This window comes from Coturnix japonica, chromosome 2 (genome assembly GCF_054131305.1).
Source record: "Coturnix japonica strain WE chromosome 2, WE-NBRP24, whole genome shotgun sequence".
Taxonomy (NCBI): Eukaryota; Metazoa; Chordata; class Aves; order Galliformes; family Phasianidae; genus Coturnix; species Coturnix japonica.
Genome location: NC_140664.1, coordinates 9,363,023 through 9,435,111, shown reverse-complemented (window position 1 = coordinate 9,435,111; position 72,089 = coordinate 9,363,023). Strand labels below are relative to the sequence as shown.

Below are 72,089 nucleotides of genomic sequence, written 5' to 3'. Positions count from 1 at the left end.
GGGATTCATTTGTTAGAGCCTTTGATTTAAGGTCTCCTATGACTTATAAACTAACAAAAGTCTCATCGGGAACTAAAGAAAATTATTATTATTATTATTATATTATTATTATGTATTTTTAGTGCACTTATGCCTAAGGGCCCCAGACAAGGAGAAACAGCTATACAAACAACTAAATGAAAAAAATAAAACAACTTTAATAGCAAAAGTCTGAGCCTCTTAGAAACGAGGTAATACGCAACACTTCTTCCAGACACCAACCTTATGCATACACATATGTAAAAAATATATATGGAAGTTCCTCCATGAGAGGCAGAACAGGATAAAATATATGTCACAGTTATTTTCTTTTCCTGAAATATGTGTGGGTTTCCTAATACACATGTGCATTATTATTTACTATTACAAAACTAGAACTGTCAGCTAAACTACAGGTTCACGTGGGTCATAGAGAATTATACAGTATCAAGATATTTCTGTCATATGAATTTTATGAAGTGTTACAGCCAACAATTATTAGTTCCTATAGAGGTTTTTCTTATTAATAAAAATTTAAGTTAAAATAAAATATGACCTTTTTTAGAACTTCATTAAACAATGTTAACATCCAGAGGGACCTGGACAGGCTGGAGAAGTGGGTCCATGAGAACCTAATGAGGTTCAATAAGGCCCAAGTGCAGCACTTGGGCTGGTACAATTCTCAGGTATTTATACAAACTAGAGGAAGATCTCATTGAGAGCAGCCCTAAGAGAAAGTCTTGAGGGTCTTAGACATGAGCCAGCAGTGTGCTCTTGCAGTCCAGAAGGCCAACTGTGTTTTGGGCTGCATTAAAAAAGGGGTGGCCATCAGGGAGAGGGAGGTGATTGTCCCTCTCTGCTCAGTACTTGTGAGGCCCCATCTGCAGTACTGCATCCAGGCCTGGGACCCCCAATACAGGAAGAACATGGAACTCTTAGAGCAGGTACGGAGGAGGGCTACTAAGATGATCAGAGGGCTGGAGCACCTCTCCTATGAGGAAAGGTTGAGGGAACTGGGCTTGTTTAGCTTGGAGAAGAGAAGGCTCTGGGGAGACCTCATTGCAGTCCTCCAGTACTTGAAGGGAGCATTCAAACATGAGGGGGAACACCTGTTTATGAGCGTGGATAGTGATAAGACAGGGAAGATGATTTTAAACTAAGACAGGGGAGGTTTAGGTTAGATATTAGGAGGAAGTTTTTCACACAGAGGGTGGTGACACACTGGAACAGGTTACCCAAGGAGGCTGTGGATGCCCCATCCCTGGAGACATTCAAGGCCAGGCTGGATGTGGCTCTGGGAAGCCTGGTCTGGTAGTTGGCAACCCTGCAAATAGCAGGGGGAGCTTGAAACTAGATGGTCATTGTGATCCTTTTCAACCCAGCCCATTCTATGATTCTATGGTCTTTCTTTAATTATTATTTTGACTTGCATTCATCCTTTCTTCCAGTTCTCTCTGTAGTACCTTGCATGCATCAGTGTTCAGTATTTTTATTCCACTGTATGTATTTATTCTGCTTCCTCTACTATTTTTTGGAACTGTAATGTGCAAAGATGATAGAATAACTATGACAAGTACCCAACTATAGGCAAAGAATGTTATCAGGAGTCAGAAGAGAAAGGCTATTTTTAGGATATCTGAAAATGTTGAAATGACAGCTAAGCATTCAAGCTAAAAGAATTCAATAAATATAACAACTGAGTAGCTAAAAGTTGGGCCCTCACCAGCAAAGTTGGTAGTAGCCCAAAGCTAGATTAATGAAATGGCAAATAAATAAGGAAAACGGATATTTTTAGGCTGTGATATTCTCCAAGCATTTTATAACCAGTGAACAGATTAGGATTTTCTATTTCCTCAGGATGCTAGACACATTTGTCCTGAATTAAAGGTTAGTAATGGTGTGAGTAAACTGAGAGACAGATATATCAAGGGGAAGACAATAAAAAAGGCCTGGTCTTTTGCTGAGAACAACAACCATCACTTTGCAAAAGCCAGCAGTCACTCTGAATTACACAGACTTTAGCCAAAACTTAAGGTGACTTCTGAGTTAAGAGATGTAAAACCAATAATCAGAAGGTCCAAAGAGAAAAGGTAATAGAAAGGACGAGTGAGGTAGGAAAGACAGAAAGAACTGAATGTGAAGGACTTCCAGCAGAAGAAAAAAGAGGAGAATACAGCACCAGAAATAGAGGGTTGGGTGACATGATTAAAGAACGATAAGAGCTAGGAATAGGACAAGAATTTGTACTCCTATCTGCTTTAGTGGGCTATATCTCTGGCTGTATTTTTCTCCTTTATCTCCACTTTGAATTACTTTATATCCTTGAGAAGACAGAAGTCTTAAAATCATGAATACATCAACATCATGCGGAATTATGCAAATTAGAATGTTTTTCTTGCCCCAGAATTGCACAAATACATCAATACATGAAAAAAAAACTGAATTAACACACCCAAAATGCATTCATTTCTCTAAGTATTTAAGGCAGAAGAAACATAAAAGCAAGCAAAGGAGGGAACATGTCTAAATAAACAAGTAGGAGGAAAAGCAACTTAGTAAAATTCTGGAGATGAAATCATTGCCAGTAATATAGACAACATCAAAAGCTCTGAAAGAGAAGTGAAAACAGTGAGAATATATTTGAGGTAAACTAGAGCTGGGACAGAATGGAAAGAATAAGAGGAACTGGTATAGGAAGTGCCGTCCAGAGAGTATAGTGCGTCTGTGGGAGTTGATGAATTATAATCTCACAGTTGCAGAAAAAGAGGAAGTGTGGAGTCCATCATCTGAAAAGATACTGAACCAAATCTCAATGCCTGTATCAAATATTTCTTTGAAAAAATGACACTAAGCGTGAGGACGTATCTAGCAACGTTTTCACTGGGTTGCACATAAAAAAAAAAAATTGGGTTGCGGATTCCCAGGCATCAACATTACAAGCAAGAAAACAACACAATATAATTAAAAAATATTGAAAATTATCTTCTTTACATAGTGTAAGAGTTATCTTCTATACATAGTGTGTTTGTTTCCTAAAGAATTCTTTAGAGAGATTTGATTCATTAGCAATAAAAATAAATACTCAGGGAAAGAAAAGAAGTACTGCTAACAAATTAGTCTGATTAATTTAATTATATTTATAATCTGTTTCTTTTAGTGAATGTTTTCAAAAATTGTGTATTTAATGAAGGAATATTGTACGCTGTTAAATATAGGTCATTTCCTAAAAAACAAACAGAAAAACAACAACAGCAAAAAACCTTGTAAGCAACGTGTTTGTGCAAATATTGATTTTATATACATGTGTGTTTTGTTCATTGTCAAATAATTGCAGTTGTCTTTACAAATTACAGTTCTTGCAACTGTTTTAATCTGCTGAGGTTCAGCATAAGGTGGCTGTTTTCACTTGAATTAGGCAAAGTTTTTGGAAATGTAGCAGAGAAATGTTTAAGAAATAATGCTACAGGACTTTCTTAGGCTGTGTGTAGTAACACCGAAAGTATAAACTCCATTGAATAAGACTATTTCTCTTAGGAAAGAAGGCATCATTGGATGTCTCCTTGGAGACATTCAAGGTCAGGCTGGATGGGGCTCTGAGCAACCTGATCGATTTGTAGGTGCCCTTGTTCATTGCAGGGGAGTTGGACTAGGTGACCTTTAAGGTTCAACTCAAACAATTCTGTGATTCTGTGCTGAAACTAGTGGGTGAACAATGTTTTGTTAAGGTGACAACTGCTTTAAGCATGCTTCCATGCTCTCTCCTGAACACAGAGATCATCTCCCTTGACTGTAGTGATGCTGATGAGAAGCAGAGCTCCAGAGCACAGGTACAGAGCACCAGACTCGTGGGCTCAGAACACAGGTAAGAGTGCAACTGCTCTGCATGGAATTTACTCCTGATAATTCCTGGGAAATCTGCCAGGTTTATGCTTAGTCATTACATTTCCATGGAGGCTGTGGGAATTAAGCACTCCTCTGTGGCTGAAATAAAAACAAATCCACAAGGGAATCCTGAGAGGGAAATCTCAGAGAGTTATCCCTCTTCCTAATAACAGAGGTAGTTGAAGGCTGGTTCATTGGTTAGAAAAACAATGAAATTTATTTTTTTTTTAGCACAGAGTACTTTTTGACAATGATCCTTCTAATTTTTATGAATATGTGCTTCCAATGAAAAGTTTTCAGTAATGTGCTTCACTCTTGATATTCTGTGGAAGTTGATCTGCTTTACTGCTGCTAGAAACATTTACTTGGGGAAGAGAGAGTGTAGATTAGCTCAAGGCATATGATGTGTAGTAACAGGAACTAATGAGAGGCTCTGTTTCCCATATTGGGAACTTGCAGATGTGCTGAGCGCCCCTTCCAGTTTGCTTGCTTCCCTTCCCACAGGAACAAACTTTTGGAAGAGGGATGGAAGACTGGCAAGTATCTATGTCTCTTTGCAACAGAAAGTCTTGAACCTAGAAAGTTTTCCCAACTCTCACTCTTTAACTCTAGCAGTTACTGTCTGATGCATGTAAGCCCCATGTCATTGCCTGCATTCCTCAGGTTTTGGTTTCATCTACTGTACACCAAGAAGATGCCCATGTGTAAACTTCTAGGGCCAATAGTCTAGGCACACACACAGATATTTCCAAATATCCTGCATGCATTTTCTTTCCATGAATATTTCTCTAAATGCGACTTCACTTCAGAAAATATTCACAAAAAAGTAAATAGAAGTGGCCATAGTAACTGATCAAACTCCTTGTTGGTGCTAAAACAAACACTAACAGACACTGTTTTGTTTTTTACCTCAAGGTCCTCTGGATCTATGGAAATTTTGTCTGTACATGGACTACAGAATTTGGTCCATAACTCTCACTCTAGGAATCTCAAATTAATCTGAAACTGTAAAACAACCTATTTTAGCTGTGACATACGCTTACTTCATCAAAACTTTCAAAGAGGTCACTTTGTAGAAGAAGAAAAAAAGGTCTGAAAAGGTGCTGACTGAAAGGTTAAAATTTACATAAGTCCAGCATTATTATCATTATTAATAACTTCACATATCTCTCACATGCCTCAAAGTGCTTTACAGAATTAAATTCTATCAATTTTGGAGGAAGAGGGAAAACTTCTGTCACCTACATAATCTGAAATGTTATTTTTCAAATCTCTCAGAACAATCCAGATAGAAATATTTTCACTTCACTGCAGGGATGAAGAAGAGCCCATCATTTTTGTTAACCTTCAGCTTCCCTGCCTGTGAGCTGGAGAGAATGGAGCCAATTGTGTCCATTTCCACTCCCATTTTCTTGTGCTCCCCTTAGAGATGATGTCCTAGTAAAGCTGATTCAAATGAGGACAATATTATTGCAAGGTCTTGTGTCCCATTTTCTTTCTGGGAGTAGGAGAAGCATAAAAGGACTTCTTAAAGGTGATCTGTAGCACTCAGTGTCTGTTGGTATCCGATGTCTCAGTATTTCCCATCTTCTCATTTTCTGAAGCATAAATGGGGATAGGCTTTATTTTTCTCCATTTTTCATGGTTGGATATTTGCAAATATATGATCTCCAAATTCTGAATTTAGTTGGACTCTTAATCCAGTATAATGCTATTAAAAAAAATGGAGCTAAAGGGGATCATCAAAAATAGTGAAATAAAAACTTGAGTGAAGACAGAAGGATCTCACTTCTGTGAATAAATACCTTACAAGCAATACTGAAAGCCAGCCATAATATCAGAGCTATCAGTGGGGATCAGCAGATATGTTGAACGAAATCATGGACTATGCAAATCAATATATATAGCTTTGAACTTAATTCCCCTTACCCTCCCCTTACTCCTTCCTTTCCCTGGTTTACAAGAAATTTCCATAATTTCCTTACTTATTTGCTTTTGTTTGGTTTTATTCTGTATCATGGCATGGTCTCTGCTATGGGGGAGGCAAGTTCCACATTAGACAGTGGTTCCAATGCACAACTGCTTCACCGCCCAAATAAAATAAAATAAAAACACCAACCAAAACCACCCAGATAAACAAGCCTCTAATCTAGAGGTATATGAAAGTTCTCCAGACAAGGTCTGCTCCCTGCTTGGGGTTCATTTTTCTTTCTGGTTCTCATATAGAGAGGCCTGTTTGGGAAAATCAGACAGACTGTGTCTGCTTTGAATTTTTCAGGCAAACGAACACAGAAAACAGGAGTGTTTAGACTCCAGGCTGCTGGTGAATGCTCAGAATTCCCTGCTGTCCCCATGACTGTAGAGCTAGTTGGCACATCTTCAATAAAAAATTACAACAGTGATGCTCTGGAAATTCAATCGAGTCACAGAAATGACAAGAAAATAACAAATCCTCAGTGAAAGCTTTGGCAAAAATTCCCTATTTTATTTAAAATGTAATAGCAATTCTGGTCTCTAAATTCTATTTTATTTTTAGTGACAAATGAATTACCAGTGCAGCTCCTCATAATCTATTTCTTTCCATTTCTCAGACTCTTCTGGGGAGTGGTATAATTTTAGACTATAAAAATATGAGCCATCTGGTTTATATATAATTGAGCCACTTGTACACACATTTTTTAGTTGTAAAGCCATGTCTTAGACAGAGCTTGAGAAAGACTGTTAAAAGTTATGTGTGGTGGAGAGCCATTCTGACTCCAGTTCACTGCCTCTCTAGGCAGGTCTCCCAGTTGATCATGGTGTAGACTCACTAAATACTGCCAGGTTGGGTGATAGGTGGCACAGAAGTAGAGGCATCTTTCATGCTATGCATGGAAATTAATGTGTTGTCACAACAGGCACTCAAAGAGGACCTTTTGGGTTTCCAAGGCTATGTCTGAGTGTATCTGAGCAGAAATACTGACTCTATTGTGCCCTGAGTGTTCCAAAGTAGAAGTGAAGGTAGTACTGCCTTGATTCTTTTCTGTTCTGTTAATTCATGCTCTGTAAGTGGGTCAGTATATGAAACTGACAAGAATCCTGATATACAGCATCAAATGGGGCACCTGAAAGAGACAACTGCTCATTTTTTCCTCCTGTTTTTCCTCATCCGCATAGCCTGCTGCAAAGATCCTTTTTGTTTGTGGTTGACAGTGTAGCTTTATCATTCAGTTTGCATTTATGTGTCTGGCTCAGAAACCATGAAAAGAGCCATGTGAACTATTCAGTGGGTGAGACATCCCTTCACCACATTAGTTTCCCTGCACACCTGGGAGTGATCCCAAAGGCATCAGGTTTTCCTAGCAGATACCCTAGTGACGTTAGTTGCTGCATTACCTTCAGTAGCAAAGGACAAAGCTGTGAAGTTGGGATCTGTTTTCCAGTTTGATCTCACAATCATAGCAAGCATGCAGCCAAGACAAGAACAAACAGCACAGTCAAAACAGGGAGCAAATGTGCTGAGTGTTAGTAGTTAATGAAATACAGTTGGCTGACACTGCCATTGGGCAAACACAGATTGGAGGCTTTCAGCGCAGTGATACTATATCTGCTCTAAATGGCTTTACAGCAATAATTGAAACACAATATGCAATTAAAGCATATTTACTGCATTCATCTACTTAAAACCTGTGAAAGCGATGAGGAACACATTTATTCAGTATACTTATCTCATTCTGTTTGCACTGCTGGCTGGGCTAGAAAAGAGACAGACAGGCAGAATGCTCAGAAGAAAACCGCTCTGCCACTCAAAAAATGCATATTCTGACATCCTAAAATGCTTACTAGTGCAGTTAGCAGGACAGGATCCAATGAAACGTCAAACCAATAGTGGCTTCACACAGGTTTATACGTCTGCTACCAATCTGTTGTCCATTTATGCTGTGTTTATGGCCCAAGGGAACAATCTTTGTTGCCTTACTCACAAAACTAAAGTTTTGCAGAATGGCGCTCTGAGTATTTATGTTACTTAGTACAAGGCTTTTCATCTCACGTGCTGCTTTGAAGCAATCTGATTCAAGTATCTGGACAGACAAGTATTGACATTAGTGTTCATCAGAGCAAACCCTAGCCAACATATATACTGCCTGAATGCCAGCAAGTAACTTGGAGGGCTTCTGTAACTGTTTTCAGAATTTGTAATCCCTTGATCTTGTATACTTTCCTGACCTGCTGTTTTCACTTGCAATTGGTAATCTTGCTTTTTCTCTTAATAATCAGAATGTATGCAGAATGATGTCTTGGAGCTTGAGTAGTCAAACTTGCTGAGAACTTACACAATGTGATTTCTATGAACGTGTGTGATAGATCTCCAGTGACTACAGGCATGCATTCCTCAAGAAATAAAGAACAGGCACACTTACCATTATCCCAACTGACAGCAGTCAACAAGAGAGACAGTGAGAAAATCTAGAGGTGCCCATGGTTATAGAGATGTATTAAGCTTGAAACAGAAAAACTTCCTTGTTTTGCCTCCTTCCAGAACTATTTATCAAGTGTCCAGTGAGAGATCTTTGAGGAATGACAGAGCCTGGCAACTTCTAACTACACATCATCCCCTGTACTTCCCAGTCTGCAGTCGCTATAAAGGTTAGGAGCTGAAATGAGAAACCATCACAAAGCATTTAATGTGCATTGTCACCATGTATTTGACAGAGATGTTTAAAACACCCTAGTGGAAGATTCCCAAATGTTAGATTCTTGGATGATAGACTCATTTATTTCACTTTTTCCCATCATTGTCCAAAGTCAATTGTACCTTGATTAATAACTTAATCAACCACTGAATGAGTAAATATGGCAGGAACTCCTGCCTCTTATCAAGTTACATTCCAAAACTAAAGAGCAGGGAAAGGTCACCTACATGCTGCTGTCCAATGCAAAGGGATGCAATGATATATTCATCAGCTTCACAGTCTTAGACACAATTCAGATTATGTACCATCTTCACTAAGTGCAGATCCATCAGTTGCTAAATAAAATCAACAACATATAAAACTTCTATGTAAACATATTTATCCTTCAGTTCTGGAACAAATTTTCTCCTTGTGTAGTAGCAGACTAAGCGTTAACAATGAGCACCATTAGTTAAATTGCCTTGTAATGGCTCAGGAGGCAAACCCTGCAAAGAGGAAACAGACAGAAACTTGGATTTAGACACTAGTATGAGGATTGATTTTATTTCATTTTGACCATCAAAAAGGAGAGTATCTAGTCTAAGATCATCATTTGTGTTTCTATCAGCTCTTTTCAAACACAGAAGCAGTTTCTTACAGAAGATAAAATACAATTACCTGAAGTGAGAAGTGATTTTGAAACACTTTGATTAAATACAATAAGAGCAGGTTATAAGAAGAACTACAAAAGGAGTAAGGAAAGGAGATTTTTCTCTTTACAGAAACATAAATGATTATAGAAGAATTCCTGAAGATCATTCTCCAAGTGGTTTATGCCTTCCCTGGGGTCTCCCTTGCCATCATTCAAAGATGACTCCAACAGCTGCAGATGTAATGTGAAGATCATACAAAATTGGAATTAACAAGATTCATTTATTATTCGAATGTGAAGCAATACTTCCCTAGATTCCAGGAGCATCCATAAGATAGGCTAAAATATGAGTGTAACACATCAGAGCAGAATCCTCATTGAAGTGCAATGAAAACTGAGAGATCCTTTGTTGTTCAGACTCACCAGGACTCATATAGCTGCCCCTGTCTCACCTTCCTGAACTTCACCTCTGTCCTCTTGAAAGATCACTTGTTCTGACTCTCCTGTCAAGTCTGTGTGATGTGATTTAAAATCTATAAATTCCTGTTGGTGCTTGACTGTAGTTTTTAAATCAGCTCTGAAAGTCTTTTGGAAATAAGAATTTCACTGACATCATAACCTGCAAATGGTGTGCTGAGAAATATTACAGAATGTGAAATGAACCATTTAGTTAACAAGAGTTTAGACTATATCATATGAATTAGCGGTTCATAAAAAATGCAAAGGTATGGAATGATTTCAGGAATAATGTGATTTTTATTTGAAAATTGTGATTCTCTGCTTGTCTGGGGAAATAAATTATAAGAAGTCTTTTATGACTGGTGCATCTTCCTGCACACTCACCAGCTGCTTCCATGACATCTGATACAAGAAGGGGGACCTCACTCTTAACCCATCTTCCATTAGCACATCTCACTATGCAGTTACTAATTCACAAATACAAGCTGATGGGAGCTGTGAAACTACCAAGAGGAGAGATGTCTGGAAATAATGATGACAGCTTAAGAACAGGAGATAATCTAAAAGATAGCTAAGAAACAGTCAGGGAATGAGCAGGAGTGTGTATTCATACTACTGTGAATCTCAAATACAGTGATTTCACTGCATGTAGGAAGTACGCTGCTTTATATTTGTGTCCCTTATGCCTTTACATAAGATCTTTTGAAGAAGAAAATATAAAGCATTCCTTCTTACATCAAGAGGTCTGCTAGCTGGGAGGCAGAAACAAAGCCGAATCCTTTCATGTGGTTGAGGCAGTAGAGGTGGTAATACAACTCCATTCTTGGTTAATGTTAGTCTCAGCTTTTGTTTTTGAATGTGGAATGAGACTTCTGCAAGGATTATGCAAAAGAGCGCACGAGAAATGATGTATAGAATAGAAGAAGCCCAAGCAATAGATATTCCTTCAGAGAGCATTAAATTGGAAACCTGGGTTGAAAGCCCAAATTTACATCTGCTTAAATAACAGCAGTAGAAATATGTCCTCTCTCTTCATCTAACCCCTTCTTGAAACTTCATGTTGAACATCAAAACTCTTCTCAATGACATTTACGCCAAGTATTTTTTCCCTTGTAAATCATTACACCACTTACAAATCAATGATTTTCAATTTAAAATGTCTCTTTAGCAAAACAAATGGGGAGGTAAGGGCAATCTAGCATTCTTTGCCCAGGCCTTTGCAGGATCCCTCAAGATGAACTGGATGTCTCCTCTGATCTCATAAAATATGTGGTGAAAACAAAATGCTCCTCAAGTTACTCAACTGAATAGGGAATGCCTAGAGGCATAAACTGGGAGTTAGGCCCTACACTTCTGCCTCGGGAATAAATTGTGACTGGGAATTCCACAGCTGGAATCAACTTTCCAACTTTCCCACCTCATGCATGCTGTGAGACTCCATTCAATAGCATTTGCCATGCGGGCTCTTTTGCACTGCAGAGAATCAAAATGTTATGTATTGTGACTGTTTTTCAGTAGAAATAGTTTGGCAGACATCTCCTCAAGGACAGCAACGATGTCTGTGTTAAGTTATCATTCTTTATCTTTAACTTGTCCTGTCAGATTTTTGGCACAGCACTGTAAATCTAACACACTTGGAGTTACACAAAGTATTTTCCAGACTGTCCTGTCTCAGTTCAGGGCTGGAGCACAGTAAGTAAACAGATGTGATTTGGAACTGGAGTCGTACTGTCAGAACAGCAACCTGAGCTTTCACATTCAGAAATGTTATAAGCACTTGTTTTGTGATTTTGTCCTTAAGCTGTGTAAGAGCCAAAACGACAGTGTACAGGTCTGTGAAGATGCTGCTCAACTGAACTTCATTTGCATCATCTGACAAGTGTGCCTGAGAATTAGGTTATTAGGTAGTAGTAAATAATCCCTAGTGAATACAGAATGGCGTGGTAGTAAAGGCTGGTAATTTTTTTATGGCGATTCTTGTGCACTCTTCTGGTATCATGGAGTCTATGTCCAAACTGTTATATTATCTTCTTATAGTGTCTACATACAAGCAATCTGTTAGGACTGGTGCCCTTGGGGTCTGAATTTGAGGATAGGGTATAACACAGGCTTGTGTTAACATCCAAATTTTAGGTAGGACTTATTTGGGAACTGGCAGGTTTGGGTCAAATCATGCCAGGAGCCATTCTAACAATTTAACAGTAACAACAATAAAGTTTCAATGGCCAGAAAACACCCTTGGGTTCTGATTTTAAAGGATGGGTTATGCACCATGAAAACCAAATTATTCTGTGCTTTTTCAAAGCCATAAATCTACACTGAAGTCCTCACCCTTCTAAACCCATGATTTCTGTGGGAGATTTTTCTGCACCCACTCACCTTTGAAATATGCTCTGAGAATGAACTGGTCAGTAGCTGCAAAAGATAAGAAGCAAAAGCACTGGGAGGAAAATAGAACAGAGGGCACGGTGCCAGTAAGTAAAGCACACCAAGAATTATGGTGTGGGTTTTTTTCATTAAGGCTTCGGTGTTTGTTCCACAAGACAAAAGCAGAGGACAGCTAGTGACTTACCCTCATGAAGACTCTGGGGAATAGGATCCTCAAGCTTGTGCAGAATCAGCCTTGCTGTCTGACATAATTTTGTATGCTGCAAGTGGCTATGAGCCAGAATGCTGTACTTGGATTCAATCTAACGCTACCACTCCAGTCCACTTCCACTGCAATCTACAGTAAGAGCCCACATTATACACCAGACATCATAGCAGAGGTATCTATCAAAATGACAAAGCACACTGAAGGCAACAAATACTTTTTGTGTCTTCCTACCATGATTCAAAATCAGTTGGAGCACTTCATGCATTTAAATAAAGCTATGAAAGTCTTGCTCAGTGTCCTTTGTGTTTTAGTAACCTTATTTTTTTTTTCCTTAGCTAATGGAGTACGTTTATGTTTTTGCAAACTCAGTGCTGCCTTAGGAAGGTTTCACATACTTTGTAACTTAGTAATGAGGTTTATGCAAAAGCCTGAAGCTTCCTGTGTACAAAGAAAAAAAATAATTGTAACTCGTGGAGACAGAAAATGGAATATAGAAATATACTCACTCTAGGAACAATAATTTCTAGGATAAGTTCTTTTCCTACCATCTTGAAGAAAAGGTAGAAATACAGATACACTCCTAAAAGCCAAATATTTAGCTGAAAAACACTGGCACAACTCCACTGATGTTGGCAGAGCTATGCCAGAGTTCACAGAATCACAGAATCGTAGGGGTTGGAAGGGACCTCTAGAGATCATCAAGTCCAATCCCCCTGCCAAAGCAGGCTCCCTACACAAGGTCACACAGTAGGTGTCCAAGCAGAACTTGAATATCTCCAGAGAAGGAGACTCCACACCTCCCCCTGGGCAGCCTGGGCAGCCAGTTCCAGAGTTCTCAGAACAAACCAACCCAAACCATTCTATAATTCTATTACTTATGTTTATATACTGGGGTTTGCTTCTCTTGCTTTCTGAAGTCATGCAAGAACTGTGTCCTTCTTTGCATATTAACACTACTAATGTAGATGGAACAGAAATCTCTTCATGTGAATATGTATATTGTGTAAATAATATGAAAAACTGTGGCTAAAGGTCAGGATTTAACAATTTGATCCTTACCTGTAGGATGAAGAAAGGTCTAGACTAGACCCTGAGGGACAACTGTGTAAATTTTGTGTTATTTATAACATTAAAAGTGCATTCTCCTTCAGGCCTTTGCTATTTGGGAATTTTCCTTCTCTGCAAATCCCTAACAGCAAAGGAAGGCTGAAATAAACCAGTTTCTTCACCTTCTCTGCTGATGCTCTATGGAGGCATTTCAGCAGAGGAAGCTTGTTTTCAGGTCTGTGTTGACCAGAGAGTTTACTGTGAGAGGGGGGCAGCCATTGCAGAAATGAGGATCAGTTATGTCACATTTTCAGCAGGTTGGGATACTCGCTGGTTACTTTTCCTGGAAACAGTAGATCTCCTGGAGAAATTTCCCATGTATGTGAGCTACAAGGGCTGACTGAAACAATGCATTAGTGTGTTAGGCTAGGTTCCTGTGCGTCTTTCCATGTAAATGTATAAATATGCATATGTGTATTTAAATATAAATAAATATTTAATATACTGAATTGCTCTTCTGAATGATGTTATTTATACAGCAAATATTTACATTGAACTGCATACATATTTTAGTAGGAAGGGACCTAGGCAGATCACTTAGTCCCTCCCAAAGCTTTGAATTAGAATCAAGTGATGTTAAGGAAATGTTTTTCATATATGATCTTAAATACCTTAGAACTAAAAGATTCAGCATTCATTTTGACAATCATTTCCAGAGCCTAAGGTCATAAAAATCTGAACATGTAAGAACCTAAAAGAATACAGCTGAAAATATACCTTCCACAGTATATTAACTGTGCATTTGCAAGAGCACAGAAACACTTCAGCCATCATGATGACCATTCACTTTGTTTTGTTACATCCCTACATAGAAGTTTGGTGTCAACAAATAGCAAAACTTATGTAAATACTTGCATAATCTTCTAGATTTGCTACTTCACTTACTGCTACCAAGTTCTTCCAAGTTTCCAATACACTTAAAAAATATTTTGAGTGTAGTGCAGAGCTTTAGGCTACCTTGTGCTTAACTTAATGCCATATTGGAAAAATAGTAGTCTTTATTCTGTTTCCCACTTCTTGACAGTTCCAAATTCATGAAAATTCCAAATCAATCTAGTGCAAGACTACTTTGATTCTTTGTAACATCTTCTGCAAAGATTCCTCTATGAGACCTTTATAAAGTTTAATGGATTGTAGCTACTACTGTTCTTTTATCCATCCTTTAGCTGATATGTTCAAAAGATGTATCTGTCATTTTTTCCTTTTGCAGAAACCAGTTGTACTAACCCAGATCATATGAAGTTCATGTAGTTGCTTGAAGTCCAGCATTTCATTTTTATTGCAGCCAGTTCTTTTTCACTCATTTTCCATCAGCTTCTAAAAACAGTGACTTTTGAAGGTGCAAAAATATTTTCCACTTGTATTTTGCTTCCCTACAAAAATCTATATATGAAAATGCGTGAATATGTTCTTCTCTTAAAACGTATCTGCTTTGTTTTATTTTACATATCTTGTCTGGCTAACAAAGATTATGAACTTGTCTACATAGTGGTTCATAAAAGATTCAGGAACAAAAGAGCAATAATGAAGACCCATCCCAGGGTTTATTAATGCACATAAAAGGATATTTAATTCAGATACCTAAGGACTGGGAAAAGAGAATTCGTGAAATAGTCAACTAACAGCTCAGAACTAACCATCCATTGTAAAAATAAGGCCTCATACCGTAGATAAAGGAAAACAAATAAACACAACACAAAGCTTTTTACAATGGAATGAGGTGACTTTCATGTCTCCTTGTAATGAAGCGAAACAGAGCAAACCATCTAGATTTGCCTCTTTCCAGATTACTTCATAATTCTTCTTGTGTGGGCAGGGTACAGATGTTTCACCCAGAGTTTGGAGCAGCAGTTCAGCAGTAACAGATATGCAAAACATCACAGGAGCTGCAGGCCTTTGGGAGTTCACAGTGCTGCTCACGTGGGAGAGCACTGGCTTCTGCATGTCAGAGGAACTGCCTGACAGCCGGCGTTTCTCCCCTCCAGGCTGCTGCCGGAATTCTTCTGCTTGCTTACGAGAACATATGCTTGGAAAAGAAAAAAGTACCCTTCTCTGCTATTTGGCACCTACAACCTGATTTTAATTTCTGGGTGCAGCTTTTTCTCTGAACATATTGCTAAATACCAGCACACTGCCCATCTGTTCCAACTTGGTGTCTTCAGGGCTCAGTGCTGTAGAGGAAAGGTTATCATTAACTTGCCTTTAAAAACTTGATTCGTTTACATAAACAGTGACTGGGGAAACTTATTGTATTCTCCTCACACTCCAGGTTATTCCTCCTTGTTTTCACCAAATGGACTCAGGAACAAAATCCCGCAGCCTGGTATGTTTGAGCAATCTTTCCTTCCATTCTTTCCTTCCAAATCTTTCTTTCCATTTTGATTCTGGACTATCTTTAGGGCAGTCTCCGAGGAAATCCTATAAGCCACAGACAGGCGTGGGTTTTGTAGAGTGACTGGAAGGTCACAAGTTGACTAAGGAGTCTGACAGGTTTGTGGGCATCAGTGAGCCTGAATAACCAAGTGTGAAATTATAAAAGTGTTAACCTTTATGGAATCAGTACGATATAGTGCTCTCTGAATGATTCCTGATACAGTGTACAGAGAGAAAGGTCTTGTCACAGCAAATAGATCAACAGACTTCCAACTGTTTTATCTCATGCATCTCATGGAAAGCTCTCATGGAAATTAAGTTTCTGCTTTTTCTATAGGTATGTCTTCCATATATGATTTGGGGTCTGCCAATCTTTACCTGTTAATTTTACATCCCTGTATAAACTTGCACAGGCTAAATGAGGCACGTAACATCTCCAGGGCTCCTCCTGGCTGCTGGTGAGTCACTTGACAGGTAACTCAGATCCACTGGGGTCTGACATAGACGGTCAGTCCAGAAGGTCTCATGGCAATAGGCCCTCCAGCTCCAAGCTGGACAAGAATCCAGCATCCTACCAACAGTCAAGAGACCACGAGTTTCAGTGTGTATTCCAACAATGTCTAACATTATTTAAAATTTGTTAAATAGAAATGTCCAACCAATCGTAGGAAATAAACCTCATCTACTTTAAGAAATGGCCAGAACTTCCTGAAGTGCTATCAGTGTCATTATTATGATGAGAAATTCTTCTCAGACATATATCTCAAGGGAGCTGTGGCAAGATTTTGTACATTTTTACAAGACATTATACTAAAGAGATGACATTTACATGCTCCAATTCTTTAGTTGCATATACGTATTTAAGTATGTGTATGTACACGTGTATGTGCATGGTCATGTTCAGTATGTGTGTATGGGTGTGTACATATGCTGGTAGGTAGATAGTTATGGATGTGGGTGTGCGTCATTCTGTCAGTCACTTCAATCCAACATTTTAAAAAAACAAAACAAAACAAAAAAAACCTAGGGTCATTTTAAAGACATTTTATTCCCACAACTGTTATGAAAATCAGAAACTGGGTGGAGCAAAAATAGGCTATGGCTACATCCATAGTAGCGAGCTAAACATGCCTAGTACTGTTCTGTGCTCCTGAAGCCAATTGGCACCAAACGAAGTTTCCATACTATTAAACTCTCTTACCCTTCCAAGAAGGGTGGCCATATCCAAGTGCCTATTTTGATGGGCCTTGGCCTTTTCTAACTTCTAAGTAGTTCCTGGGAACTGTTTAAGAAAGTGCTAGTTTTCTCTGGTCAGAACCATGCCAGCTAGTATTCTCACAATTTAACAGAATACTTGATCAAGTTCCAGTGCTTGGAAATGTTCCCTAGTATTGTTTAATTTAGTAGAGTAGATGCAGCTTACGTGTGCACCCAACTGAGAAGCAAGCTGTTCTGTGAATTCTTTATTAGACACCATATTAAGCCCAGTGAAGCAACTCTGTTAGTATCCCAGCAGTGGCAAAAGATTTGGTCCCCCTCTCACACTGTTAGATGTTCAAGGAGACTACTAGATGGCACAAATCTGTTGGAAAAAGTTATTTCCACTGTCCATAGACATGCTTGCTCCTTCATGTCACCAGCACTTCATCTGCTGTGGGGAAGGCATGTATTCAAGGCTGAGAGAGATTGTAAGAAGGGTTCTGAGGGTCACTCACACTAAAATGGCTTGTGATTTCCTAGAGGTAACATAGTCACTCCCTTTGGACTGAGGCCTCCTGGAAGTCAGCAGTGCTGACCTCTGGCTTGCTTAGGTTCCATGCTTTTTTTTTCCCATTGATGTATAGACAGGGCTATAGTGCACCTGCAAGAACATATTCCTGGAGCACTATGCACAGAATGGAAGCAAGTGGTCAGATTTATAGCTACAGAAGAGGTTGGCAAACCGGCCTATGGAGGTTGGAAATAGATGGTCTTTAAAGTCACTTTCAAACTCAACCATTCTATGATCCTATGATTCTGTGGTTCTATGGTGTGAGCTGAGAAAATTGAGATTTGGCAGCAACGTCACAGGACGGACAAAAACGTATGACTTCTTTGTGAATATCGATGTTCCCCTTGTCCTTCTGGTCTCTGGAGCACTCCCTCTTCTTACCTGTAGTTCTCTAGTGCTTGCTGCATGAGACAACTGCGGTGTAATGCAGCGGGAATACCTGAATCAGAAGATGGTACACCAAAAACACCAACACAAACTCTTCAACCTGATGTGCTCACAGTCCAAAACTGGAAAGAAAAAAAAAAAAAAAAAGTTTAAATTGTCTTTTAAATAATACCATGTTCTCTTGAAATGGAAGAAGTCTAAAGTCATCTTCAGGAGCAAAACAGTGTGAAGAACTTGGTCACAATGCACATAATCATGTGTAGAACAACAATAGTGAGACACCGAAACAAGATGGTGTTCCCAATCTATAGTCCAAGAACCTATCAGGCAGAAAAAGTAAGGTTTTGTGTCGAACAGCTTGAAGTCCAATTAAACAGCTCTTGCAGTGGTTTAAAGGAAAATGTGTAATCTAGACAAAATTATATGTCAAGTCAGTCACAAAAACAAAACTTTGTTTTCCTGACTGCTTGGCCTGTGACTTACCCAGTTGTTTCCTATCATATGGACAGAGGTAGATGTAGAGGCAGAAAGACAGGGTTACATATAAAGGAGGTACTGCTGTCTGTGAGCTGAACGCTGAGCTTACTACTATTGGGACTCATGAAAAGCTTTTCAAAAGAACAGATTTCCATGGGAAAAGTGATCTGCAAGATCAGAAGGTTTCTGGAAAATATCAACATACATCAAATTTGAGAGGAAATCGTAACAAATGGTTTCAAATTTTCAACATGTTTTTCTGTCACGGGTTTTTGCTTTTAAGGCATTAAAGATAAATCTAAGCAGTCAAAATATAGGACCAAAAAAGTTTCTGAACACTTCACTTCATGGGGAGTTCTTGAAACATTGCTTCTCCAGGATAATGGTGAACTCAGGCTGGAACATCAGGAGATGACTTGGGATTTTTTTCATCAGTCATCTCTAGTACAACAAGGGGAAATGTCCAGGGTGTGCCAATATACCAACTGATCAAACGGGCTGCATAGGGATATGTGGCCATGCCCTTTGCAAACAAGGCCATGCATGTACATGCCAACACAATTACTTTGCTTGGATGTGCCAGGAGAAAATGGAATGTAAAGTAGTCTGTAAATAGCTAATAAATCTTGCTCCCAGTGTTTTATGTGTTTCTACCTAAGTCAGGAAGGAACTTGATTTTTTTTTTTTTTTTTTTTTTAAGTTAATGCAACTAGCTTAAATGTGGTGTTTAGTGGAAGAGAGAATGGAAAAGGTTTTGATTGTTCTGCTGTTCCCTAGAGGGGGGTATTATTTCCAAATAAGCATTTTTAAGAGCTTCAACCTTATTTTTAAAGGAAAACAAATCATCCACAAACTTACGTAGACTCTTTCCTGTTTAGCACAGCAATGCTCCCAAAAAATAATATCAACAGAAAAAAAGTTTGTGGAAGATGATTGAAACAACCAGTCCTACAGATCCTTCATCCAACTCCATACACTGAGCAAGCTAGAGGTAAACAATCTGTGTACCTAAAATGAATCACTTTATGTAAAAAGTAATTCTTTTTATCAGAAATTAAAGGTTGAAAATAGACTTTTCATTATTCAAAGTTTGGCACAAATCTGGGGATAAAACTCCCTGATCCACCATCACCCTCGTCTGTTGCAGAGCAGCTCCTGAGTTTTCACTGAGACTTGTAGCACTGAGTCCCAATAAGTCATAAATAAAGCAAATATGATGTCTGCTCAGAACAGTTTGTTCTGAGGTCTAATTCTGTGTTGCAGTGAGCAGCACAGTCAAAAATTGTCACAGTGGTTTATTGGGAAGCTCTGCTGATACTGAAAGGCTGTTCTTTAACTTTTCCTGTGAGGAAAAAATATGACTCTGATAAAAGAATGATTCCACAGTGTAGCCCTAAAGGCTGAATTGACTGTAATGTACAGTTGACTTCAGAAGCATAAACAGTTGGTGCTCTGTCTTTCTGCCAGGACATTCATCTTCTCCAAAAACATTATCAGTCTCTGCTTGAATGTGTGCACAGCTGTAGTGTTTGAAGACACTGAGTAAATTATCTTGTATTAAACGTTTGTAATTGTTTTTCACTGGACTGTGACCTGACTTTAGTAACATTTGAATGATGGCAACTACCAACAGGATATCCCAACAAGTGAGAAGATCCTGTGTCAGTGCATTTGCTGGAGTTAGTACAGCAGAGTTTCTTTTTTCTTTAATATGTCCGCAAGGAAATCATCTGCATCAGGGAGAATGCCAGAGCTTATCAGAGAAATAAAAAAAAACTGCCTGTATTTCCTGGATCTTTCTAAGCTTGGGAATATTCATTGCATGATTATGGACTACACTGACAAGGTTGTGCCAGTGTAAGCAACTAAGACTTTGAAACTATCTTGTTAGATTCTGCGCAGTCTACATGTTCTCTGTTTCTTTGGTACAGATGACCCTTCAGTCAGGCTCAAGGCAAAACGTGAAGTGAAATCCCTGGGTTATTTTTATCTCTTCTCCTTTTCTTCAAAGTGGTGTGTCTGTAGGGAATTCTGGTACAGTCACCCATCTCCAAGACTCATTATCATTCTCTGACGAGAAGAACTAGAATGCAAGAGTCATTAATTAGACTTCTTAAATGTGATAATAATGATCTCTTATTAGTCATTTCTCCACCAAAACAAACTCAGAGAAACATTATATCACAGAGAGTACAAGGAACCTATGTTTGATCAAAGTCCTGTGGACTGTGGAGAAGACTTCAGGAGAGACGCAAGATGTGGCTCTTTACAAGAGCAAAGACTGGACTCACAAACCAAAGGGCACTTCCTTGTTTCATATTCCTAAAAAAGCCTGAGCAGATTTGCCCCAGTTGGAAACCTTCAGTAGCAACACTGACGTCTTCCTACAAGGCCTCCAGCCATGTGAGGGCAAAACAATTGCAAAAGGACTGTGTGAAAGTGAAGGACCTTTTACTGAACTCATTTTTGGACTGTGCACAGGGCTTGATACACATCCATGTATTTAAAAAGGTCACCACATTTGTTAGGAAAGAAATGAAATGTACATCTGTGCAATATTTAATTGCAAAGCCAAGAGCTGTTGAGAGGAACAAAGTTGCAGGAATTTACTGTTTTCTCAGACTGGTGAATTAGTGGTATAGACTAAAAAAGACTGTTAGAAAAATAAATGGATTATCCAAACTAGATATATTCTGTTGGCATGATTACTTCTTTAACAGGTTAAAGAAGCTCCCAAAATAAAAACGTGATCAGTCAGATGGCAGATCCAGAAATAAGAGTTAACCACAGCACAGGGTGATATGGTGTTGGTAGCACAACACAGATTTTGTGCTTAGAGTACTCAGATTCTTAGGTAACAGCAGCAAAATGAACCTCCCAAATGTGTCCAGTTACTGAACTTTGATTTGTGTTGCAAAGTGTACTCAGAAAACAAGATCTGCATTTCTTTTGTACAAAACAAAGCCAGAAGTTTTACTCCATAATTGCGCCTCATGTTCCCCAATTGCAAATGGCCACTGAGTCATACCTGTGAAGTATACGTGAATGTGAGTGTTGGGAACTCAGTGTGCAGTGTTTCACACTACCCATATGAATCTTGCCTGACTAGGCAGTGGTTCAAATAAACTTTTAGTAGGCAAAGGAAAGAAGAAGGAGCTTCTCTGGCAGTGTTCAAGAGCCATCTGGATGAGAAGCTATGAGATATGGTTTAATGGCTTGTGGTGGCAATGGTAATGGGAGGACGGTTGAACTAGATGATCTTGTAGGTCCTTTCTGATCTTATGATTTTATGATTCTATGATTCTGTGATATTAGGATATGAGTCATCTGGCCCAATTTTGTTATCTCACTGATAAATATTGACTTCTGCTATAGGATCACTAATTATACCTGTTTAAGTTCATTTGACACATCCTGCATGTGGCCGATTTTATTTATGTATAGCATTTTCTGATCTTTTGGATGAGTTCTGAACTCCTGTGACCCCCAGTTTGCTATTCAACCAACAGAAACATTTGCAGATCTAACTCATTTTTCCACTGTCTTTTTTTTTTTTTTTTTTTTTTTTTTGATCTTCACCTCTCCTAGAGGAACCTGTATTCCTTTTCACTGAAGTCTGTTCCATCTCACATTCTCAACATCCATTTATTCTATTACTAATGCCCTTCATCATTCAGATGGTGTCACTGTTGAGCAATGCAAAGCTTCTCTACTTTTCTGAGAGAAGAGCACACTGATAACCAAAGTGATTTTCTCCTAGCATGGGACATAAAAGAATGAAACCTGTACTATCACTCCACTGTTGGCAGCATACAAGCAGTTTACCCACTGATACACCGTGCTTCTTTTTCAGTTGTGACTGATACTAGGAAATTAGACATTCCTCAAATGAGAGCATCAGTACACCTGTAAATAACTCAGAAACTGAATGAACTGTGGGCCAAGGCTACAGGAGAGCACTTGTCTGGTTGAGGTTCAATGGGTTCTGTTGTGCACAGAGGTAAATGACACAACACTATAGCTACCACAAAGAAAGAAACAAATAAAAACATGTTGAAAAACATGCTTGGAAAATGCCATGAGATTAACTGATAAAGTTTGGAGTCAGGGGTACGGTTTTCTACACATCCATATGAACAGAAAGGACTGCAGGTTGACCACATCAAATCTGTCGCAGGGTTCCGCCTTCAACAGACATACCAGAGTGTTGGCTCTTAACCACAGGTAATAGTGACCAATAACAGGCTATTATGAGTAGATGCTCCCATCTACTCTTGCCACTGTTGAAAATCCTACTACCTAGCAACATAGACTTTCACCTTCCTGGCTATAGACAGATTTCATCTAAGCCACATCTGCCCACAGTCACTGTCTTGCTCCACAGCACTGAACATCAAATGCTGCAATGGACTCCATTCACCTCCTGCATGATGCTAACTTTCACCTCTCTCTGCTGGTTCTCTGGTTTCCCAATTACATTTCTTCCTCATTGATTTCTATCATGTGTCAACTAGTCTTGTTACAACTCTGTGATCCTGCGCTTCTTTGATGTCTCCATCAGTGACCGAAACATACCTGTTTCTTTCTTTCCTTTTTCAGACTTTCTTTTTTGCTGCCATTATTTATTTATTTATTTATTTATTTTGTCTCTCAAAACTATTTTTCCAATTATTTCCTTATCCTCATATTTCTGATTTGGATGGGTTTTTCTACATAAGGACCATTCAATTCACGTTTATACTCAAGAAAACATACATCTAGATTCAGAGAGATGAAGTGCAACAGATCTGATAAAAAGGTACATGAACTTTACCGTGGTAGCTCCTAGTTAAAACTGAAATGTTTCATTCTTTTAATCAGCCTAAGAGTTTGCTGCATTCCAGTGCAGTCTATACTGGCCCTCTGCATTGACAGTGCAGTTACTGCAAGGGGAATTCACAGCTGTTACCATGTCACCATTTGACACAGCAGCTGGCTGGGATTCGAAGAAGAGTGATTCAAGGCATGGACATCCCAATGACAAGAACATAAAGCTTTTTTTGAACCAGGTATACTTGATTTCAACAGTTTCTGGGGTTAAATCTAAATTCTTCAACAGCCTAAGTTCCAGGGGAGGAGGAAAATGAAGAAAGAAAAATACTGCTGTTAAGTGACAGTCCAGTGTTCATCTCAGTTGGAGAAGCCTACATTCACATCCTTTCTCCAAATCAAGCTAAGGCGGCAGCTGTATCTATAACTGCTGTCAAAACTGAATGCCTTAATGTATGTTTATGCCTAATCTTGGTTCAAACCCTCATGTCCCTTTTGGATTTTTTTAATTTTTTTAATTTTTTTTATTTTTTTATTTTTTTGTGCAGTTTGTTTGTTTGTTTTACCTTCAGTTCAAAATGAAAACTGCTCTGGAAGCCTTGTTCCTCTTTTCTTTTCCATTTCATTTTGTGAAAGAGAGTTTTTGTTTTCTGGCCAACATCACCTCCAGCTTCAGTTAGTACCATAGGCCATTTGACTTGCGATGGAGTGGAACTGATTACACTCCATAGAAAGCAGTACTAGACTGGCACACTAGTTTGTTCCTTACAGGGTCCAAGGAGCTAATTGTCTGTGTGACAAAGGACATTTCTTTCTCAAACTTCTCTTTCCTCTCTGAGGAGTGAAATAGTGCTGTCCATTTAGGAAGTGAAGCCTCAGATTACAACTTATTAGCATCTGATCCCTGCCTAAAAAAGCACCATTATACATTTTCTTCTGCCATTACTACTGCCTAGGCCTCTAATTAGCTGAACTCCTGGTCTGTTTTGTTAGTTATTCTGAGCTGAGGCCACAGGTCTACTGAAACAGGCACCATGCAAACCAATTGCAAATTATATGTTCTCTGTCCCACACAGTGATTTGCCAAAGGTCACAAAAGAAATTACAGGCAAAAGACAGAACCCAAATCTCCTGTATCCTCAGTCCAGTTAATTAACCAAAAGACTTCCTCCTTTTCACAGTAATTCCTATGACTCAACAATACTTTTCTTTTTCCAAAATGCTAGATACAATAAATTACATCAGATGGAAAATGTGTGTTAGTGAGGAACAGAGCTGGGAGTGCAAGCATGTATGTTAGTAGGAGGGCTGCTTTTGTATTTTGCTGACATAGATGAAATGCAAAGTAGGTGAAATCTGGTTAGCCTAAGATGTCATCTGATACACTGAGAGAAGCAGATCAATAAGAAGCTTTATGTTAGACCTCACATGCCAAGACAGTAGCTATGAAAAGACAATGGGGTGTCACGAAAAAAATAAACACATGGTTACATGGTTGACTGCTAAGAAATAACTTCATGAAGGTTACTGGAAAACTGAAGGGGATTTTACTGAGGGGTGGAAAAGAAATATCCACATTGCAAAGGAAAAAAAAAAAAAAATTGAGACAATTTTTACAGACTAAAGAAGAAAGCCTTCAAATAAAAACATTCATTTATGCCCAGAAAAAGAATCGGCTTCGTGTTCTCAGGCACAAGCACACAAGTGTAAAGTATATTGATGAAATCTTCATCAGCCGAAAGATTAATAAAATGTTGCTTGAAATTCAGCTCTGAGCCTTGTGCAGGTGGAAGACAGTAAATACTAGAGCATCTCAATGGAATTTGCATACACACTTCTTCAGGCTCAGTGGGACTTCCCCCTCTTCCAGGAAAAGTAATTGTGACTTGCACACATGAGGTTCTGAAACATCAGCTTCATGAACAGGCAAGGGGGAGATTAACAGAGCAACCATAGATGGGGTACCTGTTGATACAGATGGCTTGAAAACCATCAAGGACATTAAAAAAGTGGCACCTTTCATGCAGCTGTCTCAATTAGAGGAGAGTACAAACCAACATTTTCTAAGATAAAATTACCCAGTGCAAGCTTCCTTTCAATGATAATTGCAGTGTTTCATTCTAGAATCCAGTAAAAATACATCTCAGTGCTGCAGAGAGATGGAAAAGTGATAGTGTTCCTGTTAAGTAGATGAAGAAACAGAGACAGAGATTACATGAACTATACAAAGTCACACTGAAAGTTTAGTTCAGTGTCGGGAACAGAAGTCAGACCATGGGACTCCTGAGCCTCTGTCCAGACATTAACTCCAATAAAATTATTTAACCAAAGACAACATTTGGTATCCCAGAGCAGATCACTCAATCAGCCTCAGAGTACAAGGCTTCTAGTACTGACTTGCATAGTGAGGCATGCACTGCAGGATGTGTGTACTCGTGGTACATGAGGTTATGTGCTGTGGAGAAGCAGCAGTGAAAAGCTGCTGTCCCAGAATCTGCTCTCCAATGTCACAGTGCTCAAGCTGGTTCAGAGAACACCACTGCAAACTTTAAGATGGAGTTGAAGGGCTGTGTCATCAGCCATGGATGTCAGATGGGTCTTGCACAGAAGTGCCCCTGTATCCTGCTGCTGACTGCATAACTACTGCAGCCATGGTGTTAGGGAGAACCTCTTAATATAATGTGTGAGACAGAACTGTAAGCCAAAAAATGCTTACAAATATGGCTCTAGCTAGAAAGAATAAAGGAACCTGTCACAATTTCCCATAATATCTTTATTTCTGAAAGCAACAAGCAAAGCATCCTTTGGATTCTTGTACATGATTCCTTTAGAAATAAAGTGTCTTTTTGTTAAAGAAATAGCAAATTCCCAGATGAGATTTGCATCTTACGTGAGGCCTACTGGAAAGATGCATGAAATTTCTCTGGAAACCTTTCTTATCCTCTGTTGATGACAGTAATAGAAAGGCAGAAACTCATCCAGAAACACAAGCTGAACAGCAGGGGAGTAGTGCACGCTACTGGAATACTGGCACTACAGAAGGTGCATTTACAGCTGTAGAAACAGGGCTGTTTCCACCCCAACTGGCCATGGTGTGTGACAACAAATATCATTCCTCCCTCATTCACTGTGTAGGGAGAAGCACACTGAACATTTGCACTGACATGGATACACTTACTGCTGGACTGGGGATGAGTTGGTGAGAGTAAGCTCTGAGTATGGACCAGCCAGTCTCTTTTTATTCATTATCTGCCATTCCAAGGATATCAGGAAAAGGTTCTTTACTGTAAGGCTGGTCAGGCACTGGAGCAGAGTCCCCTAAAGTGGTCTTGGTATCAAGCCTGCTAGAGTTCCAGATGCCTTTGGGAAATGCTCTTAGACATGTGGTTTAACATTTAGGTAGTCCCATGCGGAGCTGGGAGTTGAACTCAATGATCCCTGTGGGTCCCTGGATATCTGCCAAATCTACCTTAATACTGATTCCTAACACCAAAGGCAGTAACTTAGTGGGTGCTTTACAGTCTTTTGCCATTTGTCTGGGTGCCAGAACAACAACAACAACAAAAACCAAAAAAACAGGAGGAGAGGAAGATGTGATAGTCAGACCCTTAGCCCCAGTGCCTTCCTGTGCCTTGTCAAGGTCAGAAGGGCAACAGTCCCTCCCATGTGGAAGGGAAAAAATACAGAGCTTCACAGAGCTGCACATGAAATGGCATTTCGTGCTCAAGGGCATGGATGAGCCAAGAGAACAACACCCTTTCCCTCTGCAGTGTGCCCACAGGCTTCTGTCAGTTCTCACCAGAAGTTCCTTTATCTTTCTTCCCTTTCCTTGTGCATAAGCAACAGAACACAGTGTTGTCTCCCCAACAACAAGGCTGTCACTGGTGATGCTCAGAGCTATTGATTTCAACAACTCTCCAGAGCTCTTCAAGCCAAGAGGGAATTGTAATCACTTCACAGGGTGGCAGGACCACAAAGAAACAGAGAGGAAAATAGGTTTCCATGTAATTGTGGAAGGAATGGGGAACGCAGATTTTGAAAAGCAAAATTACAGCCCAAGGCTCTTGTAAGCATTGTTATGCAAATCGACACAAACGCAGCTAGGATTTGTCCTCCAAATTCCTAGTGATACCCACAGGCACCAATTTTTAATTAGAAATTATCTGAAATACTCAACATGCTCATACATGTGCTGAAAAACCTGTGAGAGTCCCCATACCTCTGTTGGGTGTGACAATACACAGACCAGTGGCCTGGTCCAACATGGAGCCATACTGTGCTGAGTAGGAGATGGGTTCTGGGGGAGTAAAAGTCACTTGCCAACAGAGTAATGGACTGCACATGAAGATCAGAACATACTCATTCACATGCTGAGCCTCAAAGTAATTTACTGCTCAAGAAAGCTACAATGGTGTCAATAGTTTTAAAAGCTTCCGAGAAGCTTGACTAGCAGAAAAGTTAATTTAAGCTGCTCTACAATTATTCTGTGGATGTATTGGCCAGGCTGAAGACAGGGTGGTCACCTGTGCTGCTGCTTCTACAGCTTCTGCTCCACTGACATTCAGCTCTTGCAGTTTCTCTCACACAAAAATTAGTCTTCCAAGATCTTATATCTACTAGCATTTTCATCCCTACCACATGCCGCATTTAAGGCATGCTGAAACCAGATGGTGTAGACAAATGTATTAAAGCTATAAGCATCTAATGCTTTCAGTGTATCTTTCAGTAAGAGAACAGTATTGCATGTAAAAACTTCAACAAGGTGAACTCAGATTCTATCTGAAATTACATTTGCTGCTTCCAACATTGTTTTCTCCTGTTCATTCTCACAGGTGAAGAAATGATGCTCCATCTCTTCAAGATATTTCCATCTAGAGTATATTTTCTGGAAATGAGCATGTATTTCAGACCTCCAGTTCACTGTAATTCTAAGTGGATTTCCCCCTTGTGTGCTTTTGTGGCAGAGGAAAAAGATGGCTGCCATGCACAAGTCCATCAGACAGCTGTGTGTGAGTAGTGCATTCTTCACCCAAGTAGTACAAGACTCAAAGTCAGCCTGTTAGTAGAGAAAAATAAATCGCACAAGGCTGAAGTCATGCTTTATTCACAGTGCACTGCATCTGACTTGCACTGGAAGGAATGTGTTGAATGTGTTGTACTTGGAGTAAAACTGGTTATTAGGGAAGGTAGTAAGAGAGGAAGCTGACTGAGAATCTGGATCAAGGTACAAGTTTCAGTATGACATTCCTACTTCCAAAGGTGTTTTCTAGATACTTAAGCAATTACACAGTCCTCACTGTTCTGAATCTTATCTCCATTACATCCCTCTAGGGCAAGCAGTATTCAGCTTTCTCTCTCAGATGCCAAATAACCATACTGAGTACTTAATAAGTGACCTAAGTAAAGGAACATGAAATATCTATAGGCTTAGGCTTCCTGCGGGTCCTTGGGTGATTGTTGCCCTCTGCTCCTTGATTTTTCCTCTAGAAGTCAGGGCTGCAGCCTGAGCTATCCTTACTGAAACATCATGGATGCTTTTGCAAACTCAGCTGTGTGGTGATGCTACTAAAGAGGCAAGGCAACTTGCATTTCAACATAACAGTGAGAAGCAACAGCTTCTAGCGTAGCACATCAGTGCTTTGCAGCATGGGTAGAAGTGTTAGCTGAATGCAGAGTGGCAGTGCTCTCCATCAGTCTCATTTCTGACTGCTCTTATATCTCTCAGCCAATTACACCAATGGAAAACTGCACACAAGTTCTTCCAGTGCTATTGCTTTTCTACTCTTTGCAACTCTTTATCTGAAAGATAAACATTTCATCATGGACATCATCCTAGCCTTACTTAATTACAAGAATATATTAGTGTATGATTTCAAAGATCTATAACTAGTAATTAATTTATGTAATCAAACAATTATTTTCTACATTATTCATCTATGAAATGTGACAATTGTGTCAGTACTTTTGCTGGCAGTCTTGTGCTCACTTGTTTGCACCTTGGCCAAAACTAAAGAGAAAGAGGTAGAGAGGTATTTGACAAGTTGCAGTGTGTGTTTGAAAGTGATATTAACTGGATATATTTTCATTTCCCTTGGTACTAGATGTTTGAAATACCACTACACGGAAATTTTTCTCAGTCATGATTTGATGACTAATATGTCATGAAAGGGAAGACTGAGGAAGGGAAGCAAAGAATAGTGAGTATTGTTCTAGTGCTCACATACCACAACAGAATGTCATCATATGCTCCTCTTGCCCTTATTTCTCAACGTGAACAACAGATCTCACAAAAAGTATGTGGGTCAGGTGATGGGGGTTTCACTTCTCAGATTATAAGACAAGGATCTGAAACACTTCTCATGGGAAACTGTGGGACACCACAGTCAAGGCAGCAGGTATGTGTAGAAAGGAAGGTGAACTTGTGCTATTGGGCTCAACAAGATCCTGCTTGCTTCAGAAGAGCTTTCGTCTGAGGAAGTTTCCCATCTTAACTATCTATCAGAATAGCTAACAGTTTTGGCAATCAGATAAAAGTAGATGGATAGGAATTAGAACTTCCTTCTCCTCAACTGTTTGCTGTCTTTCAATCTGTTACTTCAACTGATTTTCCTGCATTGCTCCCACTCCCATTTGCTGTCTGCAGAATCACAGAATCATGGAATTGTAGAGGTTGGAAGGGACCTCTAGAGAGTCCAACTCCTTGCTAAAGCAGGTTCTCTACAGCCGCTCACACAGGTGGGCATCCAGATCTTCAATATCTCCAGAGAAAGAGACTCCACAACCTCTCTGGGCAGTCTGTGCTCTGTCATTTGCACTATAAAGAAGTTATTTCTTTCATTAGTCTGGAACTTCCTATGTTCCAGTTTCTGCCCATTGTCCTTTGTTCTATTGCTTCACACCATTGAAAAGAGTCCACCTCCGTTGATCTGAATTTCATACTTTATATACTTATCAACAGTTACGAGGTCCCCCTTCCAGGCTTCTCTTCTTCAGGCTGAACAGCCCCAGGTCTCTCAGCCTTTCCTTATTCAAGAGGTGCTCCAGGCCTCTCATCCTCTTTATAACCTTCTGCTGATCTATCTCTAGATGTTGCCTGTCTTTTTTGAGCTGAGGAGACCAGAAATGGACACGGTACACCAGGTGTGGCCTTACCGGGGCAGAGTAGAGGGGAAGGATCACCTCCCTCTACCTACTGGCCACGCTCATTTTAATGCACTCCTGGATACCACTTGCCTTCTCGGCTACAAGGGCACACTGCTGGCTCACAGCCAACCTGTTGTCTAATGGAACACCCAGGTCCTTCTCCACAGAGCTCCTCTTCAACAGGACAGCTCCTAAACTGTACTGATGCATGTAGTTATTTCTCCCTGGACAGAGGACCCTACACTTGTTATCAGCTTCCTCTCTGCCCAACTCTCCAGGCTGTCCAAGTCTCATTGAATTTCAGCACAGCCTTCTGGTGTGTCAGCCACTCCTCCCACCTTTCTATCATCAGCAGACTTGTTAAGGGTGAACTTTATCCCTTCATCCAGGTCATCGATGAAGATGTTGAACAAGACCAGACCCAGCACCAACCCCTGGGAACACCACTTGTTCCTTAGGTCTTGTAGTTCATTAGTTAAAATGTGTTAGGACTGGTGTTTCTAAAGATTTTAATATTGAAGAGGCACTGTCATTTAGTATCACTGTCCTTTAAGTCTAGTCAATGTTGTATAGAATTTTGCAGAAAAAGACTATTAGGAAACAAAATAGACTATGAAGAATAAAATCTATAAGGGACAGGTTTGTTCTGCCGCATGTGGAATCAACAGTTTAAAATTCCCCATTTATAATGCTCATTCTTGCTGAACTGAATCTTTCCATTGGTGAGAAAGTTTCAGGTAAAGGTAAAGGTAAAGTCTACCCAGGAAAAGAAAACTGAAGTACAACAAACTCAAACTGTATTTCTTAATCATCCCTGACCATATGATTCTTCTATCTGCAAAGCCTCACCTGACCTGCACTGGTGCTGGTGTCAGTTCTTCAAGCAGCAAGTTGGACAGATAGTGTTCAGGGTTCCCTCCAACAAAAGTTTTAAGGATTTATAAATGTTTCAAGTGGTACTTAAGGGACAATTTTCCTATGTCTGTTGTTCTGTTTTTACCCTTATTTAAAAGAAAAATAAATACTAACACACTAGAATTCCTAGACTGCACCAGCATTTCCAAGTTTCTATCAAAACTACTCAGATTGCAAACAGAAATTTGTCTTGCCCTTAGTGACATCTTAATGGTCATGCCCAGTGGCTAAGGATTCCAGTGAAAATAGCAATTTGATGGGAAATGGGCTTGTGAGTTGTGGACAGCAGATGAGGCCCCAGGAGAATTGCCTTGCCATAATCTGGGTAATTTAAAAAGGTATACTCAAACTGTATGTATACTCTGTGCTCCTCAAAAATAACAGAATTAATATATCAAATAATATAATTAAATGCCTAAAATGACTCATGCGAACACTCCTCGGTGTGACATTAAAAGATAGAGACTACAGGAAAGCTGGGAAGGGACTTTTATAAAGGCACGTAGTGACAGGACAAGGGGCAATAGATTTAAATTGTAAGAGTGTATATTTAGCCTAGATAATGGGAAGAAATTCTTTGCTGTGAGGGTGGCGAGACACTGGAACATGTTGTGTTCACAGTGAGGCTGCAGATGCCCCCTCCTTGGAAGCATTCAAGGCCAGGCTGGATGGGGCTTTGAGCAACTTGGTCTAGAGGGAGGTGTCCCTGCCTATAGCAGGGGGGTAGAACTATGTGACCTTAAAGGTCCCTTCCAACCAAAACCATTCTATGATTCTACGAGTCTAAGTCAAATGAAATGCCCACTGAAGACAAAACACTACAGAAGGGTTTCTCAAAACATTCTGGTAATGCTACACAGTGTTTTGGGGACATTTCCATTCTAAGAACCACCCCTCTCCCCCTCACTTATTCTTTTTCTAAAATCAGTGTCAAATTAATCCAAGTTTGAGGGTTTGAAAACTGGTTCAGAATAGAACACATAGCAATAAAAAAATCAATTCTAAAGTTTAAAATATTGAGCTTTCTTAATTACCTGAACATGAAAATTCCCCTGGCTTAGTAGCTGAAAATCTAGAGAGATGTGAAACTCAGCAGTTTCAGTTCACAGAATGTAATGAAAACATTCTTAGATTTTGATTTGCATGGGGTCACATTTACAAAGCTTCTCTAGGGTTTCATATTCAAAGAAATTAAGCACTCAGATATCAAAACAGGGTAAACTATTGGCTGCACTTAACTCAGTGGTAGTTTTGAAACTCATAGTTTTGTTGGCTGAACTGCACTGAAACTGATCCTGTACTTCAGTGAATTTCCCTGCAAATCTTTTTATGTTAGTGCTGAAATGTCAAATAATCTGCCATACAGGGAATTTCACTAGAATTTAGCTACAGTTAAATTAATAGTTAAAACAAGAAATAAAACGTTGACAGTTAAAAATGACATAAACTCTAAGGGACTGTATTAGAGAACTGTAACATCACCACATTTTACGGGTTTGCTCATTAAGCTCCACAGCAGAGATAAACTTATCTATTAAATTCTATTGTAGGACTTTAAAGAAAATCTATATTATTTTATCACACCGATGGTTACATGTTCATAGCAAGATCAGAACACATTGCTGTAGGTACTGCGTAAGCATTTATTATGCAGTACAATGTCTGAAAGTCAGACTTAACAGGGGAAAATCCCACCCAATTTAATCTGCTCAGACTAGTGAAGTTTTTACCCAGATATACAATGCTCATATTTTTTTTAAGCTGTTCTGCCTTCTTGCTGTTTCTAGACCTCTCAAGTATCTGTAAATATCCAGTGGCATGTCATGAAAAATTTTTTAAGCAACAAAAAATCAACTTGGAGTTTATAGTATGCCTAAACAACACCACCCTAAAGAATAGTTTTTAGCATAGCATGAAGGAAACATCTGAAAATACTGGCTTAATGAATTAGTATCTATTCGACCACAGTACAGTGTTTCTTCTTTTCTGTATTGTTTTCTTCTTGTGGAAAAATAGGCCATTTTCTTAATCAGTGACGAATGATTTTAAGAGTCTGTAAGTGCTACATAAAAAGTCCACAGGTTGGCTTTTCTGTTTCTTGCATTAATACTTTTTTCCAGTAATGATTTTCTCAGAATCCCCAGATAGCAGGGACAAAATGATGAGTCTTGACAGAGATTGACGTCTACGGCACTGGAAAATCAGTCAGCATGACAACGAGATCCCCTTGTTTTAAATTATGAAAAACAAGAGACTTAAGGAGGATGGTGTCCCTTCCCCCACTGTGTCCCATGCTCCTCCCCCAACAACTCATTTAGTAAAAACAGTGGTAAAAAAATAAAAGAAGTTCTGTTTTCTACCAACAGACTTTGAACCCACTGCAGTCCTCCTTCCTGTGTATATTTTCTGATGCTACTTCTGAGCTTTCTACTTCCTGAACCTCAGAAGTATCTATACATTCAGTTTCCTGTCACTAAGAAGCAAATATAAACTTTTACATAATGTGAGTGATCAAGATCTAATGGCCTAATTCTCCTCCCTTTAGCACCACACCAATCCCATCGTTGTTGTTCAGATACTGTTGTGTTTCACCAATACAACTAGCGTGAGAATCATGTCTAAAGACCTTAGATGTACCAACCTATGTAAATGTTGCCGTTTAAAACTATTCTTACTTCCGACACACATCGAAATGTATGTGATGTGGTTTGGGGTGAGGAGATAAGTACACAGCACGACATCTCTGTTGGAGCGGTATTATTTTAAGTTGATTGCTATAATCAATTTCTCCCTATTCGCTATAAATTAACCCAGGGGTGCTCCAGCCCATGAGGATTTTTTTTTAAAGGCTGCTTATACGCATGCAGAAAGTTAAATTGCACAGTGTCCCAAAGGAACCAGGGTTCAAGGAGGCAAATATTCTCTCTATGTCTTCCCAGTTCACATGAAATAGGATTTATTTTCTCAGATTTGTCTGTGGGAAGCTACATGACAACAGCAGCAATCGGTGTTTGCTCTGATGCTGAGGCCACCACTCACCTGATGCATAAGATAAACAAGAGATAAACAGCCTCTCATGCTTCAGAGATTTATTCTGGAGATGTGACCTTGAGTGTAAACCAGCATAGCTCATCTGCTTCCATGATGCAAAGAACTGTGTCACTGGTAGAACTGGTATGTAGAACCAGTTTGCAACTCTGGGTGTATAGTTCAAGGCTGGGTTGCCCCAGGAAGAGCAGTAGGGCAGACTTCATCCTCTTCTTCCTACTTTCCTCTCTCCATCAATTGCTGGTGGGACAGGTTTGTTCAGGTCCTCCTTGGACAGTGCTGCTATGGATCATGACCCACAAGTCTCCCTCCCCCCTGTGACCCAGTTACACCCTCTCAGCACACTGCTGAGAAATAATATTTTCACCCAAATTTCAGCAAATCTGGAGGTGTACAGTAGGTGTCATCACTGAGACATATCCCATTTGGAGGGAGAAACAACTCTTGTCCTAAGCCTGAATTCTTACAAGACTTAGTTGAAAGACATGGGAATTGTGGTGGACTTCTCCCCACCTTTAATTCTGGCTTTGATGAGTATGAATAGATGCCTATCCCCTCCCCCCTCCTTGGTAACCCTCGTCTACCTGCAGAAAGCAATTTGTATTGAACATAGCATGTGCCCGGGGGAGGGGGTGGGAGGGGGGGTGGTTCTTAGTAAGGTAAAATTATACATGGGTAATAATGAAATAAAACTGAAATTCAATAAAATCCTGAAATCAAGAAAGGACCCACAAAAATGCCAATGCCCCTCCTTTTTAGTACTCTACAATATCCAAAGAACAAGAACGAAAGAAGCCAAAAGTTCTGTAAGGCTGAAACTAAACCAATATCAAGTATCAACTGAGACAGAGAAGGCAACATCCAATTCATGTATGTTACTGTGGAAAAAGAAGGTATAGACTGGAGAATCAGATGGAAATTCCTAGCTAATATTCTAGCATATGTGTATCTATCACAGTTCTTTCAAATGAATTATAAGCTCAAGAAAGTATGAAATGCTAAAATTAAATCTCCTGGCACGGTTTCCTCAGCAAAAGGAAAAATCAAACACGATTACCACCTACAATACATTTTATCTGCCCACTCACCTGCAGTAAGTGATCTTTGTAAAAGAGCAGATGGAATATCATTTGGGATTTAAAACTTACTTCTTAATGTCAGATTCATTGTGTTGAAGAACGATGAGTCTGACATTGCTCAAGAAAAAAAATGTTAATGTTTGTTGTTTGTGACATTTGGAGAGGTCACATATATATGTTCTATCATGACAGAAATTTTCCCTACTGTAATGGCAAAGAGCAGTGATGTGGTGCCAGATATGAACCGTAGGAAACACGGAATCACAGAATTGAAGGGGTAGGAAAGGACTTCCAGAGATCATCAAGTACCTACTGCATAGGTAGGTGTCCTGGTGGGTCTTGAATATCTCCAGACAAGGAGAATCCACAACCTCCCTGGGCAGCCTGTTTTAGTGCTCCATCACCCTCACTGTGAAGTAGTTCTTTCACATATTGGTGCAGAACTTTCTATGCTGCAGTTTATGGCCATTTCCCTTTGTCCAGTCCCCACAGACTGCTGGGAAGAGGTTGGCCATGTCCCTTTGACTCCCACACTTAAGATATTTGTAAACATTAAAAAGATCACCTCTAAGTCATCTTTTCTCAATTTTGAACAGACCCAGGTCACCCAGCCATTCCTCACAGGGGAGATGCTCCAGGCCCTTTATCATCTTTGTAGCCCTCCACTGGGGAGTCCAGAACTGAGTACAGTATTCTCAGGAAGGCTGAGAAGGGTTGTCACTGCCCTGGCATCTGCATTTCAGTGCTTGTTTGAATGCTTGGATACAGGGTGTTATTGAAACTGCTAAGTTGATTATATTGCAGAGATGCACCTGCACATGTAGTTAAAACTGGTGGAGGGCAAATGCAAATTTTCTCTTGACTCTGAAAAATCATGTCATCATTGGAAATAATTACAATTGGACTTGCAGAAGAATCTTTTGGTGTCTTTGCTCTCTGACAATGAAGAAGAAATTCATTCTTAAATAGTATCTTCTGGTTTGTCACCAGTGCTGTCACTTGTGCCTTATACTACGAAACTTTGGCACCAAAGAAAGATCACAGCTATGGGCAAAAGATTTTGCTTAGGCCATGCAAATATGTATGCTTTTGTAAGTTTTTCTGCTATGTCCTGAAATGGAGGAGAAATAATTTTTTTTTTTTTTTTTTTTTTACACATAGGAAAACAGTAGATCACCCACAGCATTTCAGAAGTGTAATCTACCCATTATGTGAAAAGTACAGGCTCAAGGCCTTACTGACTATAGGTCAGAATAGAAATTTAAAGTTTATTCTCATCTATTACAGATGAGCATTCAAAACATCAAATGTTTATTTAAATAAAATAGGCCATTAAAGAGATGGATGGATGGATGGATGGATGGATGGATGGATGGATGGATGGATGGATGGATGGATGGATGGAAGGGAAGGGAAGGAGGGAGGGAGGGAGGAGGAAGGAAAGAATAGAGGAAAGGAAGAATGGAAAAGAAACTCCCCTTCCTTGAAAGTTTCAGTCAGTTCCAATGTGTCTGATCCACACGGTCTGCTAAATACTATAGACATATTTCCATTATCTCCAAAAGGATTTTAGTCAGGCTCAAATTCATCAAAAATGAGTTCAATTGAGGCTATTGATACCTATTAGAATTGTGGTAGGTGGGAATGTGGGAATTTAGGTGTATGTTTGGTGGCCCTGCTAGGCAGGGGGGTTGGAATTACATGATCCTTGAGGTCCCTTCCAACCTGGGTCATTCTGTGTGATTCTGTGATCCTGTGAGGGGAAAAAAAAAAAAAAAAAGAAAAAAAAAAAAAAAAGAAAGAAAGAGGTGATCTTTAAAATTAGGAGGAGCAAGAAACGTGGACCAGATTTGAGTCAAGATGTATGTAGCCAGTGTGGAGAAATAGAGAAAACACTGGACTCTGGAGTGAAGTACTCTAAAAGTTCCATAGATATGGGAGGCAACATTCTGAAAATGGTTTAACTTTGAGTCATCATGTTCCAAATCTTGGAGAGGGATGAAGAGTAGATGATGAGGAATAAAAGGAATGGTATCTTTGTATCTGGACTATCCCATCTTTCTCTCACAGTAAAGGCATGCATGAATAACAACATAAAAGAGAGGAAAGTTTAATATATAACAAAAAAGAGAGCAGGAAACTTGAAAAAGGTAACCTTTCACATCCATTGGAAACAATACTGTGTAGAAAGCTCAATGTACTTCATTCATCAAAGCTGATAGCAAGATAAATACTTGGATCTGATTCTTCTAACAAAAGTATTTCCCTTATAGTATTACACCTACTGGCTGGAATCTCTCCAGCCTTAACCTTTATGTGGTCAGAACAGCTTTTGCTCTCTCTCTCAGTGGATGAAGGATGAGTCCTCAAGTTGTCTTTATAGATATCAAGTCCATGGGAGTACAGAGATCCTAGTTATCGGGGTCTCCAAATCACATGGTAAAAACTGGTTTGTTTACAGAGAAAAAACAGATAAACAACAAACAGATCAACAAGGGAAGGTCTGAGATCCTGGTCTTAAATTATGTCTGGGAATAGAGATACACAAAAGGCTTGGAAACACTTCAAATTTAGGTTGCTAGTTTCATACGTACTATTACCAATTTACAATAATTTACATTGTTTTTGTATCAGTTCATACCATTTTCATGCCATTTCTCAGGCTTGAAGTTTTCTGGCTTTGCTAAGGGTGAGATCTCTAAGATCTGCTCATTAGAAAGTATTTCTGTCTCCCAAAGAAAGTGGAAAGCACAAAGAGTATCCAGACTTTCACAGATAACAAATGAGAGTGACATTTTCTGAAGTACTCACAAGTCAGGTTCTTCCAAGAGTTTCACAAAGACAGAAATTGAATTATTAAAAAGTGAACTGAGTGCAGCAACTGAAGAGCTGTAGTAGTGACTTTTATTTAAACCAGTACATCATAAAACAAAGTCCTATTGCTATCAGCTCTGTTTATAAACATTGATCATAAAAAGTTAAAATTATATATATTTTATTTATCATTGAGCAATATTTACAAAAAAGTCCATCAAGGATTCTAATTTCTACATGAGCCGGCTACTGCTGGCCCAGGAATGTAAAGAATTTGAAAAGCAAAGCATCAGAGAGTTTCAAGACAGCTCTATTTGGGAAACAATACTAAGAGTGCAACAATTCTGTTACCTATATAGAGAAGCAAAAATAACAGAATGTAAGACAACAGCACGTGTTCATATCAGAAGCTTATGTAAGAACAGAAAATTCAGTCTATTTCCTGAGTCAGAGACTCCTGTCTTGCTCACAAGACCAGGACTCTTCCCTATGTATACTCTTCCCTTATCTTCTGAGGTTTGGATATGTCCATTGGGTAAAAATATATTTTTGCTGTTCTGCTTTTTTGGATGCTCTCTATGAAGCAAGATAACCACATGTTAGAAGAAGGACAGTACTGCTTGCTGGAGTCAGTAGCAGAGCTTCTGGTGATTTTGGTGATGCCCTGTCACATAATTGCCAGGCAAATACTTTTGTTGCACAATGTTTGGAGAAATCATTTCTCCCCTTCACCTCAATTTCCCACTCTCCACCCTGAGAGTTTTACCTTATAGACTACATGCAGATTCCAGGAGAAAAATATTAGAAATAGATCCTACATTTAAATTTGAGATTACTATTCCCATGGATTTGTTATCACTAGACCTGGGCATGGAAAGGCTTGTATGGGCTGGTTGGTACTATGTTGAAGTAGGGGAGGCAGTTCTGCCAAAAAAATGGCTGAAATTGACTGCAACTTCATAAGATAACCATTTTCTGCTATGAAAGAGGCATGTCTTGGCTCCTGGTCTCTCCCAAGAAGAACAGAGGAGGTTGGAAAGGACATAGATCTCATCAAAATAAGAATGCTAAATTCATAACATCCCTGTATTCTTCTTTCCTCTTCTGCCTTTGCAGTATATATAATGAGACCATAAAAGCAATCCCAATGTAACTAAAAACAAGAACCATCTCATCACAGTGTAAGACTTTGCAAAAGAGAGAGGTAGTTCAGAAGAAAACAAGAATTTGTAGTGAAATAACAGCTACAACATTATGGCCTGTGTAAAAAATCATAATGGCTTCCATGTTAAGGGAGGTGGAAGGAGATTTTCAAGTCTGAAAAATACCTGAATATAAAACTCATCATAGAGAGTTACATTTAGGCAGCCTACATGTAACAGAACTGGTTTTCTTCATATAAATTCTAGAAGGCCAGTCTAGTTTTGACTGAATTTTCTACTTCCCTGGCTGCTATCCTAAAGAATAGAAAGCCAACCAAAACCAACAATGCCTGCTTAAAAGCAAGTTGTTCAGTGGAGCTAAACATTGGATCAACAAAGGCAGTAACTTGATGTGTGCATAACGAAATCATGCACCAGAAGTGTTGGATGTGTTCTATTAAACAAGAGTCATGTTCTTTAGTCACCCCTGCTGAGAGAGTCATTTCCCTCTGTTCCACTTGCTCACGCAAATGCACACACCTGTAAGCTGTACACTGAATGCCACAAACTTCTTTACTGGCTGTGTTCCAGCAAAAGAATTAAAACCTTGAAAAGGAAGAAGAATGGTTTTGCTCTTTCCCACACTCCACTCCTCCTTTCTGGAGAAGGTGGGAGATAGGTGACTTTGACCTACACTTGTACTTCTGCCAGTTTCTTCAACACGTTAGTCAGTTTGCTCTGTCTTTGTTTCAGTGATGTGTTGTGTAACGTGAGCAAGCAGAAAGCCAAGTATGCATCAGCAGGAAGGCTTGGAGTACTCTGATTTTTTGGCACAGTGTGATGTATTGTGAGCTGGGTACGAATTATCTGACAGTGAGCCCTTGGAACTGGCAGCTGTACACTAGAGACTGGTATTCTGAATAACTTCATACACAGAGTATAGCTGTCGATTTCATTCATGCCCTGTGCACACATGCGTAGAACAGTGAGTGTTCAGGACTCACTGGAGTGTGAGTGCAGCATCACACTTAGCTCTGCAGCATTTACTAAGAGCTCTTAGTATATGCTGCAGAGCTAAGTGTCAGACAACTCTTCACCAAGATATTGAATAGCATAGACATCAGAAATGACTGATAGATGACAGGGATGCTAAGCACTCCAATGATGGCATTTCTCCAGGTAAAAGCTCAATAGATTAAAAAAAAATTAAAAAAAAAATAAAATAAAATAAAATAAAATAAATAATAAAATAAGGCTTTAGAGGTTTGGAATCTATTGATCAATTACACATAACAGTGACAGTAGTTCCAAAGTTGTAAATTTGCTCTTTTCCAACCAAACATCTGCCACTTTGCTCCTGTTCATTTCACCTCCACTGTGACCCCACTGCCTTGAGCTCAGCCCTATCATTGGTTACAGACTTGAAGGCTGTGAGGAAGGAAGAGCTTATGATACAATATCCTGGATGTGGGAAGAATATATTTCAGGGTATTTACCAGCATAAATAAACTAGCAGATAGCTGTTAAAATGTGTGTGTTTTGCTTCATTGGAAGCTGAGATGTCGGTTCCTCGTTGATAACAGGGACTGGTAGGATTTCCTTACTTCCCAGTGACCTTGTGGGAAGCTCAGAGGTTTGTGGTAACAGGGTATCTTAGATGACACATTGACCTATTGTCTGTAGCGGGAAGAACATAGGCCAACTTTCAACCATAGGGTTTCTTTCACAGCTGATTTACTGCTTTCTTAGTAATGCAGTTCCTCTTAGGCCCGTGCCATGACTCAGCCAACCAGCCATGAAACAGAGCTCAGTTCTGCAGGATTTCACCAGCTACTTTTCCAGAGAGTGAGGTATAACAGGTGCTGCGCTGTAGGAGACAATTCAAGACATGCCTTCCCCTTTTCTTGTCACAGAAACAGTCCTTCACAGAAACTTTCAATATGCCTAAATACTCAGGCATGTTATTTTACATGGTATGCAAAGAGAAGAGCTCCCAAAATCAAGAGCTGGCAATGCTTCTTAAAGGAGGGTTCAAGTATCTGCTGCAAGATCCTCAAAGAGAGTGCACCCAGCCCTGCTCTATGGCATTCTCTGTGCAACTCAAAGGCCTTGTGAAGCGGTACCCATCATCCAAATGAGTGTCCAAAAGCAGACATGCTCTCCAGGACATGCACGTCATGGTGTGATCAGGCACAGCAGCTCACCCAGCTCTAGATAAGTTCATAAAACATCCCTTTGCAAAACAAAGAGCTGGAATCTGTTCATACAGTTGCAGTCACCCTGCAGAAGAGATAGCTTGGTGTATCAACCACAAAATTTGGTGATTTAAACTCATTTCATCCTTCCAAATGCTTATTGCATCATAATCAGGAGGGCCCATGCTTTAGCCATCAGATCAGAGTTGATAATGGAGCTGAACTATTGTCACAGGTTCACTAATTAGCATTTCAGATGCATCTCAGACTGCAGCTTGCCTGATTTTTGGAGAAGTTTTCCAACCTTACTTAGAATAAAGAAGCTCCACCATTTCCTGCAGGGCGTCCTGCTGATCTCGTCACTGGCAGAACCATGTGCAAATGCTTTAGTCTAGCTTGCTTTTCAATAAGCCATCAGTCTACAACCAGCAGAAGCCCTGGAAGAATTGGCAAAAAGACTCACAACCAAATGGTTTCAACTTGGACTCACAGAGGAGAAATTCTGAATCAAAATGCACAGAAACAGAGATCAGATTGGAAAGAAAAAATAATTCAACACCACAAGTTATGGGTAATTATGGGTGTTAAACCTTAATAGATGGATTCAGACAACAGGATTTGCAGTCACACTTTTCCACTTATCATAAGTGAGTAATAAACTTTCCAGGATGAGCATTTAAAGGAAACTACTGAAAAATGCTGAAGGTTATAATGAAGTCTTCATTAATGATTAATGAGGGACACTCAAGGCAAAAACCTGCATCCACTTCCCCCTCACCACTGTAGTCTGGTGGTCTTTAATGTTGTCACACAACAACTCTATGAGGAAGAAAACACCATTCCCCATTTTATTCATGCACAGAAGGAGAAGTACTCCCTTTCAAGCATAGAGTGGAGCTGTATGCTGCAGATTTTGCTCTTTCCTCACACAAATCCCTCTCCCTTTCAGAGGGAGCCAGACCTAATGATCACCAGACACTTTCCTTAAGCAATTCAACTCACGAAGCTGCAAAGTACTACAAAAATAATACTTTTCTGAATGTTTCACAGGTTGAGCTGGCTTAGCCAAATATCAGCTGAGCACCAAAACATACAAAGAAAGGATGATAGCTCCACATGCTGGAAGTGGAGTTGTAGAAAGAGGTGACAGGGTCTTTCATTTGCTGGCAGCTGATATTAAGTGCTCCTGAGAAAAAGGAAAATTTAATCAACCACTAAATGTTATTCAGCAGCTTTTACTTTCAGTGGCTATTTACATGCTATTGTGTCACCTCCAAAGCAACTTTGTTGGCACAGGTGAAGTGGTGGAGAGAAAATAGTCAGAAGTCATCCTCATCAATTGACTTTTCCAAAGTAGCCAACAAATCCTGACACACTAAGAAAATCACCTGGGAAACCAAACACAGTCCAAGCAAAGACAAGCAAAACTAAAATAAAAAATGGAATCTTGAAATCTCACTGTTTAACATGACAAAATTTTGGTAACACTTGTCAGATCATGCAAGAACTCTTGCAGGATTACAAAACAAAGGGAAAAAAAGACCCAATCAAATGTTATCTATCCAAATAGCAATAATTATTATTATTATGGTGGTATACAATTTTCCTGTCCTAAAATGCATAGTGGAGGAGTTTCATTTTCCCTTGCTTTGCCAGGCATGTGTCTCAAAGCCTTATCTTCTCACTTTTTGCATTGTGCCTGTAGCAAAAAGACACTTGTTGACAGCAGCACAGGTTCCAAGTTTTACAATTATTAATGCTTTCAATTAAGCCACAGTGGCTTTAGAAGAGAAACTTCTAGCTTTCCTCACTCCTTTCTCTACTGTTTTCTCCTAACTTCTGCATTATAATAGCTGGATTTTGCAGCTTTAGAATTGCCTTTCTTCTGCCCTTTTGGACTTCTGTTTCCCGTTCTGCAATACTGTGCAGTTCCTCTAAAGTTCTTGTCTTGAAGTGGTGTTTGAACGCACATCCCTTGGTTGTGCTGTAGCAGCATTCAGAGAAACTGAGAAGGAAAAAGGAGCAGCAAGAGAACACAAGGTTCAGAACCCTTCTTCTGTGTTACGAAAGTCCTCTAGTCACTGCAAAGTGCTTCCCAAGTTGTGTTTGCACTAAAAAAAGGCTGGGTAAAGCAGCCAGAAATCTTTGTTAAACCAGGCATTGCTAGAATGCACACCATGATGCTACAGATGAGTATTTGCCAGCTGTATGCAAATTAAGTTAGCTCACACTCTTTCAGGACCTCATCTGATTTACAGAAGCAAAACTTTAACTTCTTCTTGACTGCAAGAGTCCTCAAAGGGTTTGTAGCCAATGGCAGCCTTTGAATCTTTTGGGATCCAGTCTGACATCTTGAGTCTAAGTAGAATCTGCTTGATTACTATGCTGCAACTTGAATGAAAAGCAGAATCTGCATTTTCTGTCTTATCCACTGGGAGTATCCAGGCAATACATTCCATTTAGATCCCTTCGTTTTCACTTTGATTCAAATCACAGGGACCAAGTCTTGTCTCATATTGAATTCTACAAGGCAGGAGCAACCATATTAAGGCCAGTGGGGAAACATTACAGGGTAAAATGTTTTTCCTTCTAGCCCAGCAGGATGACTATAGAATCACAGAGTCTTTTGAATTGTAAGGGCCTTTAAGGGACATCTGATCCAACTCCTCTGCAATAAGCAGGGACACCTATAGCTAGATCAGACTGCTCAGAATCCTGTCCATGCTGACCTTGAATGTCTTCAAGGACAAGGCATCCCCATCTCTCCAGGCAACCTGTTCCAGTGCTCCACTATTACAGTCTTCTTGCCCTGCATAATTGCCTGGCTAATTATTTGTTTAATTGTGTGTTTTTTTAATTGAAAAAAAAAAAAAAATGAAAAAAAAATGAAAAAAATAAAAATAAAAATTGTGGAACAGTCTACCACTATGGAGCCAAGTAACAAAGAGTGACCAAGCTGTATTATGCACTACTTTCCCCCGTATGGCCTTACAGTGTAAATGTTATTTACAAGGGACTTTTCAGCTCACACATAAACTAATGTCAGATTTTCATGCAATGAAATTAATAACATGGAGGTTTTTTTGCTTTTGGTGCAACATGAGGATTTACAGGTACAAAGTCTACTGTTAATTCCTCTGGGACACAGGGGGCCAAGCACATCTGTACCACTTACTTGTTGGAAAATTTGGAGCAGAGATTATCTTTCCAGCACTGCCTAAGATAGTGCTGTTTGACACATCTCCAGACCATATTACAGATGATAATGGCAATTAAATAATACTGATTTCTTGTCCTGTGCCGTCCCTTCCCTTCTCTTCTACTCACCAGCAACTTACTTCCAATGGATTTTACAGAAGCATTAAAGTAGTGGCAGAGCACAACGTGGCCATCTAGACTTTCTTTGCTGGCTGAAGGCTGATAGGTGAAGAGCTTTGAGGGTCCTAGATGAAAAACACTGTGCAGACAATACAACAGTAGCCTTTTTTTGTTAGTTTCTGACAAGCTATGATTCAGAAATCAAATGATAAACTGGGTGAAAAGATGCCTTCTTTTTCAGGATTTCTCTTTCCTTTTCTTTTTCCTTTTTTTTTTTTTTTTTTTTTTTTAAAGATATTTATCTTTCAGCATCTAAAGTGCACACAGAACTGTTCAAAGTTAAAACTGCAATAATAGGTGAAGGATTTCATGTGCTAATATGTGTCTCCACTTTATAGACCATGTTCTCCAGTGCAGAATACAACCCAGAAGAGGATAAACATTCTTTTTTTATTTTGACAGTAGAAAGGTGCAGCATCACTGTGCTTTGTTCACAAATGACAGTGCTCAAATAGGGAAGAGAAACAGAACAAAAGCCAAAAATTGTAACATAAATGGAGCCTGAAAAAATTCTAAGACAGGAAATCAAAATGTGTTGAGATATTTGATTTTTTTGACAGATGTTGGTGTATTCTAACCATTTTTTTAAAATATGCCTCTTTCCTCACCTTCCTTCCCATGACAGTGAAGTTACTGCAGACATCCAGTCCTATAACTATGAAATTTAGACAGCAGTAATTTTTATGAGCCTCACAACTTGAACATCCCAAAGTGTGTACTTTGCAAGCACTGAATGAATCATCACACACAGATGACAGGCAAGTCAGTTCAGATGAAAGTTTTGTAGGTGAGATTTTATGCTATCTTTCCATTCTGCGTGACATTTTAAATACAGAGACTCAAAGCTGTAATCCTGTTCTCAGAGCAGCAGGACATGTTTCAGCAGAAAGAACAGCCTGCTACTGGCCAGCTCCATCCACCAGGCTCCTGGGCTAGACTTCACTTAAAAGTCTTGATTTTCCCACCATACTTTATATAAATGCATCTCTATTTCTACCAAACACTTATTTGTCCGAGGAGCCTAGGTCGTCACAGAGCTGTATCAGTCTTTCAGGACAGAAGTTAGAGAAGTCACAGACTTATCTTTTTCGCTTTTGGAGAAACAGCTCTGACTTCATCCCCTAATTTAGGGAAGCACACATCCCCTTAGCTTTTCTGCCACATATTGATTTTAGCAGTAAGCCACTTGGAACATTATTGTCTTCAGTGTACTCTCCAGGGGAGCTTGCTGGGTTGTAACACTTCCTTTGAGAGCCTTGGGAACGTGCCATCCCTTCAGACATTGCTCAGGACTCTTAGCACTGTCCAAAATCATGGTTACATAAGAAGAAATACTATCTCCATTTAGTACCCTTTTGGACATAGGTTTGAAGGAAGGGAAAAGCCAGCATTCACAAACTGTGACTTTTATGATGATTGCACAAGTAAAGACTCAAAGGCCTTTCACAATCCTATCCTTTCACAACTCTCGCCAAGACACCGTGGCCTTAATTCTTTACTTTCCAGTCTAATATCAGATTTCTCTACAGTGACCCTGAAATGGACTACACTTTAAATACTCCCTTTCTATCCTTACTTAGGTCATTTTATCTAATGCAATACATTTATTTTTATGTCACCTATGTATGTAGCTTTGTCCATCTGACTTTTGTATTAACTACTTGATCCTCTTTCCACTGCCAAACAAATCATTGCACTATTTGTGAGTCATTTCCCTAATTTTATCATTTTGTGCCTGTTGCCCACACTACACATCTACATTTTAGCAATCAGTACAAACTGGAGAATACAGATGAATCACCAACAGGTTCAGTAGTTGCCTGACTTTCTTCATTTGACTTGCAAGTGAGTCTGGAGGCTTTTTTTTTGCTCATACCACACTACCAGACCTGCAAACTGCTTTTCAGCAAAAACACTGTTCCACACAATGTGTAGCCTTGTGTAGGCTGTCCCTGTTTTCACCTTGGGTTACATGCTGCACTAGAATAGAAAACATGAGTCAGAAAGGTTAAGAGTTAAACTGTTAAAAACAGAAGAGGAGAAAATTCATTCAGAAAACTGTGGTTTGTAATGGGTGAGAGGAAGTACTGTAAAATTTCTTGTAAAGCCACAATGGCCAGCTCATCAAAGGAAACCCCTCCTATCAGAAGCTTGCACAATGCCTCCTGAAGTCTGAATGGTTGCCAAGCTATGACCATGCAGTTAAGGCAGTGCAACAAAGAACCTCTAATTAGGAGAATATTTCCATCTTCCTGTCCAACTTACTCCCCATCTTCTTTTTTCTTCCTTCCCCTTACATTATTTTATAACAGCATTAACTTTCTTAGCAGTTTCCCTCTATTTTTGCATTTTTCCTCTGGTTATCTTGCAAGCTGGAATGAGATATTCTCTATATGTAAGCAAAGACTCTCCAGAATTCTACTCATTGATTTGGCACTCACCAAACCAACATCATCAGCCTGTAACTAACTATTTAGCTTCAAAATATCCCAGCAGCTTTCTGCTGGTTCAGTCCACTATGATGTCATTGAACATCATAGACAGTACAGGGGTAAGACCAGAAATGGAAGGCCACCACATTATTTCTTCCTTTCTGTTGTGAGAAACCAATAACTCAGCTCAGCTCTTTAGGAAACCACTGCTTCAGCCTGATGGAGGCTTGTCCTAGATTACAGTGTGCTATGGTCAGCATACTGTTTACATATATTTAGTGAAAAGTTGATTTTGGAGGCTCTGAGATGGGGCTTTCCTGGTTTTTCTATTTTGGTAGAATCTGTGAAATAATGGTTTAGTTTTGTTCTTCAGGCCTTTCATTTCTTCTTACCCTTACATTTCCTGCCACAGAGATCCCCCTCAAAAAATTCCAGTGTTTGTCTCTCTAGATTGCAATTTGCCTTAAACAAACCAACGAGTTGCACAGCCTTTCTTGATAAAACCAGTTTTTTTTCATAGATCTGTATGTTTGGCAGAGACTGTTTCTGAGGTATGGCTCCAAAATGCAAACTCAGCACTACTTCCTTGAAATAGCACCTTACATACTTCAACAAGATCCTTTTGAATTTTATTCATATTCTCCAACATATCTGTGCCCTCATCAAGCTACTGTGATTGGAGACACTTATAAGACTGCAGAATGTACACATTGTACACATCAAAAGTACAAGGCTGAGAGCAACTGCTTGTAGAATCACACTTAACACAGATTTCAATTTGGAAATGAACCATAAATAATTGTTTTCTGAAAACAGTTTTCTGAACAGATTTCTTTCTGTACTGCTGTACTGACTTCCTGGCCTTATTTATTTACAAAAAAAAAAAACCAAACAAGCAAACAAACAAACAAAAACTTAAAAAATTAAAAAAAATTAAAAAATTTACAAGTAAGAACAAAATTCCATCCTAAAAACTTAGTATATTTAAAGTTTCACCCTCAAAGTGCCTCACTATGGGATGTGGTGAATTCAAGAGTTTGATTTTTATTTTCTTTATTTCCTTTTCTGTTCCTGCAGGTTACAGAACAACTAATTCCTAAAAGAAAGCCTGTGACCCCAAACAGTTTGAAAGATTCACAGCAATATCAATACACTCAATGAATGCTTTCCTGAGATGATTTCACACATTTCAAGGCATATCCAAATGAAGTAGAAAGCCATATAACTTGTATGCTGACAATACTCCTTGGTTTTTCCATGACTCATCTTAAAGCCAACGCAATGGACAGCTGTCTGCTGAGTTATTTTTAGCTTTTATCAACTTATGCAATTCTTTACCGCAAGCTGAGCAAATTTCCACAAAGCATCCTTAGAGCAGAGGCTGCAGATAGTAAAGAAAACAAAGTGTTGAAGATTGCATATTAGATAGTCTTTAGAAAGAGAGAGTGATGTGTGGGATGTCAAGAGATGCTGTGTATTATACTTTACACCTAACAGTTTCAAGAGCTTAGAGAATCCGATTCCCATGCTGTCAGGGCTTTGGTTGGTTGGTTGGTTGGTGGAGGGTTTTTTTTAATGGAAATTTCTGGTGATTTGGGATTTTTAATAATAGGCAACAGTCTGATTGAATGCATTTGTCTAAAGACACACAAGTCACATTTTTGCACTTCCTTTTTTATTTGTGAATATACATGAATAAGATTTGCGGGCACTAAAATGGCTAAGGCTGAGTTCACAGTTCAAAATGTGGACCTTAAGCATACACTGCTGGATAATTACACAGCAACAGCATCAGCATGCAAAGCATGGCACATCCATACTACAGGACCTATAGGCCTTTGGCTTCATCAAATATTTACTTTTTCTATTCATTCTTGCTATTTATTACTGGTTAAGTGGAAAGATGGCTATTAATAGAATCCTGGCTACAGTCTGAACATTTTTTTGCAAGAAAATCTTCATTGTTTTTACTGACTTGAACTTCACTTGGCGTGAAGGTATGTACATATCAGATGTGGGAGGGCCAAGGACTGAATGTAGGTGAGCTCTGTAGCCACAGACTGCTGCTGGGGAGCATGATGCACACACAGGATGTCAAAAGAGGAACAGTATCTGCCTCCTTTATTAAACTCACAGTGGTTTCAGGTGATACTACAAGGTCAGTTCTAACTCTCTCGTGTGAAACAAACCCCTTCTGCCTCATCTGTGCACAAATGGAGGTGTGTGCTGTGGTGGGGTCTTTGCACTGTACCTTTGTATGGTATGGATAGGAAATATGAGCCAGAAAGAAAAGCACACTTCTATGAAAAGCAGATCCCACGCTCATTTTGGTTTAGTTGTGGCAGGCAAGGAGGAAGTGGTGCTGGGGTTATTGATGTGAGACAACACGTGCTTACTTGCCAGAGCTCTTCACTGCAAATTTTCTCAGCAGTCTCACAGTTTCATTCAGCCTGTTAGCTTTGGGTCTCTTCTATGTTACCTCCAAGCCCAAACTGCTTTAAGTATAACCAATAAACTTAATCACCCAACATTTCTCCATGCATCTACACTGTCAAGATGGATCATTCCTGGATTCGCACCTGGACTCCTTTATCCCCTTGCCCACAGTTCTTATGTCAGGTTGCTCCCTGACGAGACAGCCACTGAGTTGATGAACCATTTCCCCATGTAAAAAAACCCTGGGATCAAAGGGGGTTGATATCTATCTGTTGATACTAGTGTGAATTTCAGATGTAGTGTTGAGAACTGGTATACATTACATGCTTTCATTAACAGAATTTACCAGTGCTTCTCTTGTGTGATGTAACTTTTACTATTCAACACACTTCTCATATATATATTTTTTCCCACTTGTTTTGTTGTTGCTTTGCTTGTGTGTTTAAGTACTAACACCAGCACTGTCTGAGCTCCATATTTAGGTGGCTACCGAACAGATGAAGGAGACTGTATCTCAGGTATGCAGTTATATGTAAATTCAGTTATCTCTTAATTTATAAAAATAGTTAATGCTAAATTGAGATGAAGGTAGTTTTGAGGTAAAGAGACACTTACCACTGCAGGAGTCCATATTTTCCCCAGTCCAGTCAGGGTGTGATCTAGGAGGGGCTATTAAATGTGGGCTAAGTCCAAGTCTAACACCCAAGTGGCAGGATGCCCAACAGGAACGGAGGTCGTTATGACCTGTGAAGCCTGCTCTTGATGTCATTATGAAGTCACAGTTAGATTGAAGTACTGGGATATGGCACAGCCTGCAGAAGAAACTAAAAGAAACCCAAGGACAAGTGGAGGTCAAGGGAACATTTCTTTGAGAAATAATCAACTTCTCTTTAAATATCTTACTTTCATGACTATATGACTATAACACCTCAGTAATATTAAAAAATGGTGTTCAGTGTGATATATAGCCAAACAGTATCTTCAATCAGTAGAAACTAGCCTTAAAATAAATTTTAGTTCATGGATTATTGCTGGACCATGTAAGTTGAAAAGATAGGTTTTCTGCTGCAAAAATTAATGACTCATTCAAAGCCACCAGAACAGATAAGTTGATATACACCTTATCTACAATAAAGAAAGCGATTGGGATGAATTCCCAAACAGGTGGTTATGTGAACGATGCAAAAACTGAGATGTATGTACATGCTGAAAGAAGAGACTGGTTTTGGAATAGATTCAGAGAAGCTCCTCCCACAGCTAAAGTGTAGATACCACGAAACAGATGCAGTGATGAGAAAATAGAGTGATTACCTGGAATTCAGACCAATAAGTTTCTGTACATTCTGATATTATACATGTACCAGAAACGTAATGGAAGTGGCACACGTAATAAGAGCTTATCTCACCTTCAGTCAGCTGGGGCCCATGCACACAAGAAAGGAGATGAAAAGGGTGAAGTGCCAGCATTTTTATTTTTTATAGAACAACCACAGAAATCTGTAGGTGTGAAACCTTGTGGTTTTTTTTCAAACACCTTCATATTCTTAATAATTCTTTTTTTTTTTTCTTTTTTCCATTTAAGAATAGAAACACTCTCTTATTTTCAAAAATGTGCTTGCTTGCCTTACAAAAGCAGCAAGTATTCCTAAGTACGTAGGACACTTCAAAAGTAATGCCTCCTATTTATTTCCACAGAAACTTACACAGATATAAAGAGCACAAGAACACTAGTTGATAGAGAAATTCTCAGCTACAAAATACCATTTTTCCAGAATAGTTACCACCATTAGCTGTGACTTTTCACCAGCAATGAAGAAGAGTCTGCATGCTGCGCTGGTAAAAATCTGCATGGCTGTCCAGAGTGTGGCTTTGCTTACACATTGCTGGTGCTGCTGGTGAAATGCACCACCCGCTGCCTCACAGTGCTCACATCCGCTGTTTGGTTTCCACAAACATTCAACACTCATCAGTGAACATCAGGGGGAGCCATTTTTTCCACATGGAGGAATTTGATTCCCCACCTTTGCTTCATCTGTTCTTCCATGTCAGACACCATTCTGTCAGGCTGCCCCTTTGCTACTATCTGTCACACAGAAACAACATGTAACAGAATATTGGTGGGAAGGTTTCACCTGTACTGCTGTACCACCAACATCCACCCCTCCTATCATGGGCCAATCTGATAAATTGGGGCACATTACTTGCAAAGGAGCCCTCTATTTTCAGAACATTTTCATATCAAATAGATATTTACAACAAAGAGACAGAGAGTTCTTTCCTGCCATGGGCTAATTTATTAATATTTGCTTAAACAATGTCAAAATAAGAGAATTGGTTATGTTCAGATTTTGATACAGCATGAACTACCTTCAGTTTAAGCTAGTGTTGTTCTGGGTTTTTTTTATGTTAAACTGTTTGTTTGTTTGCATATGCTTATATGCAGATCTTATGTAACTGCAGATCTGATACATGCTAAGGTGAATCTGTAAATCCTAACAGTCAGGCAGAAATCATGAACTTGAATTCATAAAAATAAATGAACAAAGTCCTAGAAGATGTTGAGTATCATTGGCCAGTGGGAAGTCATGGAGAATGCATTGGATGAGATCAGTGCCATTTCAGCACAATTCAGCTGATAAGCAGCATGGAGCATGTTGAAAGCCACATATTCCTTCTATGTCTGCATAAACTGCATGTCATGAGTCTGCCACCCTGCCATGCTCCTAAGGGGAAGGTTTGCATAGCTCATATGACAGCTCATCTTTCTTCAGCCCCTTCATCTTCCACTGCAGCTGCACCACTGAGGCCAATTTAAGGAAGTGAATGCACTCCACAGGACTTTATGCTGAAGGAGGTGCAATTTAAGGCGTCTTGCTGGTCCTTGCATGCAATATCTTCTTTGTAATTCACCTTGATGGAGGATCCCAGCTATTAAATTAACAAGTGCGAATGGCACAGCATGACCAGCACAAGGAAAGGCCAAGCTGTCACTGTTTTTAAATGCAAATTATTATACTTTAAATGCATTTTCTTTGCAGGACGCTGCACTGTTTCTTATCGTGTTTCATAGGAAATGAAGTAAAACTAAAAGCCAAGATTACAACAATTGCAGAAAGAATGAGTTCAGATAAGTAGGTTATATATGAATATTATAAATGTAACTGATATTCAATTGCTCATTAACAACAGGGTTGTGCTGTTTATTTTTATTGCAGTTGTGATTTTTAGGATTAGGTCTATCAATATTTATCCATGTGTAACAGAATGCAAACATCCGGTCAACTCCATCGAGCTGCAGTTTCACTACTCTGTAGTCACAGAACAAACAGATGTTCTGTTTATACAAGGAAGGTGGAAGGGTACAGAGGGACAAGTGTGGTTATTGCCGTAATTAACCTGTTGTGCAAGACATATGAAGGTGAACTTCCTCCTTCAGATAACACTTCTTGGTGTTGCTGAATGGGGTTGAATTTTGGTCTTTTCAGTGTTTGTTTGTTTTGTGTTTTTTTTCCCCTAGTCTGTGCAGGAGATGCCAGAAAGCTCCCTCCCAGGACACCCAAGCATTTCCCTCTGCTGTGGCTCAGGGCAGCTCATATCTCCCCAGGGGAGAATATCCAGGGCTGAGGGATGCTGACCCAGCCACGAGCTCTAAGTATGATGACATTTTTAAAAATAGCAAAACCAAACCACAAGCATTCTGGACAAAGCCTGCTGAATGACAAGGATTTGCCAGAGTAATCAAACTCAAAGAAGATTTGAGGGGAACTCTACAGACTTAGATGTTTCTTGTAACAAAAAGAATGTGAATGATGTAAATTCATGTAATGGCAATGATAATAAGTATATTTCTAGGAAAATGCTTCTTGCCTGGAGATATAAGCATTACTCAAGGTAAGGCTACTCTCAATTTGGGCATTTAAAGGCTTAATAGGCTCAACAATTCTGTAAATAAGAACATACAAACTGTTAATATAAACATAATTAATGCATCTTTTGTGATTTCCCGATGCTGCTTCTCTGTTCTACATAAAATGCACACTCCTCAGAGCACAGATCACTTGGAGTCTGTGGTGTGAGTAGACAAGCTAATGAAAAAGAAAATTAATTTCTTCACTTAGCACTCCGAAAATCAAAAATACTCAATGGGAACATAATAATGTGAGACCTGACATTAGAGTGAGGAAAAAATACAGCATATTTTATACTTTTTTTCATCTCCAGATGATTTTGACCACAGAAAAGTATCTGCCCATGACAGATGAACTGCACTGCCACTCGTGTTAATATACTGCTGTTTAAAGATTTTTTCTTGGCATTCATTTTAATACAGTTGATGTTTACTTAGAACGGCATTAATAACACCAGGATATCTATCCTATAGGAAATGGCTAATGAAATATGCTTCTTTTGTCAATGGATATTTATGTTTCAAAGCCACACTGGATTGTTTATGCAAGATTTAGGGGAGAATGTTAGTGTTTTGTTAGTGACTAATAACAAGAGTGAAGTTAAATGGCAATTAGTATGGGTTGTTATTATTATTACTATTGCTGTTATTTACATTACATCAGGACTCCCTGGGGCTTCAGATCAATGCTTGAAGCATCTCAGCTGTTTCTACAAAGGCTTACGAATGAAGCAGGGTTTGATAATGGTAGAGAGTGGTAGGCTTGGAGCCAATCAAATTAACTGACGCTGCCAATTCTCACATGGTGAGTTGTCCTGCAAGTAGCTGTGTTGGCTCCAGCAGATTTATGAATGAATGAAGTTTATCAGTTTTCTGAGCATGGCACACTTATTCTCAACAGTGCATTCAGGGTGAAACTGCATCTCTTAGTTTGTTGTTTTGGGGACTGATTCTCACTCATTTTTTCTCCCAGGAGTTTAATCAAATCATATGCAAAGGTCAAAATCTTTACACACAGCACAGATAGGTTCTGAGAAGTTTTGCAGATCTCTGCCATCTCAGAAACAGATGCCTTTCTTTGAATGTGGATTTCAGGAATTTACTTTTGAAAATTACAAATGCCCTTGCAATTTATAAAATGAGTCAGGCATTGAAAATGGCATTTTCCTTCTTCCTTTGCAAGTCAAGGCCTGAGTTCATTATTTAGTTTTCCTTCCTTTCTCGCAAAAAGATAAAAAAAGAAAAAAATTGAAATGGTGCATCCTTGTTGCAAGGACATGTGAGAGCTGCCAGATTGCATCACAACAGGGACAGTTCTGAGCATGGAAGCAAGATCCCAGAAAAGCTGAGGATCTGCACTGGTCTTTGGCTGTCCTTTGCCTACCCTAGGCAGCTTCTTAACAAGCAAGGACAAATACTGATGCCTTCCATAAAAATAAAAAAAAAAGCATAGTTTTTATCAGTGGAATTTGGCCCAATGCATTTCTGGCCTACATATAGAGCTCTAACCGTTTCTTTTTATATGTCAGAAAAAATGTTCACATTGAAATCACAGGAAAATTGAGTCATGGGAAAGAAAGTATATGGCCACAGGAAAACATTTCCCTTTGTTAGTTGCTGCTAAAGAATGAAATGCAAATTCTGAAAGCAGTTCTCTTTCTCCTTTCCCCCTTCCTTAACAGTCCCTGTGAATACAGAATATCATGAAAACCACTGCTGTTCGCTGCATCCCTTCAACTGCTTTAAAGCCAACAGGAGTCATAGGTGCACAAGGAACTGAACACTTCATCAACATACTGAAGTTTTTAGCCATTATTAAATGTAAATCTCTCTAATATCAATATTTATTCCTGCTAAATATTAAAAATATTTAGGCTTATGAGTCACCAGCTCTATTCCAGTTTGTGCTTGCTCTACTACTTCCACCCCTGAATGGAACTAGAGATTTACAAATGATATCAGCAAAGTCAACTGTTATGAAGAGGCAAGCATGGAATAACAACTGGGGAGATAACAACGTGCATCTGTCAGAGCCAGCGTGTTCCACTGTTGTAATTTCTCCACCATTGGCTTTACAGCAGACTTGAGTAGTAAATCGCTGAGAGTGCGAATAAGTACAGAAGGATTTGCTCACAGTTTGTTCCATGCAAGCTAGAGGTTGCCATGGGAGACAGGAAGCATTTTTCGGGCACTCCCACAGCAATAAACGGTTGCCACTTAATGAACAAGAAGCAGCACGCTGTGTTGTGTTCAGCAGTAGGTCTGTGAAGTGACCAGCAAAAATACTGGGGGAGGATGGAAAGATGTCTTCCCACCGCAGCTCTAATGGATACAACTCACATCCTGCTGAAGAGGGCAACCTGCTATTTGCTGCAAGGTAGTAGGTTTAGTCTAACTTCCAGTGGACCGTGGGTCTGTGTAATAAAAACCCATGCTGCAGTGTGTCACAGTCATTCTAAAGCTGTGATGATATCCTGGAGACAGCAAAGAAGCAGAAATCCAAATGCCAGTTCCCATATTTGACATAGAGTATTTAGTGGACTGTAGCACACAGAAATAAGAATGCTTTGGATCTCATAGTAGCACAGATCAGTGGCTGTCTGCCCAGAGAGAAGGTCTGCTGTGCTAAAAATTCTTCTTCAGTCTGGGAAGTGAGAATGGGAGGCACCTGGAGAAGATCTGGTAGTTTTCCTGTTTCCTGGGTTGAATGGTCGGTCCATCAGGGTTCCTGTAACTCTGGGTGGTGACTACTCTGGCAGACACAAAGGTGCTGAGAACCACTTCTGGACCAGTAGAGATGCCTCTTTTCAGAAGGCACCACTGTGATTCTATTTTACTGGAGTAACCAAGCGAGACATGACTAATCACTGGCTTCAGACGTAGCAGACAAATGGGGAGGAGGTAGCAGGAGTCTGTGGCTGTCTGAACTGTAAGACTGAGAAGCTGAGCTGAAGAAGTGAACAGAGGATCCACACCTTTAGATAGCTTAAGAAACCTAGCATCTTAGTGATTAGGCTGTTCAAGGGCACTGTGAATTCCAAGAACAAAAGATACAATTCCCCAAGCCAAAGGGACTGAAATAGAAGTGAGCTATGAATCTCTTACTTCCTAAAGTGGTCCCCAAAGGTAGGGATAAATGCTCACAAGCAGGAAGTCTCACACTGTGATTGTCTTTACCCAGACAAAGGCATCACTTTCGCAGGTCATGATAATATCCCTTGAACATTTAAAGAATCTTCACTTATGTTTTCTTTTTATAGATCTGTTCCTTTTCTGTACTCCTCCTTGACTTTCCATTTTTCTTGCCTGCTGACTTGGCTTCAGGAGCCATGTAATCTCACATGTTCTCTACTGATAAAATAGGTCATATCTGCCCCAAAGGAATGATCTTACCTGAATACAACAATATGTGGAAAATGCTGCAGACAACAGATTCATTTCATTTATTACTTAACCTAAGCTATGTTGTTTGATGGTAAGAAATACAGAACCCTGCTGTAAAAAATATGACTTGAGAGATCTTTCCAGAAAGCTACAAGGTGATCATATGCTGCATCCTTCAAATGCAGAAGAGGATCAAAGAGCAGTGTATGAAAGGTGAGAAATGCCTGGTGTTTGTTTTTAGGCTCTACCAATCCAAAACAACAGAACAGACTTTGATTTTCATCCATATATTTAAAAACAATTAAGGTTCTCTCTGTGAAAAGTATAAATGAATAAAAAGATATTTTAAATTAAATAACATACAAAAAGCACTACCACAAAAACAGTGCCCCTGAGGTAGCACATCTACTTAGAGTATACAAATACAAAATAAAATAAAAACACACGTCTTCCCCATCCTGTTCCTTATTTGCACCTACATCCCAACAAGCACTGAATTACCTTCTCTGAGCCAGTGTATTGGAACCACAGAATCCTAAAATCATTTGAGTTGGAAGGGACCCTTAATGATCACTTAGTCCAACTCCCCATGCTATGAACAGGGACACCTACAGCTACAGTAGGTGCTCAGAGCCCCATCCAGCCTGACCTTGAACATCTCCAGGGATGGGGCATCCACCACCTCTATGGTCAACCTGTTCCAGTGCCTCACCATCATTATCACAAAAAACGTTTACCTTCTATCCAATCTAAATTTCTCCTGCTTTTAGTGTGAAACTATTTTCCAGAAGATAACAGCACCAAGCTCTCAAGTTGTGCTTCTGCTTCTATTATAGTCACAGAAGCTCTGGGTTTTGGGGAGATCCTTGCTGGTTGGCCACTATGGAGCATAGCACTTTGTAGCAAACCCTTCATCACAAGACAACCCAAGATTCTAACCTATTCTGAATCCATTAGACATCTCATACAAATATGATCACAAAAAATTAAGTCTTCATTAAATGGTAATCTGCAAAATCATTGTGGTACAACTGAATTGAATGGAAGGACACAGTGAAGCCAGCTGAGTTCAGGTGAATGAGTTCAGTCAGTGAGGCTGTAGGATTGGATTTTAGGGTTCTAGGTTCCAATACATAGGCTCAGAGAAGGTAATGCAGTGTCTGTAGGCATGTAGGTGTGAATAAGGAACAGGATGGGAAGAACGTATTTTTATTTTGTTTTGTATTTGTATGATCAGTGGAGAAACCCTTCCTATATTCCAACAAGCAATGAAGAGGGCAAGCTGTGATAAAAATGGGCATCTCCCTCTGTCACCCAACGCAGAAGTCTACTGTACCAGGTGAGATTCTTTGTTTTCATTCTAGCCTTAGTTTATAATTTATAGTTTATTAGGCATGATTTTTATTTTTTTTTGTTTTAGAACATAATTATGGTCCATCTGATATTTTCTTTTTTTTCTTTCCTCCTCTTCTTTATCAATAAAAAAAAAAATCTGTTTTGCACTGTCAACATGACATGCAGAAGTTTCAATGAATCCATTGCAGAAATTTTTTTTTCTTCTTTCAGGAAATCCATTGCCCTGTGGTGACTCGTTCCACTTCAACTTTCCTCCAATTCCACAAATTGCATCAAAGTTTCATCATTCCCTCATTCAGGTTTTCTCAGAAACATTACTCAACAGAGAAGAGTGTTCTTGTTGTTGAAATTGTTAAGGGGAAATATTTTCTTACATTTTTGTGGTTGTTTTCTCTTTTGGAGAGAAAATATTGTCAGAGGATGTTTCCCTGCTGATTGCAGTTGCTTGTTTTTCTTCTCTTTCCCTACATTTTGCTTATAGGATTTTTCCAATTCAAAATGTAAAGCAAGTTGCTTTACAAAGATGCTTGAAACTGCAAAAAATATTTTAGCACTGGAAAACCTAAAGGGAAAAACTTTCCTTTCTCCTTCCTATAGTCAAAGTCAAGCAAAGAGACAGCAGCGTGATGGAGGAGTGTCAATAACACTGATGTCCTTCTGCTGATTATGCAAGAACATACTATCATCTGAGCCACTGCTGACCCCAGTAAGGAGAAGCTACAGGAGGAAATGATCCACTCCTGCCTGCAGCAGCTGGACAGCAGGGAGGAGGGCTGCTACGTGGCATATTTATCTGAGCAAGCTGTGGAGATCACCCGCTGCTTGAGTTTTTTTTCTTCTCCGACTTACACTACAATTCTTTTCCTCAATAACATTTTTTTTTATTTTTTATTTTTTTAAGGAATCTGATTTATTATCAGAGGATTCATAACAGGAGAAAAATCTCCCCTCAAGCTTTCCTTCCCTTCCCTCATTCCAAGTCCTTAGCCTCACTCCTTTTCCTCCCACTTCCTTCTCTGGCTTTTATCCCATGCCTTGGAGCAGACAGCTTTGAAGAGATATTCCTCCACCCCACTAGTTTCCCTGGCTGTTCCTCCAGCATAATGGTGCCCTTGCTTTGAGACCTGTTCTCCTTTAGTGAACTCTGTCCTCATGTACCCTCATTACCTTGGGCCTCCATTCAGAGGTCTTACAGAATCACAGAATCACAGAATAGCTTATGTTGGAAAGGACCTTAAAGATCACTGAACTCCAGACCCCTGCAATGGGCTGTTTGCCACTCACCAGATCAGGACCCCATCCAACCTAGTGTTGAATGCCTCCAGGGGTGGGGCATCCACAGCTACTCTGGGCAGCCTGTGCCAAGGCCTCACTCACTGCCTTCTGAGTAAAGAATTTCTTCCTAACATCTAACCAAAATTTCCTCTCTCTTATCTTAAAGCCATTCCCCCTTCTCCTTTCACTATTAGACCATGTAAAAAGTTGTCCCACTTCCTGCTTATAAGCTCCCTTCAAGTACTAGAAGGTCATAATGAAGTCTCCTTGAAGCCTTCTCTGGATCGAACAAGCCCAACTTTGCAAACCTTTCTTCACGTGAGAGGTGCTCCAGCCCTCTGATCATCTTTGTGGCCCTCCTCTGACCTCCTCCAACAGTTCACATCTTTCTTGTGTTGGAGACCCCAGGCCTGGATGCCACACTCCAGATCTCCTTCCAGTGGCCATGCATTCTCTACATGGAAATAAGTGCTCATTTGGTGTGAGCAGCTGCCACCAGGCCTGGAGCTGGACAGGTGACATAGTAGAGACAGTGGTGGTGCAATGTTCTCCTTATGAGCTCAAAAGCCTTATTCATCTCTAGGCCTGATGATACTTCTCTAGTGTAATCGCCCACTTGGTGTGTGACAACAGGGCTCAAAAGTGGTGTTAACTGGGTCTTGCTTCCCACAGCTCCCTCTCTCACTCTAGCAGAAAAGCTTGTTGTGGTCTCCCACTCCATCCCTCCATTCCATGTTGGCCTTGCATCTGGTTTTCCCACATGTACATTGAAGCTCTGCCACTGTCTCCTGCCTTCCCTGATATTCTCTCACCATTACTGGCTGGTGTTGTGTGTCCCCTGTGCTACACCCACCCCACACAGGCATGGTTGGGCTCCTATCTCCTCTCCTTCTTGTCTTTTACTCCCACCTCCATACCTATCCTACATTTCTGTGCCATAGTTCCCTTATTGCCCCTGGGTCTCATTTTCCCAGGCAAAGCTCCTGCAGCCAGACTTTGCCTCATTTACCACAGCTTTATCAAACCACTGCTTCTTGTTGCTTCTCTGTCATTCCCTATGTGACCCTCCGAATCCCAGCCCTTTCTCTCTAGGTCTCTGTCTCTCTAACCTCACCCTCCCTTCTTAATCCCTCCAACCTATTCACATATACTGCAACAGCTTCTCATCACCTCCTTGTAAAACTACTGCTTTTTCTTAGAAGTGAGGTACCAGAGCTGCTCCTGGGCAACTTGTAGCAGACAATACTGGTGAGCATTTTAAGAAAAGAGAAGAAGAAAATTTATTCAGCTTAGAGCATCAAGCAATCTGGGACCTTGATTTTTCTCTGAATCAGTCTTTTCCAGTGTTCTGATTTGTACCCATTTTGACAAGGTTGTTCCTAGTGATGCTAAAGAATCTCTTGACATTTTGGGAGGGAAAATTACTGCACTAAAGTCAGACAAACCTCTGTGAATTATCTGTTTTTTATACCATGTGCCAGGTATCTGAGCAGAAAATAAAAGAGCAGTTGGCACCTCTGTGGCTATTTAGGTAGAAAATATATGACTCCCCTCTTCAAGCCCAAAAGAGCAAAGCCGTAAAAATAAATCCCCTATGTAGTCTTCAAGTGCCTTTGACAACACAAGCACCAGCTTTGTGACTGTGCATGTTTAGAAGACACCCTCTCCCCTTAGTCTCTGTGGGTACCACCTGTTCTAACACATAACGGCACTGAACATTTCAGCAACAGATCTCAGCAACTGCCTTATCCTTCCTTCTGAAGCAAAAAGAAGGGCACGCATTGCTTCCCTGTTGCATGAAGTCTTCTTTGCTTTTTAAAGAGAAGATCACTTACATGCAGCCCATAACTCTTCTTCATGGGCCTCCATGTAGCTTCATATCCATTTCTTGCTGCTTTCTCAGGTGCCACAGCTGTATGCCAAGTTTTAAATCCTTGAGACTAGGAATGTCAGTGTTTCTAGTGCCAAATGGTAAAAAGCTAAAATTAAGGACTCATTCAGCAGTACAACTGTCTGAAAAAATAAAGTACTTTGGAGGTTTCCAGGTGTGTTGGCTTCATACTACCAACTGTACTCTACTTAACCAAATGAAAATGAGATTATTTCAAAAACATTTTGTTCCTGGAGCTGTGACTCTTCAATATGCTTCAAAAATTATTTATGGGAGGAGTTATTTATCTGGATGCTTTGCTTGGGAAGGGGAAAAGTAATTTGGAAAGAATCAGAATACTTCTTCTGTCCTCCTATCTTTGAGCATTACCACCTCTGCCCAGGTCACAAGGATGAAGTTTTTCAGCCAAGCTGCTGTATCTGCAACAAAGTTGTCTACATCTCAGCTGCCTTCCCCATTAGGTTTATGAACTGTAGTCATTGTGGCAAATGAAGTTTAGTGAGCAATAGATTCAGCCAAACCCATCTAGTTTACAGTACAGTTGGTCACTGTCAGAACCCACTGACCGTAGTTACTAAATTTTCACAGACCACACTGAGAAATGAAGAAAAAAGATCAAGCACAGATACCTGTGCTGTAGTGAGGAGGAGGTGAGCCCCACCTCAGCTTTCTGGGTGTATGTAAAATACTTATCTGATTCCAGCACTGCTGATGAGTCTTGGACAACAGATTTTAGGATGTAATTTGTTCAGTCAGATGTAGACATCCCCACAGGCCAATCAGAGGAAGGACCTCTCTGATGTCAAAGCCACCAGTTTCCAGATTCATTAGCTGCTTCTGAGAATCCTGACATTCAATTTATGCAATTCATGCCACTGTTTTATTGCTTTTATCTTAAAGATTTTGTGGGGTTTTTTCCTCCCCAACAGCTTGTATTCTCACCTTCCAGTGAAAGCCCATCTGCCCATTCTGATTCTATCCTGGATATGTGAAACAGAATAAATCCTCCCTCCTTGAATCACCATTTCCCATATTTGAAAACTGTATAATCAAAATTATAAATTGTCGCAAAGTGTTATACTTTTTTAAAAAAAGTCATTTAAATTCATCTGTTTTCATATAACGTAAAATTGCTAAGTGAAGACTGAAATACCTATTTTCTTCTCCTGTGGATATTTCATTTCTAATACTGAAAATAAATAAATAAATAAAAGTAAGGTAGAAGCAAGAGAAAAAAACATTTTTCAGTTAGAAACTATGGAAAGGTATTTCCAGATTAAGAACACTATATAGTGTTTACAGAATCATGTGATACTATGTTTCAAACCAACCCTCTATATCTGTACTAACAACATTTTATAAGAATACGAACACTCTAACAGTCTGTCCAATGACCTTTCTAGGAAAAGGAGTTGACACAATAAAGTTTTTTGGCAGCAGCAGCTTCTGTTCTTTCTAAATTCTCCTGGCTGAGCTGTTCTGGAGGCCTGTGCACAAAACTAGGCTACAACTCCTTCCTTAACTTCTGTGACTTTTTGTCCCTCACAGCATTTACAAAGTAAGGTAAAAATGACTCTCTATGTGGAATTTGGCCAACTTATTCAAGCAAACATTGCTTAGCCCAGGAAAAAATCAACAGGTGAAAGTAATGTTGTTTTTACACCCATGCATACATTACTTTTTAAAACTTATATATTTATTTCTTTAGGTGTGTATATAGACACATGGAGAGAGCTTTCTGTGCACACATAAATAATATATTGTCTTCTAGAGTAAAGTACACTATGAATATAAGTCATGCATTTAAAATCCATAGCATTCTTTCTTCGGTTACTGGCTAAAATTTTCTTCTATCAATCTCAAAGTTTCGTATGAAATTTATTCCTAATCAGTTGATTTCTTCTTGTCTTCTTTTTTTGCTCTTCTCAGCATTTAGCTATGACTTGAATCATATGTCAATTTCATCACAAGCCTTTTTAATTTTCAATCATTTTCCCTTTAAACTTGCTATTTATCAGGTAAGCACTGCACTGTTTGGATTGATAGTCTCTCAGGAGCTACTTACCTGCATCGAAACAACCCTTGGAAATGCTAGAATTGGGAATATGCTGTATTCACGTATGTTCCTACCATCTCTGTCTGAGGACATATTTACTTTGAGATGATGTTGTCACTTGAAATTCAGCCCAGCCCATTTCAAGCTTCTCTTTTATTTTTTTCTAGCAATCTGTATCAAAATAGGGCTTTCAAGAAGCGCTAGCCATGTGTGCCTTCTCCACAAGCTCTGCCAATGGAAAGTTGCATGTAAAAATAAATTATCTATTTCCTACTGCTAATAAATATCTTGTTCCATTTTGTAAGGAGACAGCATATATTGCCTGTAAAAAAAGAATTAAAATGCTGTGAATAGAAGGTTTCTAGAATTAGGCACATCTGCTCTAGTCTCATACTTCAAATGCTACATAGAAACACTCAATAAATATGTCTGCATCTCTTTTATCTGATCTACGCAGTTGGATGATGCAGTAAAATTGCAACAAGATCTCTTGTAAAAGCAAATTGAACAGGGTGCTGCTTTATTTTTTATTTATTTTATTTTTTAGTTCTATAGCCTTTCTGCTTTCAATTTTTTAAACCTTTTATTTCGATGTATGTTGGGCAACATATGTTATCGAAACTTATGAGTTAGGCCTACATTTTAAAAAGCATTTAAATGCGTGCCTAATTTTAGAAGTGCAGGTATTCTCCTTGAGATCAATAGGCTTGCTTCTATAATTAACATTAAACATCTGCTTAAATATTTCTTGGCCTCAGTCTGCAATCTGTAACACAGATGGACAAACAGTAGTAGGTTGTTTGAAGATGTCGTAATGACAAAAAAGCCTCCATTATATCATTAATCTATGTGGATATTTATATGGCATCTATCTCTATAAAAAATACAGTGCCTCTCTTCAAGTACCCAAGAATGATGTCATATTATTCCCCTGGGTCTGTCCTAATTACTAGTTCTTTATTACTGGCCTTCCCAGGAGAGTTAGCTGAGCCACCCCAAATAATTGCAAGAGCACACTGCATCCACTACAGAAACACAGCTGAGCCCACCCATGATGGCTTCTTAAACCAAGATCATTAGCTTTGTTTTGATGGGAGAGGACAGTCTCAAAATCTCAACTGCTGCATAGCAAAGAGCAGTTTCCAGCTGAGGAACAATGACAAGGATCTGGGGACAAGAACTCCTTAACTGCTCCAGCCAAAGAGGCTGTCACTTGGTGCTGCACACCACATCCCTCCAAAGCAATGAACTCTTTTTCTGAAAATTCCCCCTGCTTCCAAAGTCTCTTGACTACAAACCATCCCATAGGTAGGTAGTTAGATGACTTCATATTCATTGCAAAAAATATTTCTTCTCCAGTGCCAAGCCGTTCAGGCTCCATGGAGGATAATTCCTGAAGTAAAGCAGTGATCAAGACAGAAGCTTCTTTCCATTCCACAAAGAAGGGTTTGTTAATCATACAGCTATTTAAAAAGTCACTCCCAAAATGTGCACCTGAGCTCAGAGCCCGTAATTTATAATCTACCCACCCACACATGTACACTGCAATCAGATCAGTGTTCCCACCAAAAATTAACGTGCTGAAACAGAAGATCCAGGACCGTTCCAAGCAGTGATAAAACATTTGAAGGAAAGGTACTGGATGGCTCCATAAATCTTTGGGCTTTCATAGGACAGAGGTAAATGTACCCTTCTCAAGGTGGGGTGTAAAAGTAGGAAGGTGTTTTCTTTGATCTCATCTCAACTACTTTACAAGTGAGGCCTTGATATAATGGAAGTATGATTCCCAATTCCAAAAGCAAATCAGTGGTTTAAAAAAGCTCTTAATGAAAGGGGTGCTACTCAGATAACCCTGAAATACAAAATTCTCAATACAACATTTTCCATCAAATAGTACACTGAAAATCAAACACATCTACATGTGGAAAAAAAAGAAAACAATAGGCAAACTGATAAACACATTTTCTTTTGTTAGGTCTTTCTAACAAGAAACTCAAAATATAATATTGCCTTTGGAAATAATCTTTTGCCCTCATCTGGCTGAATGACTGAGGAGCTCTGTGGCAGCAAAGCATCTTGGTCATGTATGTGTGATTTTGAACTATATCTCCCAGCAGATGCTAGTTACTTAACTTGGAAGAGCATAGTACAGATTTATGTAGTTTCGTAAGGTGAACTTAGTCAGCTCCCTACCCCCGTTTAGGATAAAGACAAATACTTGTATACCAGCATTTTTCAAAAGGCAGTTATTCCGTTTTCTCAAACTCATTTCAAACAAGACGCTGCCAACTTCCTGCTGACATTCTGGTGTGTGTCCTCACCAAAATAACCATGAACTTGAGTGTCCTCTAGAAGTATAGATAGCTATAAAAGATCCTGGCACTGGGGTACCCAAGCACAGTATAAATATTAATGGAATTATCCTTCCAACATTGCTGTCAGGCTCTATTGCCCCCATTTTGCAAACAGAGAATTGAATTTCAAAGTTACTTGCCCAAGGCAAAACAGGAATTCTGAACTAGTGCCAAAATGGAGCCCACATTTCTTGAGCCTTCATCCAAAGTTTATTTTCTCCTTTACCCTCTTGCATGAGACACAAAAGCAGTTTCTGCTCCTCAGTATTTTTGATTGGCCTTGTTCTAAGTTATTTTCTCACATGAGTGACCATGAAAGATGCCTAAGTGAGGACTTATTTTGGGATAAGATGTAGTTCTTTCAGATAAAGTTGCTGGGATTTAATTTGTAGTCTTGCTCTCTCTTTGGCTGTCAGTAAGCACAACCCCTGAAGAAAAAAGGAGTGCTCCACATTGCACAACCTACAGCGATTGCTCTGGATGATTAAGAAGTGGTATTAGTACATTCCATGGATAAACTATCCAATCTTCCTTACCCTGAGGGATAGAAACTAAAATCCTTGGCCTAGCTGAAGAAATCAAGGGATCTGAAGAGCATCCTGGAGAAGTAAAAGCACTGGATTGAGTTTATTAGACTTTTCTTTAGTGCACTGACTAAATATGCAATAATACATCAAATGCCGTGTAAACAAGAAGAAAAAGCAAATCTGACTCAAAGAGAATTAAATAAATGATGTTTTCTGTTCACTTAGGTTTCCATCTCCCAAGTTTAGCTCTGAATTCTTTATGCGTCAAAACTTGCCCAGAACTGTTATATCTTAGTAAATTAAAGACCCAAACTTCTGACTGTCTTATTGTACCACAATTTCAGGTAGATTTGCTCAAAATTTTCTCTTGAATTCTGGAAGACCTCTACATGATCTAGAATAAGACTAAGATTTGTTATTCTAGCTACAATTAGAAATAGGAGACATTTGGGAAATCTAGAAATAGGAGAAATTTGGGAATCTTCAGATTCCCAAAGGTAGCATTGCAACCCACACACTACTGAGAGGTAAAGAATCTAATATGCAAACTAGTACAATAAGCATTTCAACATTTTAAAACACAATTCTGAATCATGCATTTAGGACCCCTTAAGCTGAACACACACATCTTAATCACATGGTGGTATTTAAGCACGTATGACAGTAACTTAAGACTAAGTTTAAAAAGAAAGATTTCATTGTTCTCATTTTCAGTCAGCTTCCAGCCTAGTAAAATGAATCTGTTGTGAAATGGTAACAAATTATTTAGAGTTTCCCATTTGTTTCTTTGTTTTCTCAGCCAGAACATGCTGATATCATGATAGAAGTATCTTAATTCCTCTTAGCTAATGTGCACATCTGAGCTTTCTGTTCTAGATTTATTTGTCCCATTATAGTACTGGAAACTACTTGCTAATTTGAGAGGTGAAATAAGTGGTCTTCATGATTACTTTGTGTTTGTGTTCTTGAGCTCTATTTGATTTCATATCATAGAACCATAGAATCACCGAGGCCAGAAAAGATCTCTGAGATCTAGTCCAACTGTTCACCTACCACCAACATTTCCTCACTAAACCATGCTTCTTAGTACGACTTCTAAATGCTTCTTGAATATCACTAGGCATGGTAACCCAGTCATCTCCCTGAGCAGCCACTTCCAGCACCTAATCACTATTTCAGAGAAGAAAGTTTCTGTAATATCCAAATTAACTCCCTCTCCCCCTCCCACCCACCCCCCCCCCCACACACACATCTGACACAACTGAAAGCCATTACTTCTAGTCCTACCACCAGTCATGCAGGAGAAGAAGGCACCCACCTCTCCAGAACCTCCCTTTAGGTAGCTGTAGAGAGCAATAAGGTCTCCCCTGAGCCTTCTCTTCTCTATACTGAACAATCCCAGTTCCCTCAGCCACTCCTCATTGGACTTGTGCTCCAGAACCCTCACCAGCTTTGCTGACCTTCTCTGGACATGCTCCATGTGCTATCTCTTGTAGCTTCAGATCACCCTTAGAGGAAAATAACTGTATTTAGAATTAAATTTGATACATCCTTTGAACTCCTATAGAAAATGGAAGTGTTATTGTACACCAACATTATGCAGAGTCTGTAGTGCACAATCTACTCCATAATACTTAGTTCATGTGGGGATATTTCTTTGTATACCTATTAATTAAGGTGTCATGATTTAATTAGGCATAATGCCACTAAAAAGCTATGATAAGCAGTGCATCTTACATGCTAATAGTATGGGCGTCACTTACATGAGTGAATCATCCCTATTTCCCAAATCGGCAATTATGCCATGCCCTGTGGGTAAATGCCTTTCATAGAAATTATTCCCAGAACCTATCCAGAGAACATCTGAGACAGCACTGGAACATCACTAATTTATCTTTCCGCACCTATGTTGGAACCCTAAATCCCTAAATTTAGTGGACCACTAAATCTCACACTCAGGTCTCCACTCCAGGTGTGAAGCCCTTTTCCTACCTTTGAATTGTCTCTGGGATCATGGCATTGCCACAGCTCCTGCTCCCCAACACTGAAGGCACTGTTTTTGGTGGTGGCTTTACACCTACACCCAAAGTGCAGTGCCCTGCTCTGAGTGACCACCTTTTTGTCAAAGACTACCAAGGAAGGGGCATGACAGACTCAGAGAGGTTTAAGTGCTAAGGTCTGCTTCTGATAGATACTCTGAGAATAAAAATGGTTCCTGTAATCCTATCTGCCAGGCAAGAGAACACATTAAGTTTCACCAGAGGAGGTTATTAGGAAAAAATTATTCTCAGAAAGAGTGATAATGCATTGGCACAGGCTGACCAGGGAAATGGTGAAATCAATATCCCTGGAGGTATTCAAGAAATGTGGAGATGTGGCACAGAGGGACATGGTTATTGGGCATGGTGGTGATGAGCTGATGTCTGGACTAGATGATCTTAATGATCTTTTCTAACCGTAATGATTCTATGATTCTGTGATCCTCCTGCTCGAAGCTGTGGGTAACAAATGGGTCTCAATAACTCAACAATTTTGAAACTGAAGCCAGCTGCTGAGTTATATGGATGATGCTGCCTCAGACCTGGAAGTTTTTTTTCACCAAGAGATTAGTGAAATGATGGTAAGATATAAGACTGCCCTTGCTTCAGTTGCTGGGCTGCTCTTTTAAATTGTCCCCATGTCCAGGTGAGGTGACTTTCTTTCCTCAAGGGAGAGACCAGTTCCCCTGTGTTACCTGATTCTATGTATCATCAGCATCTCCAGAGGTTTGGAACAAACTCAGCTCTTCCCTCAGTCCAAGGCATCTTGGGGTATCTAGAGCACAAGCACATACCTTAGGCACTCTAGCAAGTCCATACAGAAAGAAATAAACAAAAAACCAAAAAAACCAGGCATCTCTATACTACAAGGTACCACAGCAGTTAAGGATTTTGGTGCATCACTTTAGGACACCTGGGCACAAAAATCTGTCTCAGCAAGAACCTGAGCAAGTAACTTTTCAGCTTCCATACAAAGCGATTTTCCTGAAGTTGCACAGGACAAACTACAAAAGAAGTGAACTCAAAGCATCTCAAATTGCAGCCAATGTCCCTGTTATTAACCTCCCCTTCCTCATTTATAGGTAACTTAATCTTAGTGATGGGCTCTGCTCATCTGGGATCTGCAGTGGTGTAAATTACTACGAGAGGGCCACTCGAGAAGCTGCACTCACTCTGCTCACTAAATATCAAAGCAAAGCTACGGAAGATACAAAGAGCATTATTAGCATTGACCTAACTGCTTTGACTAACAGCTGTCTACAACAAAGCAATGTGGGCTAAGACGTTAAAAGATATGCATAAATTACATTCCTCTAAAACCAAACTCAGTGTGGTCTACAGGAATCTCTATTGCTTTCAGTGAAATTTGTATTAGACCTCAACATGGAACGGTTAAGGGCAGAATGAGCTGCCAAGGAAAGGATGTACTTATGATAGCATTTTGATGAAAAAGGGAGAACAGGCTTTCCAAGGTACAGAGTGTTATTTTTACCGGGATGCTTTCTAAGCCCTTCTGTTCCCTGAGTCTCTTAATTCCTTTGTTACAAAAACCACAAACACCTTCCGGGCCAAGATATCCAATACCTCTGCAAATAATTAGCTTTGCAAACAATAGACACAGAAAGCATTGTCACCACTCAGGAAATGCATGTGGCCAATAGGTTTCATGTACATTCCTGGCTCAAAAGTGCAGTGGTGAAAGTGGCTAACAAAACAGTTAAACGGGAGAATGCAGTAGATGATTTTATAAACAACAAATTTTTCAGTCGAATTTCTGGATTTGTCATTAAATTAGACGTTGGCAAGATCAGCTGGATCCAGCCAAGTCCACACACAGCAGCAGGTCAGAGCTAGAAGAGCAACCAGTCATCCTGCCTGCTCCATCCATGAGTAACCACTCCGACTCTCAGCTCTTCTGTAACTCTTTTCCATGCCTCACTCAAAACAGAGTTCAAAGAAAAGCTAGGGATCATTTCTACAGAAGAAGAAAGAAGCAGTAATGCCAAAGATCAATGCTGGAGTAGAATATAATCTCATATCACCATTTAGTGGCCTCAGCTGTCTGTGCCTGACCTCATAATAATTAAAAGTTATATAAAAACTACATAAATTGTCTATAAAAACATTACATAAAAATTGTTTTAAAAATCTAAGATCATAAAATGGAGGAAAAGAAAAATGCATGCTAAATAACCAAAATCCAGATTTTACATCTATGATTGCTATTGGAAGTTATCTTTGTGCCTGAAATAGGTGTCCATAGATTAATCACAACTGAATGGTGTTCCAGTCCTCTGGTCTGGTCTTTAGAAGTTCAAATTCATAGAATCATACAATTATTAAGGCATGAAAACAAAACAAAACAGTAAAATCATCTAGTCCAACCATCAACCCATCCCCACCTTACCTACTAACCATGTCCTTCAGCCACATCTATGCTGCTGCTGAAGACCTCCAGAGATGGTGACACCACAGCCTCCATGGGCAGCCTGTTCCAATGCATTACCAATTCTTCTGAGAAGAAATTCTCCATAATATCAAAGCTGATATAAACTGAGTATTCCATATATGACTGTAAAGATAAAAAACCTGACTTCACATACCCTTTCATTACGACTGTGTAGGAAACACACCTACAAGTAGACATCCACATGTGTAAGGGTCTTCAAATACATCACAGAACAAGATGCTTAAATTTATAGGGTTTTTTTTGTTGTTGTTGTTTGTTTGTTTGTTTGTTTGTTTGTTTAATAAAATAAAGCCCTCAGAAGGTGATGGGGAGAGTTTTCTGAGGATAAGTGTTTTTTATTGAAAGATGTCAGAATTCGAGTGTTTGTGGAAACTTACAAATTGAAACACAGATCTGAATGTGAAGGTTCTGTTCCTTGGCAGCAGGATGCAGAGCTAGATTCTTTATGGTGAGAGGATAGATTTGGTTGTTGCACAACCTGGATTTGAGACCTTTTCAGACTACCATCAACCTGGCAGCCTTGGGAGACCACACTCTTTTGAGGATGCAAAGAAAAGCAGAGGTCTTGACAAGCTGAAATTTCGTCAGACATACTGAGTGCATCCTGAGAGAAGAGGCCACTCTCCAAGACCAACGGGAAGCTAAGAACATAGAAGTCCTGAAATGTATAATTTAATCAGGAAGTTCAGGACATGTATGCTTTTTGTTTTTGGGTGTTTTGGTTTTTTTTAAAGCATTTCAGTTCTTCAGAACAGAGCTCAAAATGTGCTGCTTATTTTTTCAGTCTTCTAACTCATAAGGAATACGGAACTTGTACTTCTGTCTTGAAATAGGAATGATTTTTCCTGGTCCTCAACTCTAATTCACATCCAAGGCTATGTTATAGCATAAGTTATTCCTCTAGTGGATAAACTCTGCTACATTTTTCTTCCCCCCGGTAGACAAAGTAAATATGAGGTCACTACAAGGGTGCAAAAACTGTAATGTAACAATGAGGTGGTGAATGGCTGGACAGCAAATTTCTGAAAATAAAGCCAAGCGAGACAGCATTGGCGCTAGTGTGAA

At 39.5% G+C, this 72,089-nt stretch overlaps 1 long non-coding RNA gene across 1 annotated transcript; it reads right to left on the bottom strand.

Moving 5' to 3' along the window:
• Positions 1–17,737: 17,737 nt before the first annotated feature.
• On the bottom strand, positions 17,738–50,583 carry LOC107310520 (uncharacterized). Its single transcript, XR_014943691.1, has 2 exons — positions 50,381–50,583; positions 17,738–18,019 (listed from the first exon to the last, which is right to left on the bottom strand). It is a non-coding gene; the product is annotated as an uncharacterized LOC107310520 (long non-coding RNA).
• Positions 50,584–72,089: the final 21,506 nt, after the last annotated feature.